The 72,089-nt window shown below is 31.7% G+C and overlaps 5 protein-coding genes across 10 annotated transcripts; 3 read left to right on the top strand and 2 right to left on the bottom strand.

Moving 5' to 3' along the window:
• Positions 1 to 4,556: 4,556 nt before the first annotated feature.
• LOC113871099 (protein BLISTER) lies at positions 4,557 to 22,094 on the bottom strand. 2 transcript variants are annotated; one of them, XM_027507874.1, is made up of 14 exons: positions 21,817 to 22,040; positions 21,604 to 21,775; positions 16,181 to 16,895; positions 15,528 to 16,042; positions 14,047 to 14,166; positions 13,380 to 13,445; positions 12,510 to 12,620; positions 9,888 to 9,964; positions 8,837 to 8,904; positions 7,784 to 7,888; positions 6,985 to 7,160; positions 6,743 to 6,811; positions 5,498 to 5,653; positions 4,558 to 5,236 (listed from the first exon to the last, which is right to left on the bottom strand). In XM_027507874.1, the coding sequence occupies exons 2-14, from the start codon at positions 21,679 to 21,681 to the stop codon at positions 5,156 to 5,158; spliced, it is 2,337 nt and encodes a 778-aa protein (XP_027363675.1). In that variant the 5' UTR covers positions 21,682 to 21,775; positions 21,817 to 22,040; the 3' UTR covers positions 4,558 to 5,155. The 2 variants fall into 2 exon arrangements, with proteins under 2 accessions (XP_027363674.1, XP_027363675.1); XM_027507873.1 differs by having other exon boundaries at positions 4,557 to 5,236; positions 21,604 to 22,094.
• A 3,243-nt stretch (positions 22,095 to 25,337) lies between these two features.
• Positions 25,338 to 28,365, bottom strand: LOC113872939 (NADH dehydrogenase [ubiquinone] 1 alpha subcomplex subunit 13-B). Its single transcript, XM_027510842.1, has 3 exons — positions 27,782 to 28,365; positions 26,062 to 26,133; positions 25,338 to 25,954 (listed from the first exon to the last, which is right to left on the bottom strand). The coding sequence occupies exons 1-3, from the start codon at positions 27,994 to 27,996 to the stop codon at positions 25,810 to 25,812; spliced, it is 432 nt and encodes a 143-aa protein (XP_027366643.1). The 5' UTR covers positions 27,997 to 28,365; the 3' UTR covers positions 25,338 to 25,809.
• A 2,160-nt stretch (positions 28,366 to 30,525) lies between these two features.
• On the top strand, positions 30,526 to 35,522 carry LOC113873022 (chaperonin CPN60-2, mitochondrial-like). Of its 3 annotated transcripts, none has more exons than XM_027510963.1 (18): positions 30,526 to 30,730; positions 30,846 to 30,876; positions 31,138 to 31,257; positions 31,500 to 31,659; positions 31,893 to 32,068; positions 32,252 to 32,347; positions 32,670 to 32,774; positions 32,908 to 32,994; positions 33,072 to 33,161; positions 33,268 to 33,348; positions 33,428 to 33,496; positions 33,716 to 33,793; positions 33,911 to 34,006; positions 34,116 to 34,215; positions 34,303 to 34,406; positions 34,575 to 34,680; positions 34,766 to 34,844; positions 35,050 to 35,470. In XM_027510963.1, exons 1-18 carry the CDS (start codon positions 30,693 to 30,695, stop codon positions 35,162 to 35,164), a joined length of 1,731 nt encoding a protein of 576 aa, XP_027366764.1. In that variant the 5' UTR covers positions 30,526 to 30,692; the 3' UTR covers positions 35,165 to 35,470. The 3 variants fall into 3 exon arrangements, with proteins under 3 accessions (XP_027366764.1, XP_027366765.1, XP_027366767.1); XM_027510964.1 differs by having other exon boundaries at positions 30,852 to 30,902; positions 31,143 to 31,257; positions 35,050 to 35,164; XM_027510966.1 differs by having other exon boundaries at positions 30,564 to 30,730; positions 30,852 to 30,876; positions 35,050 to 35,522.
• Positions 35,523 to 38,410: 2,888 nt separating this feature from the next.
• On the top strand, positions 38,411 to 39,817 carry LOC113871538 (serine/threonine-protein phosphatase 7 long form homolog). The gene is made up of 5 exons (XM_027508631.1): positions 38,411 to 38,536; positions 38,642 to 39,249; positions 39,329 to 39,413; positions 39,527 to 39,619; positions 39,710 to 39,817. The coding sequence occupies exons 1-5, from the start codon at positions 38,411 to 38,413 to the stop codon at positions 39,815 to 39,817; spliced, it is 1,020 nt and encodes a 339-aa protein (XP_027364432.1).
• A 22,687-nt stretch (positions 39,818 to 62,504) lies between these two features.
• On the top strand, positions 62,505 to 67,447 carry LOC113873023 (chaperonin CPN60-2, mitochondrial). 3 transcript variants are annotated; one of them, XM_027510969.1, is made up of 18 exons: positions 62,505 to 62,735; positions 62,853 to 62,877; positions 63,143 to 63,262; positions 63,514 to 63,673; positions 63,915 to 64,090; positions 64,270 to 64,365; positions 64,689 to 64,793; positions 64,917 to 65,003; positions 65,078 to 65,167; positions 65,272 to 65,352; positions 65,432 to 65,500; positions 65,738 to 65,815; positions 65,935 to 66,030; positions 66,139 to 66,238; positions 66,325 to 66,428; positions 66,538 to 66,643; positions 66,746 to 66,824; positions 67,032 to 67,447. In XM_027510969.1, the coding sequence occupies exons 1-18, from the start codon at positions 62,698 to 62,700 to the stop codon at positions 67,135 to 67,137; spliced, it is 1,716 nt and encodes a 571-aa protein (XP_027366770.1). In that variant the 5' UTR covers positions 62,505 to 62,697; the 3' UTR covers positions 67,138 to 67,447. The 3 variants fall into 3 exon arrangements, with proteins under 3 accessions (XP_027366770.1, XP_027366769.1, XP_027366768.1); XM_027510968.1 differs by having other exon boundaries at positions 62,537 to 62,735; positions 62,847 to 62,877; positions 67,032 to 67,369; XM_027510967.1 differs by having other exon boundaries at positions 62,537 to 62,735; positions 62,853 to 62,904; positions 67,032 to 67,369.
• Positions 67,448 to 72,089: the final 4,642 nt, after the last annotated feature.

Below are 72,089 nucleotides of genomic sequence, written 5' to 3' on the forward strand. Positions count from 1 at the left end.
AAACTGAGGATGAGTTGTTGTCTGAACAAGCTTTAGGGTAAAACCTAAAGTATGTATGGTTGAGTATACTTCTCTGTTGTATGATAAATGTTTGGACTGCTGTGGTAGAAGATGATGTGCTGAAATATTGTGATAAATGTGCGGAGAATATTAATATATGTGGAAATGTTTAATTAATATTTTGAGCTGCTTAGTTTCATTGTGTAATATGTACTGAAATGATTAATTAATACCGCAAAATGCTTGATTTTGCTGTGAAAATATATATATATGGCTGTGTTGTTAAGGCTGCATGCAAGTATGCATTGTTGTGTTGCTAAGGCTGAAAATACATTTAACTATGTCGTATTATGTTGATTTAGCTTTGCTGCATCACATACATCTTCATCATTCTAGAGCTAAATAGGACATTGAGCTGTACTTGTCTGGATCCAGATATTGGGATGGATCGCTCCTACACTGGAACAGTTCCTCTGGATTACTTAGGCTGTGAAACCAACTGGAACTGAATCGCTATATTTGCATTAGATGGGCTAGGAATGGGCTGAACATGCTGCATAAATTGATTGAAGTTGTTGTGCTGATTACTATAAATTATATGAATTGTACCAATAATTTTAATATTTTCATACTCTATGGCTATGATTCTTGTTTATATAAGCTCACATTTGCACTTGTTTGTTTTGTCCTGTGTGTGCTATGATGATCGTACGGTGGTACGTGAGCAGAAGTAACAGGTGGAGTGTACACTTTCCATGCTAGAGAGTCTACCTAAGGAGTAGTCCGGACTGAAGATTTTGGAGATATGTAGCTTAGTTTTAATAGTCTAGGTTTTAGTATGAACTTAAATCACTTGACTACAAATCTAATGTTTTGATGTAATTATTATGCAAAGACTTTGTATTTTGAACTCCATTTAGAGCAAATGTTGTAATTATGTATATACACTTATATAGTTGTTGAATTATATGAAAATGCCTTTGGAGTTTTATTATTCTACGAATTTGGGTGTTAAAGTCAAATTTTCTTTTAAAAATTATATTTTTTGTGATGTACTTGTACTATCTCGTTAATGAAATTTATATTAGAAGCAGTAACGCATGATGTCATTGATCCTTTATAAAAAGGGGTCACATCTGAACTCAATCCAAATCTCATATTTTCACTAATCATGTCATCCATTCAAGAAACTATAAGCATATATCATTTAATTTTCCAACTCAAAGAATCCTGCTTCAAAACTCATATTTCAAAAGTAGAGCATGTAACCACTCACAAAGGCAAAAAGTATATATGAAATTTATATACATCATATAAGCATAATTTTGTTGATGGGATAGAATTATCCTTACCTTGAGTGGATGATTCATGTAGAAGTTTTGGGTGGAAGATGTTGTCCAAAAGACCAAGTTTTTCCTAAACATTACAAAATAGAGTAAACTTTTGAGAAAAAGAAAATGATGAAATAGAAGGAAGTATAAGCTCCAAGAAACTTATTTGAGATCAAGTGGAAAGGATATCCAAGCTCAAAATCAAGAGAGATTTTGAGAATAAGGGTGTTTTGTAGCTGTGGAAGAGAGTGAGATGGGAATAGTTATTTTTCTTGTGATATAAGTTTTTAAAATGATAAAATCACTTAAATACTATTTTTCTCAAGAATTCTCGCATGAACAAGGGAATTCTCGCTTGAGTGAGAAAAACAAATGAAATTTTCTACTTAGTTGCTGATATTTTTGCTTAAGCTAGATCATTCTTACTTGAGCGAAACCCTTCTAGAGAGATCTTATTTCTATTGCCCATTTTTACTTAAGCGAAACATTCTTTGCTTAAGCAAGGTATTTCTTGCTTAAGTTAGAATTTCTTGGTTGAGCTAAAACACCTTTTTTTTAGAAACTCTTCTATTTTAAAAACAAAATACAATAATAAAAATTAGGGTGTTACACTCTTATTAAAATTCTTTGTTTTTGCTATTTTAGTAGGCAAAGGAGAGAATATGACAACATACACCAGGATTTATCATCTAATGTTAACATTAACTAGTTTTAATTTCATTCCTTAGAAGTGTGACCCATTTATATAATAATTTTAGTCTAACTATGTTTAAATATTTCTAGTTCTAAGTTCTAATATTTGGTTATAATATTATATATAAACATTTTAAATTTAATATCATAAACAATAAGTAATATTTACTAATATTAGTCTACACTGTACAGAATTATTTATCAATCTAATTCTTTCCTGGGGTGCTATCATCCTAGTTTCCTGAAAATTTTAGTAAGGATAAGCATCTATTCTATCATTTTACAAACCATATTACAAGAAATCATAGTAATGACATAAAAGAAAACAATCATTTCAACAACCGATTAATAGAACAACACTCATCACATAACCACAACACATGAATTTGTTATAAATCATTTAATTTCCCTTCTTCAAACATGCACTGCCAGTGTACTATGATCACAGGAAAATAATGTCTCTAGCATTTCTTAAGGTCTTACTCAACTAGGTAAATAGTTACCAGTTAGCTCATGCACACGACCACAATGTATACAATAACGGATTCCTTAGCAAAGGTATAGTGTATACACATAGCCCATGTGACGCATTTGCTTTCAAAACGAGTGTATACATATATGCGAATGTCGCTTACCACCCTACGTTTCTCCCAAATTTTCCATCATCTCTGACTCTATACTCTAATGTATCTCTGTAACTATTCAAACTAAATTCATTCCATATTCAGCACTTATACTCATTTCATAAACCTTTCATTTTCTAGTCATAAGATCGTACTTAGTAAAGCACTTCTGGACTAAGTCTACCTCCCTCATAACATTACATGCAATTTCCATAATCAAGTCATTCACATATTATCCATACAATCTGAACATTTCAATCAATAGATACACGTCACATCCAGTGCACCCAATATACATCATCATGTTTCTATATAAACACAACATAGGCACCCAACCAACCAATCAAACATATATCACTCAAACATATATTCTCAGTCATGATCATATAAACATGTCCTCATGAACACAAAATATAAACTTAATTAAAATGATAAAATAGAGCTCTCCGTACCTCGAGGTGAGTATTCAAAGAGAGATTGATGAAGATTATAGTTCAAAAATAGAAGTTTTACTAGGTATCAAAAGATATCCTTGAGAAATGAAAAATAAGATAAACGAATGGAGAAAATGGAGTTAAATCTAAAGAAACTTACTTGGAGTTGCTTAGATTTGACATCTAAGTTCGTATTTAAGGAGTGATCGGAGTTTGATGAAGTTTTATATGAGAGGAGAGAGTGAGAGTTCAGAAAAAGTTGAGAGAAGACGTAAGGTTTGGAATGAAATGAAATTTTTATGCTGAAAATCTTTTAAATACCCCTCAATCCTAGCCCTCTCACTTGAGCAAGGTGATTCTTGCCTGAGTGAGACATATCTCACTTGGGCGAGAACACCAAATAGTGATCTTTTCAAGCATTTTCTAATATTTTTGCCTAAGCGAGGTCATTCTTGCCTGAGCAAGACAATATCAGAGAGTTAGATATTTTTCGTGTGAGTCCTCGCCTGAGCAACTCAGCTCACCTGGGCGAGATCTCTGCTTGCTTGAGGGAAATTGCCTCTCGCTTAGATGAGAGGACAGTTAGTCCAAGTTTATCCCTTCTCGCTTGAGTGAGACTCATCTCGCCTGAACAAAATTGTCTTAAAAATATGGAATTCTAGACGTTTCAGCAAGACTCTCTGTATCGAAACTTTAACACACTCATTCAATCAATTTAAAACATAACCCAATACCACCACTATTAGAACAATTTATCAAACAATAGATAAATAAAAAGAGGCTGTTACCACTCTTTCACCCTTTAAAAAATTTCGTCTACAAAATTTACTGATTCACTCATTCAATCAATTAACACATATATTTTAATTTTGATATGATATTTTATATGATATTACATATATTTTAATATTAATTATTCATAACTAAATCTAGTAGTAAAATTTATCCCTATCACTTTCGCACCAAACTTTTTTCCTTTGATACATATACATATAGAGAGATAGAGGGAAAGTTGGAATTATTTGTTTTATATTTTGGCCGTTTAGTTGTGCTAAAACAATGGTAAAAAGATAGAGAACTGATCTCGCTGTTTAAAGCTGCGAAGGCTTCAGAAATCGGAAAGAATACTGAGAATCAAACTAGTACATATCTACAGGGAATTTGGGCATTTGATCGCCTCCACCACGAATTATTTATTAGAGAAATACTAATTTAGTAATTTTAAGTGAAAAGTTTTAGTTAAAATGCATAATATTATATACTCTGATTTCTCCAACATAATTTTTAATAAAAAAATTATTTATTAATTTCTCAAATACTTCCTAAATACTCTCTAGGCATTGGTTAGTAAGACTCTAGGTTAAGTGAAAATAACGAACCGATTCCGCGTTCTGTGCGTATATTTCAATTGAATTAGGTTCCGCATTTCCAATTTGAATGCTTGTGAAAATGTAAACGCACAAACACCTATTTTCGCACCAACATGTTAAACAGTCTTTCCATTCAAATAACTGGCAAGTGCTGTTTTCACTTTATATACTACGAAAATATAAAGTTTATGTGATGTGAAGTGCAGAAAAATACACACTAATTATATATCAATTTGCACTTCTACCTAGCACATACAGTCAACAAATATTCCCACATCTCATGCTTTTCTTTAACAATTGGTCTCTTCTGTCCCACTAGACTTCTTGGTAGTGTCTCTTATCCAACTACAATTTGTGCAAAATTTGCAAATCAATCAAGACGAACAAATTTTATTGCCATCTTCCAAAATAATTGCAGTAGGACCCACCAATCAACAAGCAGCTCTGAAGAGGTCATTTCGACTCAACTTTCAAGAATTTGTTGTATAATTCACTCAAAATATACAGATATCGGCCCCCCACTGTCTTGAGGAGGTCACAAGAACAAAAAGTAACTCAACCGTTGACATGTTACCCATGGATATGGGGTTGGAATGTGGTGATTCTTTTTTTACCTTGGTGGCACAGGGAAACAGCTTCATAATCCATCCCAATACCTGGTGAAGACTTTGGTTATAACAATTACATGTCCAACATAAATCCAATCAAAGAAGTTTGCTGGTTCTCCGTCTTGAAGGTCCACCAGGAAACAGCTTCATAATCCATCCCAACACCCTTTCGACAACCTAGTACGAGAAAAAGAGATATCAATTCCTTTATTAATTTCAAGTTTTATAATCCTTATAATGTTTATGATCTAGTCTACTCCAGTAATAGTTTTTCAGCATAGAATAGACCAACTACTTCCACCCACAACCATATAGCCTAGGTCTCTAATGTTTACCTGGACATTGCACTATGTGAGGCTTTCGATTACAAAATAGAAAAATGGGATTCGTAGAGACAATAGAAAACATGATGCCTAAACTAAACTGAACATGGGTTACCTCGTCACCCTCATCTGCATATGGGGTGTTCTCATACATAACATGAGAATCTGGTGGTTTTGCAGAAATATTTTCATTAACCATACTCTGAGCAGTCAAAAGCTCTAATCTTTGTGTCTGGACCTCAAGTTTTCGGGACAACTCCTTGTTTATCTCCTTCAATCAGGAAAAGAAACAGCAGAGATTACACGGTTAGACTAAGATATAATTAGAATACAAAAACAGACCAGAATGTGACAAAAACTCAACCAAGAAAACAAAATTAAAAGTTGACTGAAAAGTGAGACTGGACAAAGTTTTCAGAAATATCTGCCTTTTCAGTTCACAAAGATAACTGCATTTGTCAAGGACCAAACTCTCCTAAAAGTTTAAGCTGTTTGCACATGAATGGCTTTACTACACCTCTAACAACGCCCTCATGCAATAGCCATTTGAGCTTGATCTGTGGCTAACATATCTGCCCATTTCTTACTAAATGCTGAAATTCAACTCTTTGTTTGAAGAATGAGAAGGACAATAAACAAACACTTTATTACTTAGGAAGCTTTGATACATCTCAATGACTGATTCTCATTAAAGACTAAGTTGTTTATCAAAGGATTATGAATGGCTTTATTACATCTATAGTCAGTAATGCAGGAAGTGGCATTACCACCAAAACAAACAAAACAACAAAGACTAAGCCTTATCTCACTAAATGAGGTCGGCTACATAAATCACACGATGCCATTGAGCTTAGTCACACGGCTACATGGTAATGCAGGAAGTGGCATTACCACCATCATAAAAAAAAAGTTCATGTATGAAACAAAGACTAAAGGAAAGGATAAAAGACAAAGAATAGACAATCCCTAGGCAACATTTTAAATCCAACAGAGTAGGACTTTATCAAAAGAATCACCTAGAAGAAACCTATAATTTGCTCTTACAAACTGAATATATAAGCAAGAAAATAAGTACAACAAGAGAAGACATCCTTCATATCAGAAAAATCATAAAAACAGGAACAGAGGAAGTTCCGAATTCAGAATTGCTGTCCAATCTGTCCGCACAGCAAACTTGGCTGAAACAATCATAGGAGGAATACTAGAAGCCAAAAACAAAATCCTACCCTACATAATAAAACTCAAGGGAAAGAAAACACCGATAAACAGGATAAGCAGATGCACACCACAGCGTTTCTGACTCCTTGTTTTTACTTAAAATACTGCATCAAAGAAAATCAAATATTGATGACTAAATTACCTTCATCCTGGAACATTCAGATGATTCAGATGCCAAGGTTCTTATCAATTCTTCTTTCTCCAATGCCAGCTATACATGAAAAAGATAGACAGATGAATATGCAGCCTTGTTTGATCACACAATATCACCCTACTCTGATAATACATATGGAACCAGGATGGGTATAACAAGAAATTTTCCAAACAGTAATGAACAATGAGAAGTAGTATATATTATTGAATTTTCAACAGACCATATCCTACCTCAGAAATAAGTGCATTAATGTTCTCAATCACTCTCATCTGATCATGAGGAATATTCAAAGGAGAAACTCCAAAAGATAAGTTTCCGGTTTCAGGAACGGAGGACAAACTAGAGGCCTCAGCAGCATTATCATTGATTTCTGGGTTGGAAGAGTTGGAAGCAGGATCTTCGTTTGCTGCATTACATAGATATATAAACACAACTAGAGACACTAAACAAGTAAAAATACTCACAGTAATTGGGAGTTCGTTAATCAAGTATCATTTGCCCGTTGTAACTCATGAATTAAATCCAAATCCTTGGATGAAGAAAACAACATATGATCCAAAAATTCTTTTTTACTAGTATGTAGTGTGACCTAAACCAAATCAGGTGAAGTACCAACAAGTTTAATATTTGATGTAAAAATCTCAACGAGTACAAGTTTATGCATGCTGGAAAGTTCTGATACCAGATACTGGTCAGGTACACATGTAGAAGACATTCTTGCAATATGTTATAGAAAAAAAATATAATGAAATAAAAGAACCTACGAAGGTATATTACATCACATATTCATATGCTTAGTCTCCATAATGCTAGAACCCAACAACAATAGCTTTAGAGACTCGTCATTTTCTTTCTTTCTTTTTTTCTCGTTTTAAGCATATTATGTTAGTGGATACACAATAGAAGCATTTCATTGTCTTACTCCCACTTAGAATTATGGAATAACAAAAACAGGCTTATATATCAATTGATAACCCATGAAGAATAACAAGAACAGACAAGTTAATGACAATAACTGAGGAAACAAACCTAAATCCTCTGTAGACGTAGAAACATCTATTTTACTAGTTTGTCTCTCAATAGACTTTGCAATTCCTGAAGCCTTTCGCAGCTTAGACAGCAACATCTTCTTTTCTGTATCAGTACAATGGAAAAGAAAGAACATGAATTCCTGAGTTCATATTTGACGCAATTCAAACAAACTTTGCTTGCAATTTCAAAAGAAGATTAGCCAAATTTTGTTTCAAATTTAGTGGCCACAATGAATGGTTAACTAGCATTTTTTAACATCTCTCTAATATTTTTCTCTGTTAAAAAAATGTAATTCAAATTGAAATAATTACATGATATCCCCCTATAAAAAAAGTAGAAAAGAACAAAAAATCGACTTATATATATGTAAAACCATCAACAATTCAAGTCCTTGAAAATATCAAATCAGAGAAAAGTTTACATTTCCATGCAAAAGACTGCATTTTTTGTTCTAAAAAACAACTATTAGAGAATACAAGAGTAAATATAAAGAGTTACAGATATCAGACTTGACAATAGCATAAAGATAAAACAAAGCACAAATTGGCTTTTCAATACAAATAAAGTGTTAATCACCAAAGTGAACCTGACGATAATAATGACTCCTTGAACACACAAGCATTTGCCTCTAGCCAAGTACACTAAAAACCAGCGGGGTAGAACATTACCCACAATAATGCAATAACATAAAGAGGCAAAGTATTCAAATGATTGGAATTTGGAAAATCAAAAGACAAAAAAAATAGATAGAAGCATAAGATATTAATATATGATTATTCTTGTAAGCACAAGCACATCCACAAACTAGAGTATTTTAAATGGAATTAATTTGAGATCTCAAGAACCGAGATAGACTTAAGACAAGAAAACCCAAAAACACACCTTTTTTTTTTGTAATTTTCATTTCCATTGCTATAGTTAATATCCTCTCTTAACTTTCATAAGCATCAAATAAGTGAAAGCACTAACCTCCAACTTTAAATGAAACATTAAAAATAAAATTCATGTGAATCCAAATGCACAAAGAAAATACAGTTAAAGCTCGATCACCTTCTTGAAGAGCGTCAATGGTCGACTGCAAATCATGGCGCTCTTTGTCTAGGCTAGACATTTTCTTTCTGCAATATTTATTATTAGCCATTATTTTGATAAACCCAAATAAAGGAACTATTTTTCAGTGCCCTAGAATCAACAAAAAAAGGAAATGAAGAGCTGATATCAAATCAAATTCCATCAGAATGAAGTAAAATTACTATATTAAAATTAAAAAAGCAAGATTTTTTGAAGGTTCAGAAAAAGTAATTATAGAAAACATGTTGTCATATCTGGCTGCCGATCCAACATTGGATTAGGGTCATTCTGCCAAAAAATAAATCACTTTGAGTGAGAAGTAAATTATGTGTCCCTATCCCCCAATCACCAAAAATTACACATGGGTGAACTGAACATTCCCAAGCATAAAATTCATTGTCTCAAAAATAGCTCTATAAAATTCTTTGCATACAACAAGCAATTTGATTAGGAAAAGAAAGCAGATGAGAACCTTGAGTTGAGGAAAATAAATTCTCATACAAAGAAAAAAAAAGTAGGAGTAATTATTTTCAAAATTAGTTCTTCCAAAATAAATTGCACTCAAGTAAACTCTACACCAATTACTCAAACATGCACGAAAAGGATTTTCTTAGAGCTAGGCAGACAATCAAGGATAATGGATGGCATCATTTATCTCTATTTTTCTTCTTTTCATTTTTTGGCTCAAATATCATACCACCTCTTCAAACTCAGTACCAATGACCTATTTCAAATTTATTTCATTATTTCCCCGCCCAACACTTTCAAATATTCTGCAAGACCAATCACCATCAAATTTAGATATTATTAACCAAAATGTCATTAAAAAAAAAATGACATCAACACAAGAACTTTTAGTTGCAAGTCCACCTGCAAGATTATAGTCCAGGCTCAAACAGACATTTGAACATAGATACCTTTCAAATAAATGACATCATTTCAGGCAGAAACCATGTTTGAACATTCAACAAATCTCAATCTTATCATATACAGTTATTCATTTGCTGCATACTTAAAACCTTAAAACTACCTGTTTGAAGAAATTTCTGCTTGTGCATTTTCCAACTGCTTCTCAAGCTTTAGCTCGCTAGATCTTAGTCTGAGTGCCTAAAAAGTTTATTGAACCCAATAACAAATTAAAGTTATAATTTATATATTTCCTGAACCTATATGCAATAAGTCAATAATTTGTGTCCGTTGTCACATAAATTACTCAGCACTACATGTTCAAAAATGGATGCAGAGATAGTTTTATTAAACAAGTCAATTTTTTAGGGCTTGAAGCATGGATATTGGATTGGTCCAATTTACCTTTTATCGAATTGAATTTAATTATAAATTATAAAAATGGTGTTAGCACTTCATTATAAAGGCTTTATTAATAAATCAAATAACAATACCAATTTTCCTAAAATCCCACACTATTAGGTAGAGGCTCATGAGTCATAAATGGTTTATATCTCCAACAATAACAACCACCAAACCTTATCTCATTAAGTGAGGTCGGCTTTAATAAATGGTTTATATATCCATTCTTTAAAATTCTTATATTGGTAATTTGTTGTGTGTAATTTATCCACAGTACAATCAATTTTTTTCTGACACATGCAACAAATAATCCAAGCTATTATATTGTCTGAGTCCTTAAATACATCATAAGGTTGCCAAACTCATATCCTACCTAGGATAAGATAAAGGGGTTGACAAGTAGAACATGAGATTAATATAAAATTAACATATATATGAAAGTACCACATATAAGCAGAACAGATATAATAGAAAAACACTAAAATAATCTTTTAAAACTATTATATGACATAACTTTTAAAATTTCTGGAAGTTATATATTGAACCTTAGAAGAACCACACTACAAAAACAAGCCGTTGTAGTTGCAGAGTCTAATGCCTTATAAACCCCATATTTAGAATCTCATACTTCCAATGTGGGACTCAAGTCCCATACCTTGCAACTGCATCCTAAAATTCCACCAAGCTCCCTGACACCCCATGTAGGCTTGCTGTGCACTAGCCCCTTTGACTCGTCCAAAATTAAAATTGAAATGCTAGTAGCATCACCAACCACACTGCCGCTTTTCAGCTATGAGACATGATAAAAGGCTCTGATACTAATTTATAAGAACCTTGGGACAACACAACACAAAAGCTAGCTGTTGTAGTTGGAAAGTCCAAGGCCTTATAATTCCCACATTACACTCCCATACCTCCAACGTGGGACTCATGTGTCATCCCTATTCCCTTGCAATTGGATCCTAAGATAGACCTTTTTGAAAGTTTTAATTAATCTCTACAAAGTATTTAATTAATGTTAACTTCCACAAAAGTTTTCATGAAAATGCTTAAACAAGGTTGGATGAGTCACAGAATCATGAAACTTACTAGAACGCACATACAATACAAGATAAACATTAAAAGAAAATATATATATATATATATATATTCAAAGATAATTATTGAAAATTATGAATAATTACAGTAAATAAAGCTAAATAAACAGCTATTATAGGGATCAAAAGTAGACCCAATAGTTTTAAGGCAAAAAACAATATTGTAGTTAACAATTAATAGAATAAAGAAAATAGCCACAGCACAAAAACATAGCTAAACCAGTACAGATCATAGCTAACAATCCTGAACAAGGAGCAATTCATGGTGCAACCAACCCCAAAACTGCTATAGCAGGACGGCCGACACTATATTGAAATTTCAAATATAAGATAAATAATCTATATATTATACATATATCAATGTCTGAATATAAATATTCATTAATAATAATTATTAATATAAAAATATAATCTCCTACAAACCCAAGTCAAAAACAATGAAAAGAAAGGGCAGAGAACAGAGCAGACTGCATAAACTATGCAGAAGCAGCAGAACAGAGTAGAGGCTGGTCAGGAAAACAGGAAAAATAAGAAGGCCAGTCTGGCTTAGTCAGAGACCATGGTACAAACAAAGGCATTTCCAGCTTTTGCACATGAATGGATAACAGTTTCAGGTTTATTCGGGTCATTCGGGGACCATGGTGGATAACAGTTTCAGGTTGATTCAGTTCATTCGGAGACGGAGCATCATCAATGCTATTTTTGACTGGTTTCTTGGATAGTTAGAACTCTCAATTCTACAGATTTTACCTGACAGGATGCTGTCCCAACAAGACAAGTTTTTTGCTGAGTCAGGACCACTAAAGCCCTTCAAACACATAAATATGCACAATTCTATGTGTTCACGCTAGACACGCAATTTTGACAACCATGTATCACATAAATTATATCTCAAGATTGAAGCAAAAAAAAAAAAAGTCAATTTTGCAAGAATTAATAATACAATGGATTTGACTTACATGTTTCACTAGTTCAAGTCATTTCATGATTCCTTTAGAAAATCATTAGAAAAAATTAACAAAATTCTCTGAAGTTGTGCTTCACATTTGTTTCAAATAACATTGTAGTTGTCAACTAATTAAAGATAATTGTAAAGTAGTTTATTATATGTCAGAAAATTCCTCATCATGATGAAGACATAAAATTCCAAATAAGTTACGGGGACTTAAATTCAGATAAGGGATGGGAAAAATATTTTATCCTCAAAAGTAAACAAAATCACACAACATACCAAGAAAATTCAGTACCTTCTCTTCTAAACCAATAACTTCAGATGCCAATAACTTGGCACGCTCATCAGCTGCATTACACTCTAGTCGTGCATTTGTATATTCATTCCTGATAGACTCAAGCTCAACCTGCTCAACCCAAAAAAATCATCAATCAATGAGGTAGAAAGTTTAACTTCTACCACACTCAGCTTAAGCTTATAGAAGGCAACTCTTGTTGGCTCATGGAAAAACTGTATAAAAGGTACTTGATAATCATGAAAAACTTTTGTTGTTGTCACACCTTTCATAGAAAATATGGTGAGTCAAATAATCCTCTCATTGATGCACCATTTCAGGAAACCCAGGATGTCAATAAAAATAGATGGGCTTTATAAAAATGAAAACAGTTATTGTGTAAGCTAAAATAATTTATAATTTATAATTTATAAATATTCCAGACAAAAAGATACAAAGAGGCATCAAAGTAACCAACCATAAACTTTCTATTTACCAAAGACTTGGGTCAGGAATCACAATAAGCACAAAAAAAGCTGAATCCAACAAGTTCAGTATGCTTCGCTCAATTAGATGTGTGATTATCTCTGCATCAAGTTTTATACGAGGCTAAGTATATAACTTGAGTCCAGATTAATCGCCCTTATATATTCAGCTCAAAAGATTGTGAGCCAGCTTGATTGTCGATTGATGATATATAATATTTTTAACTTATAATAACTTTTCAAAATTTTAATAATAAAAAATTTTCAATATATGATTTAGTAATATAAATGTAAACAAGAGCATGAATGAATTTGCAAAGCCAGACTATGTATGAGTGTATAATGGAATACCAGCACAGCCAAAATAATTACGCAATGGGGGAGGGATTAGGGAGTTGATACAAACCAGTTGCGCTTTGATATCTTCCTGTAACATCTCCATGTCTGATTTTAATTGGTTGACAACACTTCTCTATAAAAACAAAAAGATTGTGACTTTCATATCCTTACAGACAACTATATTACCAGTAAAGTAAAAACATAAGCAGCAATTTCAATTCAACATCAGATTCTAAGTAATGACAAGATAATAAAGATCCAAGAACTAACATAATTACTAACCAAATATCCCAGACAAAGAAAAAACTAGATCAGCCTTGTGAGACATTTCCACTATATCCATAACCTATAACCAATTAAGTTCTTTTTATAAACCCAGAGACACACAGACCAAAATGTTTGAATGTTTGATTGTACATATCAAAGGAGTACAAGCAAAAACTCACTAACTTCAACAAAGTCAGCAATAACTGCTCCTATTATTGGAAACCTAATGTTCTTCATAATTAATTATTAAATAGCTCAACATAAAATATGATAATATGCTGAATGGATAAACACATTACATTCTGGAATAACAAAATATACTTTATAGTTACAATAAAAATTGTCACTGCCAAGGGCATAGGGTTTAACATGAACATAAATCAATAACAAAACAATGTCATAAAAATTTAAAACAGCTTTTCAAATTTAATATTCTTCAAAATGGCATACAGTATCCATAAGCAAACCTGTTGATTATAATTATCAGTCAGAGTTGAATTTTCAGTAGCTAGTGACTCTGCTAATGCTTGAGAAGCCTCAAGAGCGCGTTGCAGAGAAAACTTTTCTTGTGTTAGATCTTCAATATGCTGCAGCAAAAAAGAGAGGAAAACATATAAACTAAAATAACATATTGGTTTTTCACATATAGTAAATGTATGGAAAAGCTAAGATGCAAGAAACATAAGTGCACTAATAACTCTTATCTCATACAAAGAACTTTGGCACCAACTAAACAAATTACAATTTTATTTTTAATTCATAAGAATTAGAAACTTTTGCAAGTAGATAGACAAACAAAATACCTGCCAAGCCAACACATAGGCAAAGTGTAATGTATGACTACAAAAGTTTTTCTCCCAGAGAAGAAAGGAGACAGAGAAAGGGTACAAAGGAAAAGAAGAAAAAAAAAGAATATATTCAGTTTCCATTGTTGTTTATACAACCAATGTAATACGCTTCCTACAATTTTTAATGTGAACAGCACAGCAGAAATGGGAAAAGAAACAAAAGAAATTCTGTATTGATTGCAATTTCAGTATTACAAAAGAGGAAATCCTCCCTTGTCCCAGAGCACAGCTCCTAATAGAGAAACTCTAAGGTTTCCTCTACTCAATATGAAAGCAAGATACTGAATAATGCCCCGTCACCTATAGCATGATGCTATATACAATATGCAATAACAGAAAAGATACTCCCAGTTTCCCTCCTCTAACAAACTCCTTTTCTACTTATGCCAACTTTGCCCCTTTCTTCCTAAGGGACTACACCAACCATTCCTTTGGGCTTTTCATTGTTTCATTGGCTAAAGGTTCTAAAGGCCCAATTTCGGTTTGGTTCCTATCACAATGTATAGCTGTTCTCATTGTTGTAACTCCAGTCATTAATCTAAAAAACTTTTGAATCCTACAAACCAGAGAAATCACCTCATAATTGACATATTAAAGAATCTAAGTGCAAAACCTCAATCCCCCACCCCCAATAATGAGATTCCAACTTATAATTACATCCCTAGTGCATAACATTACTAGTGTTCTGCTGTTAAAACTGATGAATGAATATATGATGAAGACTTATATGATATTGAGATTCTACTAGCTTGAACTAGACAAGCATCAACATAACAATCATGTAGGGTCATACATTAGCTCAAACCTACTGACATTCTTTTCACAACTTGTGCACAAAATTGTGTCAAAAAATTTCCACAACTCCAATTAAAAATTAGGTATATTTTAACTCATTTGGAATTGGCATATCACAGAAATCCCCAACAACGAAATACCTTAACAACCACAAACATTTCAGTACATAATAAATCAAGCGCAGAACTCAACTGTCATGTCTTAATTCATTTTTTTATACTAATTCATCACATACACAAAGCACTATAACATCATACAACAGGCATCAAGAAGGTAATGCCTTGACCATAGGTAGCAGAAACCACCTGTTCTAAAGCAGCAAAGTCTTCATTTTGTGGTGAGTAATAATGATGCTTCTTCTCCATGCCATTTTCATTAGCACTTATCATCAGTGCGTCTTGATTGCTATCATTAACAACTGAAGTGGTCTCAAGTGGACTATGAACATTTGTAGTTGTAACATTAGAGAAAAGTGGCACAGTTTTAGTCTCTTCCGATGGCTTACGGAAATATGTAGATCCTGATATATCATTGCTGCTTGACTGTAAATGATTGGACATAGAAGAGCCTAGCTCAGGCTGATTAAATGGAGGGCCTAAAGGAGGTCTGGTGACATTAAGAGAATCAAGAAAAGATGGACGTGACCTCCTAGAACTAGATTCCATTGACAATGAGTGTATTGGTGTATGGTTTGAGGAATTTCGTGCCTCATAACCTATGGAATCATATTTTGGTATTGTTGCACCATGAAGACTAGGCAAATCATTATCATAGCCTGTAATGGTCTCTCTAAACTTGGAACTCAAAGAATCAGAGAAACCTGGAATACAACATATATGATGCACAACCTCATCAGCATAAAGCACTAAGTCATTGTCAGGGTCAATGAAAATGGTAAAAGCACATATTATAAAAATTTGAAATTATAGATCAAAGAAAAAAAAATATCAAAATTTACCTCCAGTTAGCGAACTATGTGAATAGCCACCATCTAAAGAGCTAGAATTTGTTGGCTTGATTTGCTGCAGTGCATCAACAGAGTTCTGAGGTAAGATTTTTGAGGGAAAATATGAAGAGAAATTATCAGCAACCGCATAATCCTTCACAGAACTGCTACTCTTGTTTGACTGGCTGTCATTCCTTCCATGAATACTAGATTGACTAGTATTATAGCTATCAAAGTCTTGACTTACTTGTGCATGAAAAGGAATGCTTTGGTGTTTTGTTGTCCCATATCCACCAATACCAACAGCATGAATTCCATGTATGTCATTCACCTTATGTGTCTCATTGTTTTGACTAAAGTCTGCAGATACAGTAGCAGCAGAAGAATTATATCTCTTAGCTTCATCACTATTGGAATGTGCTTCCACCAGAGTAGTAGATGATGTACTAAGATCATTCCTTGCAAGACTTGTTCTACTGGCCAAAGACCCTTGATTACTTTGGCTAAACAAATTCAGGGTCTTGTCACTATTCCCCAAAGTTGATGCGTCAGTAAGTACTCCCCCAACACCATCAGATGCAGTAACTGCATCCGACTCATTAACGCGTACATTTTCAACTTCAGAAGGTTGTTTTTTATTGAAGCTAGCATCAGAATTGTGAACATGGCTAGAGGATCCAGCCTTCTTGGCCAGCTCCGCAGCTTTTTTTTTACGAAACTCCTCCAGCTGCAAGACCCAAACAGCATAATAATTTTTAGATATAATATAAAATGAAGAAAATAATGCAATCAATAGTCAAATTCATAGAAAATATATGAAATCTAACAGATATTAGATTGGATAGGGGGTCAAGGATCATATATATATGTATGTATGTATGTATGTATGTATATGTGTGTGTGCGCTTGAATGTATGTATGTAGGGAGAACAGTAAATCTGGACCATACATGGATGGTCAAAATTAAAAGTATGATTGTGGTCACATGACGGCTTAAAAAAGTCGGGTGCATTTTTCTTTTAATCCCAACCATTTGAAAAAAATCCAATGGTTTATTTTTATTGTTCTCATCATAGTAGTCAATCCCGGATAGTGGCACAGAGTGGCCAACCCAAAAAATGCTATAGCGAATAGTAGGAGGACTGCTATTCTGAAGACAATCAAAACAGAGAAGGAAAATAGATCAAAAAGTGTTCAATCACCGGAAAAAGCTCTAACGCAAACGGTCTCAACGGAAAATGTCTACATCTCATCGGAAATTCCTTAGGTTACACCAAAGATGAAGAAGACAATTGGAAAATGTCTCTACTTACATTAGAAATAAGTTGGGTTTCACCTGAGATGAAAAAGACGACTAGAACTTGGCCGAAAATAATGACTTGCACTAGACAAAGCAAGAATAGGAGAGAACAGAGATGGAGGTAGGGTTTGAGATGAAGAAGCATTCCAACTTTCAGAATGTCTCTACTTACATTAGAAATAAGTTGGGTTTCACCTGAGATAAAAAAGACGACTAGAACTTGGCCGAAAATAATGAGTTGCACTAGAGAGTGACGCTGGAGATAGAAGACAAAGCAAGAATAGGAAAGAACAGAGATGGAGGTAGGGTTTGAGACGAAGAAGCATTCCAACTTTCAGAAATATAAAAAAGGGGGTGGGGGGGAGAGAAATCCTAAGATTGCCCCCTTTAAAAAGCATTCCAACCTTTAGAAAGGAGGGCAAACTTGCCCTTTTGCCCCTGTTTGACATTTAAAAGGACAATTTTGCCCTAGGATGAAATAGCGGCGGTTATGGCTTCTATTGACTACTATGGTTCCCATCCTCCCAATAATCAAGTGTTCTCACCTGAATTTTATATATATATATATATATATATATATAATAAGATAAAAAACTTAAACATCAACTCGTAAGGCCATACAACATACATAATTCATAAAACTAGTAGCAACTTAAATGGACAGGCAGAAACAGCCACAACCATAGACAGAATCAAGGGACAGAGCAGAGCAAAGAACAGCAGCAGCGTCACACAGTAGCATGACAAAACAAGTTGTAGGTTGCAGAATGACACTTTGCAGGTTGCAAAATGAAGCTTCGCAAGTTGCAGATCGCAGCTCACACAGAGACCAGAATGGGTATTTGGGTGCTGATATTCGATGGGAATGAATGGGTGAGCAGTGGGTAGGAGAACCGAAGCAGTATGTGGCAGGGATGAGGGTTTTTTGTGTGTTTAGGGTTTGATTTGGTCCCATTTGATTTTAGGCTTCAGGTGTTTGTTTAACAAATCAGGTCACAGGTTTTATGGTTTAAAATAAAAAATCAGCCATGGCAGAATTGAATGTTTCTACCGAGTTTACAATCCCGCACATCGATTTCGTATGATCCCACAAGAGAGCAACTTCACATGCGATTCAGCACAGCCAGGTGGATGGAGATCATAGAATCGTGCAATTCTACAAGCCCGCAAATGATTTTAACTATTATGCACCCAATAGCATGGGCTTTTGGCATAGTTATTGACATGGTATCCAAGCCTCTATGACCATGCAATCTAGAGTTTGATCCTTGTATACCAACCTTACTCTTCTAAAATAAAAGTTAAATTTCAACATAAGTAGGGGTGGGCTTGAATTAAAAAGTTCAAGATTAAGAGAAAAAGGCATAACTTCAGGTATTTAGCACCCAATTAATAGGAAAATATTATTCTTTAAACATATGAGAATCCTATTTTAAAGAACATGATCAATATAACAACATTATGATACATTAATTAGTTTATTATTGTTGGTCTATGGTATATTTTTTTGTAAATTTATCAGTCACCAAATGGGCATGTATTATTTGTGATACTGAGTCTTATTCTAATGAACATGTTTTTGTTATGGATTAAGAAAGTAGGAAATATCATTTGTTTTTAATAGGAATAGGATTCTATTCTTAATTTACACTAGGATAAGCAAAAAAAGATTGTCAATCAGATGAAATGCCTTTTCTTCAAGGGAACAATAATCACTATTACAACATTACTAGTGAATTGCTTCCCTGGTAGTATGACGAAATCAAACACAAGATGCAAAGCCAAAGAAGATGATGGGTGGGTGTAAAGACCAGGCACTGCTGAGACCAGCTAGTAAATATTAGGTTATCAAGTGCCAAATAAACGCAATAAAAAACATAAGTGTGGCTTAGATGAAATGATGAATACTACAACGGATGAATAAACATGCTAAAATGATAACTAAATTTCTAAAAGGGGGGAAGTTACTCTCCAAGATTTTTCCTTTTTCTTTTACTTATCAACTAAACACAACAACTAAATCCTGAAAAGCTTACTCCTCTGAAATTTCTCCCCATGTCATCCCTAAAACAAAAGATAGCAGCTTAAGAGGTGATAAATTCATATATTGCTGCATTTATAGTTAGTTTTCTAGGATCTTTTTAATAGAAAATTGTAGTTTGGAAGATGAAAACCTTATAAAAAAGATAATTGTTTAATAAATTCAATTTTTGTTTTTAATAATTCAAATTGTTTGGATTTAATAGAATTCTTATGTAAATTTTGTTGTTGAATTAGTTTTGCACGATTTTCTAAAGAAAAACACGAGTTAGAAGCATTAAGAGATCAAATATGATGAGCATAATCACTTTGGGTGCAGAAAATGAATATTCCAGAGATTTGGAGAGTCCAATATGATGGGTGTAATCATTTTCACCATCAAAAGTGAGTATTGCAAAGGCTTTTAAGAGGATATACAATGCGCATAAGCACTATTATCACTGTAAGTGAGTCTTGCAGAGGCTTAAGATGAGAAATACCCTGCGCGTAATCACTCTTTGTGCCAAGAGTGAGCCTTCCAAAGCGTTAGCAATTGAGAATGGCATGGCATGCACCTAAGCACTTTTACAATAAAAAAGTGAAAGTTCTAGAGGTTGTCACGAGAAAGAGCTTGCACACACTTTGGCATCCAAAGTGGTCAAGCCAGAAGCGCGGAAAACTTATAAATAGCCTTAAACTCATATTTTGAAGCAGATTTTCTCATTTTTTTTCTTTTTCACACTCTTAGAGAGCAAGAGAGAGAGAGATTTGGGGGCAAATTTCAAGGCTTAATTCCTGGAAAATCAAGCTTAGGACTTGGATTCATGGAGATCTTTTGCACATTTTCTTCTACTCTTTCTTTCTCTTATTTTTTTTAAAATCATGTTCTGAATTTGTTTTGTTAGGGATTGATGGATCCTAGTTAAAATTTGTAATTGATTGTAGATCTGAGTCCTAGGTTCTTAATTATATTGAACATTCATTTCTTTCCTTAATGCAATTCTTGAATTAGTTATTCAATTAAATTAAACTTAGAGATTTTATATCAATGGAAGTTAAGTGAACATCTTAGATCTGAATTGAATGTCAAAATTTATTATATCTTAAGAATAAGTATTCATTATCGTGTGGTCTCTTAATTTCTCATGCTTAATGTAATGTTTGATTGATTTACATTAAGAAATTAGGGTACTTCATTAGATATTAGGATCATTGAATCAAGGAATTGAATTTTGATTAACTTAGTGCAATTGATCATCAATCAACTAAGGAACTTCGGAATTCAGATCGCAATCAGTTTTGCAATTGAAGAATAGATGGAATTAACCCTAACTTCATTTGAATAGTAACTTCCTTTTGAAATTATTCACTTGTTTGCTATTTCCTTCTATTTTACTGCACTTGCATGTTCTTGTCTCAAACATTCAAAACCTTATCAAATATTGCTTAGCTCAAATAGTTTTTAATCTTGTGAATTGATAATTGATTGTATCAATCCCTGCAAACGATACTCAAAACTCACAATTTTGTATTTTACTATTTACTACAACTACTTAGCACACTTACTAGATAGGATTCTTAGAACACAAGAAGAGACTATGAAGAAAATTACAACTTGTAACCACAAAATTGGACCCTCAAGCAAGTTGCAAATAGATTGCTTAGTTCTTTCCAACAGTAGAATAGGCCTCCCTCTCACATATACTCAGAGGCAGGAACTCCCCTGCCTTAGTCCGGGCCTTCAACCATCACAAAGGACTGACATGCAATATACATTTCGATATCGCACATTCATCTTCCCCACAATCATTTTCACTATTTCCTGTCATTTATTTACCATTTCACATCCAATAAGCCAAGCAATCCAAGAGCTACAAAAATGTTCATTATGGGAAGAAAAAAAGAAAAATAAAAATTAAATTATATTCGACCACAAAAATAAAATTCTATTCCAAACCAAACAACTGACATTGCTCTCACATGCACAAGCAAAACATTATAACAACATAAAAACAGCATTAATCAAATCAATTACCCAATACCCATTTCGTAATCCTCAACAAGCTGAGAATCAGAACAAGAGGAAACAAAAAATCAACTCAAATCAAATACATACCCGGCGCTTGCCAGCTTCCAGATGCTCTTGCTTTCGCGACGAAGCAGCGGAGTTTGGCAGCACCTGAGCCGACGCCATTAGAGAACCGCGAACGATCTCGAAGGAAAAAAAAAAAATCTACAGATTCAAAAGCTCAACGTACAAATTGTCATCACCGTTTCAACGAATCCAAATCAAACAACCACAACCCCAATATCACAAGGGATTTCCCAGATCGCAGAAATTGGGAACGAAAACGATGCAAAAATGGAAGATAAAAATCAAATTGATAAAATGGGGAAAAATTTTAAAAATTGAGAATTGAAACGTTGAGAGAAACAAAGAATAGAAATTCTCTGCGGCGCGATGGGTTTCATACAGAGGGAGCCCGATCTGACCGGGGGGAGAGAGATTTGGTTTTGGGGTTTTTTTTATTATTGTTTGGGTTTTTCTTTTTCTTTTTTAATTTTTTGGCTCTCTTCTCTTTTTGAATTTTTTTTATTTAAGGGTTCGTTCAGGTTTCAGGTGTAGGTGTGTTCTAATTTGGGGGAGGTGATTAAAATGACGAAAGAGGACATGTGGATGCTTAATGCTTCGGAAGACACGTGCACTGAGTTATTTTCAAATTTTAAATTCACTCCACTGATAATAAGCAACGTTTGTCTGTGAGGATGTTGACAGAAAAGTACCATTTTAAAAGTTTAATTTTCAGTAAATTTTTTTCTTTTTTATTAATTAAAAATTTTATAAATATAAATTTTGAATTAATAACTTTTATTAATATAATAATCTACAATTAGATGGTAATGTTAATATATTTTAATTAATTTTTAATTTTAATTAAGCATATATTTTATGATTATTTTTAATGTTTATTAATTAATTTTATAAAAAATTATTTTATATGATTACATTTATTATTAATTGAAAATTTTAAGTAATAATTAAATAAAGAAAGAAAGTAAAAGTATAAATTGATTAAATAATTAATTGAAAGTAAATTAATTTAATATAAAATTCCATAAGACATGCATAATTTGATCCATGTACATTGGATGAAGGAATTCTGAATGCTATTTATGTCATTATTAATTTGGTAGGCATTGGAAATAATTGTAGTGATGCTGCTATGCTGGTGCTTGTACCCGTGAAAACATGTTGGTTTAGATCTATCCACACCTCCCAGAGTAGCAAAAAAGAAAGTATCAACTACACTTTGCTGCTTGATAATCCATTCCATCCATTTAAGGAGCATGAAGAGCAGTTCAATCCCTTTTAATCTTCTTCTATGGTTCCTATATAGGTCACAAAGGGGGGCTGAATTTAGACCAATCACTATATTAAAACGAGGTCTCACCATTCTCCAATCTCAGTGAAAAGTTTGGCACAACACAGATGTAGCTTTTTGGACAGCATTCCACACAAGAGATCCCCTATTTGCTATATGATGAAGAATAATACTACCTATCTATCGACCCACAGTTTGTCGTGATTATGCATCATCTGCCACAATAACTTGCCCAAAAAAGTTGTATTTGTGGCTCAACCTTGCCTAATACTCAACCCACCAGCAAACTTGCATGGCATAGACAAGAATATATATAAGTACCAATGAAACTAAAGTGAGCTTTCTGCCTTGTTCAAGAGGTTTTTCTTCCGTGATGAAATTAAAATGCTCCTTTCTGACTGTGCCACCACTTATAGGAAAGGCAAGAGACTTTCTAATATTCCTTGCCAAGAGGTTTTTCTATTAATGTTAGTGATCTGCATGAACTTTCTCTTTTGGGAATTGGGATGAGGAATGCTTTTGGAACAAAAGGACTCAGATCTCTGCAAATTAACCTTAAGCCTAGATGTTATACAAAATTTATTCATGATAATAATTACTTAAATAATTGTGGTGCAAGGTCTCGTTGTGTTCATATATACGTGGTTGATCTATTTAATAGGAAATCATTTGTTCAAATCTTACCGTAAGTAAAATTCTAATGATGTTTGAATGTGAAGTGAAACAAGAATAACGAAGTGAAAGATGAAAAAGAGAGTATAAATAAAGTGAAAAATATTGTATATTTGCATGGGTTGAAAAAAGAAGAAATAAAATGATTAAAAAATAAATTCTTCTGCTTATTTGGAAGTATAAAAAAGAGAATAAAAATAAATAATTTATTTAAATTAAAATTAATCTAAAATTTATTTTTAATTATAACACTTTTTCTTAATGAAAATTTTATTTTTATATTTTTAATATTATATTAATATTTAAAAATTATAAATAAAAACTCCCCACTTCACCTCCCTCTCGCCCTATCACTTACCTCACTCTTTTCTCGCATCCAAACATAATGTTAGCGGTACTCTGACCAATGGATAGAAAAAATGAAACAGTATGTCCAATAATAAAATAATAATACCAAATTGTTGCAAAAAAATAATTCAATAAATATATTAATAAAATAATAATGAACTATTTATTTCTATTATTATTTCAATATTTATTTATTGTATATTCTTCCAAAGACTATTAATGTCAAATACCTAGCATTACGAATGACAAAATGAGTCCACTCAACCCACCTGATCCTACTAAAAAACAGGTTAAGTCTTTTTTTTTTTTTAAATGAGTTAAAAATAGTAACTCCTATTTTTAGAATTGTTTTAGGAGTTGATAGATTGACTAGTTTAAAAATTAAAAAATTAAAATAATATAAATTTTAAAAATAATAAAATACAAATATATTTATATATATAATATTAAAATTAACTTTTTACATCTATCAAATTTATACATGTAAGAATTAGGATATATTGAAATATTTTTTTGACTTATTTTTATTATGAATTTTAAAAAATTACCCTGATTGAACTCACTCCATTTAACACATTTTAAAATATGAATTAAACCAGAAGTTTGTCAACGGATTAAAAAATATTAGGGTTAAACCACCGAATTAAACCCATATTGCCGTCATTACCCTAGATCTCACCTAAAAATAATAGGACAAGACTGAGGGGTATAGAAGAAAAGAAAACAAAAACAACATGTTGAGCATAACTCTGACCATGTGAGTCTGAAAAAACTTTTGTCAAACTAGTTAATACGTAAAAAATAGAGTTACACGTACAGGATTGATTATTCTAACAACATCTAATTTCTTTACTACTTGAGCTAAATTATGTTAGCTTTTACTTTTACATGTGCCTTAGTACAAGAGTTTAGAGGAGAAAGAAAAATGAAAGTTTTTTTATTTTATTTTATTGGCCCATCTTTATTTTTAAATTTTAAAAAATTATACTATGTTCCTAAACTGATTAGAGATGATTGAAAATTTTTGAAGGTCTTTCATTAAAATTTAGTTTATTTATACTTTGAAAATTCTTATCTACAGGATTGAAAATAGAGTTCTAAATTCCTAATTTTGCCTGTAGCCTTTTCAGATTTTCTTTTTAAGTCTAGTTAGCTCATAAGACATTATTATCATGTTTATAAACCAATCACTTCTCTATCACCAAAGGGGGTAATATCAGAAAACGACAACATATATGATTCAGGCTCCTAGCCTCTAGGTTTCTCATTCCTCAAAACGATCACCTCAAACTTCTAATTAACACATATATAAGTAGAGTCAGGCATCAGTCCATTAACGGCTTAATAGATGTGATAAAAAATTTCAACTTCCAAGTGGGTTAAAGAAGTGTTAAATCAAACTACGTGCAATTTAAGGTATCTTCAGGCATTTCGTGCTCACTTCACACTAGTGACCTCGGAAATGTTAAGCAAGGAACATGAAAGATAGTTCAAATGCAAGTGGGTGTGAGAAATGTTGGACTTAACCCTTTACCCCAATTAAGTTTCCACCTTACTCCTGTAGAAATTCAGATTCAAAACTCCCCAATGACAAAATCAGAGCTAAGATTCAGTACTCCATACAAACTGTTACACATTTGACCTCTTCCCTCTTTTGACTTCGAGACTTGTTCTTTCCTCAGCCTACAACTTAAGTACACACCGTGCCCTTTGCCAATAATGTACATTTATCCTTATACATTAGGAGGAGGTGGGATTCCCAGCAAGAAGAACAAATTCGAAAAACACTCGTTTTAAAATTTCACAAAGCAATTGCAAATATTCCAGATACAGCTTTATTTTAGAGACTGAACAAAAGTACCACAATGTAAAAACATGCAGGAAGCAGGCAATTCCTGATAGTAATGGCTGAAATAACATCACCAGACATCAGGACGCAACTCCCCGCTTGCTGGGGGCATCCATCTCCCAGAGTGATATACACTTTCACCAACTTTCCAACCAGGCACATCCTTCATCACTTCTGCCTCATACTCGAGATATTTATGCCACTCTTTAACAAATCTAGAGAAAGAAACAGACAATATGGAGATGTTAAACGGTTAGCACTTATTACATTGATTTTTACGAGCTGTGTGACAATACAGATTTAGTGAAAAAACCTCATATACCTCTCGTCTTCTTCAGCCTGTAGCACAGGCAGTATGGCTCGACGAGCAGCATATTTTTCTTCCTTCAGCGCCCTATAGGAAATGAAACATTATGATACGTCAGTTTGAATTTTTGAGTGGGAACTGAAAAGAAACTCAACGAGTATGGTTCTTCCTCATTCAACTTTTTTTTTATTTTTCAATGTAACACACCACCAGCCCCCGAAACTGATCATCAGGGAAGATGAAAGAACAATGAAATCTCCGAGACACTCAAGTAGGAATAGGAAGTATATAACCAAGAATACGCACTAATTTCCTATTCTATATCTTTTTTCCCACAAGCACAGAAGATATGAACAATTTTCCATTAACAAATTTTACAAAATTGCAAGAAACTACAGGCTGCTTTGTTTCTACTTTCTAGATAAAATAAAAAATGATCCAACCTAGTTTCTTAATGCTATGTTTGGATGAAATAGAAAATAAGTAGAAAGAAAATAAGTACAAAAGAATATGGTGAGGAAAAATATATGAGATAAGATGGAAAATATGTGTGATGTTTAGATGGATAGAAATAAAGACAAAGCAGCGAGAAAATTTTACTTCACTTGTTTGGATGAATGGAAAAGAGAGTAAAAGAGACTTTTTTCACTTTTTCCTGCATGCTACGTTCTCACCTGAAAATATTTCTTGCGAAAGTATTTCATCTAAAAAATTTATTCAAGAAGATATTTTCTAGTGAAAATATTTCCCATTGTGAAATAACTTCAGTAAACATAAAAGGATCTTTCCTCCTATGATTCGTAGCCTCTCATAGGTCCATAACTAAATGTACAAATAACTGCGATTAAAATCTTTCCCTCTTATGATTCATAGCCTCAATTAACAAATTAGTCATGTAAACGTTTTATCCCAAAATCTAAAAGCACGTATCTAAATTAATAGATGTTGCTAAGGACTTAAAAAGAACCGTAGGCATTGGATAGGATGACCAAGGAAAAAAGAGAAAGATGGCTAACAATAATAACACTGAAAATTGTAGTGGACATAAAGAAAATTAGAGGTATAATGTAAAGTGATACAAAAACACGAAAACCTAATACATCTATTTATATGAATAAGAACAATGCTATGTATGTAATACAAAATCGTGCAAAATTATCACGAAATCAAGGCAGGTTAGTTACAGCATAGGATCACATTTCAGTTTCAAAAGCAATAAAAGATAATATCAAAATAAACGATGGCAATCATGCGTATTTATTATATTCTCAATAATTTCCTACTCATAAGCAATTCTGTAGGGTCAAGTTCCAGTACATGTAGTTCAAGCTCAGCCCGACTAACAATGGGACTAATATCTAATAACCATAATTGAACGAAGAAACAAATCATTAGCATAATGAAATCACGAAACCTACGGATTGATACCTCGATTATTCGCATGTTTGGTTGAACTTGTTTTAGGGAAATAATCAGTTATTTTTAATAGCTCCAAAGCGAACATTGGAAAAGAAGCGATTGATCCCTCCGAAACATGCTAACTGATATGAGAATTTAATTCTAACAGATGAGTGAAACTGTTTTGTATGTATGACATTATTATTGAGGGCAAACAGAAGAAAATACATACGTGCGTGGTCCTGATCGAGTAAATTGTATCTAATAATGAAGTGTTCAAATTGAAATAATGTGAAATGAACCCTAATGATGGGAAAGAGTAAAGGGAAGGCGATACCTGCGGATTTTGTTGCCCTGGCCAACCTGGTACATGCCCCAAGAGAAGGCACCGAAGGCAGTGAGGAAGATGGCGATGGCGCTGGGACCCTTGTTGGGGATGCGACGAGCGAACCGAACCGGAGCGAACCCACCCGGTGGTGGACCATCCTGGAGAACCGGCATATCCTTCACGCTCACCATTCCCGGTTTCTTCCTTATCGTCGCTTCCGTCATCGTTGATTCCCTCTCCTTCTCTCTGTCGATTCCACGCTCTATTCTCTGTCTGGTGTGAATTTCTCGAAATGGTACTGTACTCACTCAGTTCAGGCTTTGAATTTGGGTTCCATTTGGGCCTGGTCAGGTTGACGTATCCACCCCAGGCCCACAACTACCAAAGATCTCCTCATCGCCCAAAAACGAAAATCACATAAATTACCAACCAAAACATGAATGACGAGATTCCGGGCTACCCAAGCAAAAACCACTGCGAAGGCTCTTTCTTGGAGACTTCTCCTTTCGTGAAAGCTCTCCTTCTCTTTTTCTTCTTTATGCAGAGACTCTTCTCCTTTTTTTAGATTTTTCTTTTTTCTGTGGAGGCTTTTCACTTCTATCTCGATAGATTTTCTTCTTTTTCAAATGAAAACAAAATATCTCTTCTACTTTATCATCTCTTATTTATTTTTTAGACCATATGGTGAATATGATAAAATAAATATACATATATATAATATAAAAATAGATAAATATAAAATGGAATGATAAATTTTTATTGTAGTATATATTTCATTTATATTAAAATAGTAAAATTATAATATTATGTTATTTTTTAATATTTAAGTAAATAAAATAAAAAATAAATTACATTTTAACTCATAATATTATTCTTTTATAAAATTAATATAACTTTTACAACTAAATTTATTTAAATTTTTAATTTTAAATATGTATATTAAAATTTAAAATATGTTTATAATAATATTAAATTTTGATATTGAATGATTTTAAAATAACAAAAAAATTAATTGCAATTGATTGGATTTAATTTATAAGAACACGTTGAATATGTAAAAATAGTGTTTCATAATCCTTTTCAATATAATTACATTTGTTGAAATAAATATAAATAACATAAAAAGTAAATTATATTTCAACTGACAATATTATTCTTTTATAAAATTAATATAATTTTTAAAAATAATTTTATTTAAAATTTAATTTTTAATATATATAATATTAAAATTTCATATTGAATTATTATAAAATAACTAAAAAGTTAATGACAATTGATTGGATTTAATTTATAAGAATTAATCTAGTTTTTTAAATAATTTTATTTAAAATTTAATTTTTTAATATATAATATTAAAATTTGATATTGAATTATTATAAAATAACTAAAAAATTAATGAGAATTAATTGGATTTAATTTATAAGAATGTGTTGAATATATAAAATTGTTGTTTATGATAAATGTTTTATATTCTTAAACTCTGCTTATTTTAAATTATTTTTAAACAAAATTATTTAATATAACTTGTGTTAAGGCTATTTACAATATTTTATACATTACTTTACGTCATGGATATTTTTCTCAGATACTTGAATAAAGTATGTAGGTTACTTCTTAATTTTTTAAATTCATAAAAAATAACTAAAAAAATAATGAAATTTAGTTGTTTTTAATGTAAAAAATGTGTCAAATATATTAAAAGATGTTGTGTACAACAAAGTATTTTGTAATATTTTTCAATATAATTATATTTAATATTATAAAATAGATTTAAATTTTGTTACTATTTAATAAATAATAAGTTTATGTAATTTTATTCCTTTATTATTTAAAAATATAAATAAGCCTTTAATATAACTTGTATTAAGACTCTTTACAAAATGTTATACATTACTTCAAGTTATCTTTCTTAAACAAAATATATATCTATTTTTCATTAAAAAAATATATCTATTTGGATCAAGTATATAGGTTAATTCATAATTTTTAATATTTATAAAAAATAAAAATATCAACAATAATTAATTAGGTTTAATATTAAAAAGCATATAACATATATAAAAAGTGTTTTATGCAATAAAGTATTTTAGAAATTTTTATTGTAATTATATTTAATATAATAAAATTTTATTATTATCTAATAAATAATAATTTTATGATTTTTAATTTTATTTTAATATTTTTAATAAATATTTTTTAAATAATTCCATTAAAAATTATAAAGTCGTGCAAGTATTAAAAAGTAATTTTAAACGTGTTAAGATATATTAAATATATCATATTAAATATTTTTTATGATTTTAAGACATTGAATATTTTTATATTAATAAAATTTTATTTTTAATTTTATACTACATAATTTTGAGCATACTACAAATAATTAAAAATTATGTTAAAAGTAAGTTCATATCATCCTAAAATACAATTAGATATTTAACTTGTTAAATTATTATTTAACAAGTTATTCTTATACATTTTTTAATGATAAATTTTATTAATACAAATTGAAATATTTTATTTTAAAATAAACTAAAAATAACTTTCATAAATGATAACCCGTCATTCATAAATTGTTTTAAGTTATTCCAAAGATGTCGTATATTTCATAAATTTTCCGTATATTATTCCTAAGGTGCCCTTAAACGGAAAAGCAGTATTATAACACAAGCCAGTATGGGTCATAGATCCCGTCCGTTAAATTGCTTAGTAACATATCGTACGGCCACTGTTAAATCATCATGCTCCAATGGAAACCTGGTCCATATTACAAGTCGCCCAACCCTAAAACCCTAGAAGGCGCTTGTTCTAGAGCCTTCCTCTTCATTTCTTAAACCCTTCACACAAACGCACCCTCTGGTTTGTGGGTTTCTCTCTGTGCATTGTTTACTTCTCTCTCCCTCTTTCTCGCGCAATTTACATCATGTATCGCTTGGCTTCTAGTCTCGCCTCCAAAGCTAGGTCAATCTTCATCCCACTCTTTTTTCATGTTTTTTTTTTTTTCAATTGGAATTAATTGTCTCTTTGATCCTTACAATGACAATGTTCTTCTAAATGTTAATTCATGTTTCTTTGGTTGCAGGATTGCTAGGAATAGCAGCCATCAGGTGGAACAGCAATCCATTTTTCTTTAGTGTTATCACTTTTTTTTAAGATTCTTTTAAACTAAAATATCTCTATTATTAATATGGTTGCAGTATTTAAAATACCCTTACTATTAATATGGTTACAACAGAAAAAAAAAAAAAAGATTTAAATGGAAGTTAGTGACAACCAACAGACCCTGTTGTTTTTATAATGTTTGTTGACATTTGAAAATGTTTTGGAGATTGTGTTTCATGGATGGTTTCCTTTTCTGTATTGTGTAGGTCAGTTGGAGCAGAAACTATGCGGCCAAAGACATCAAATTTGGTGTGGAGGCTCGAGCTCTGATGCTTAGGGGCGTTGAAGAGCTTGCTGATGCTGTCAAAGTAACCATGGGTCCTAAGGTAATTCACTTGATTGTTTGTTGGTTTTGCACTCATTGTTGACACTGATGGATGGGGGAAGTTATTGTTGGTAAAGTTGAAAGAGTAACATTGCTTATCCCTGATCCTTATGAAGTATATTCTTGCTCTTTTGAGGAACAAGAATCACTATTTAACGGAAGAATGAACCATACTAATGCGTTTGTTTTGAGTGTGTAATACCATCATTCGATTGTGTTGATGTATTGTTTATTATGTTTTAGGGCCGTAATGTGGTGATTGAGCAAAGTTTTGGGGCCCCTAAAGTGACCAAAGATGGAGTAACTGTTGCCAAGAGCATTGAATTCAAGGATAAAATTAAGAATGTTGGTGCCAGTCTTGTAAAGCAGGTTGCAAATGCTACCAATGATGTGGCTGGTGATGGTAAGCTATATATCTGAAGAATATATTTCTGTATAGTTAAATTTTCACCATTGGTTGCGGTGTTATTTACACAATGCTAGGTTGCATGGTTCTGTGAAATTTGGCATCCATCTTAAGTTGTGCTAATGATGTTAGAAAACCATATACTAGCATTCAGCAGGCCGGTATTATGCAATTTGGTTGGTGATGTCATGATGACAGAATAATGAGGGAGCATTTCAAATGTTTTACAGGAACCACATGTGCAACAGTCCTTACTCGAGCAATATTTACTGAAGGATGCAAATCAGTCGCTGCTGGAATGAATGCAATGGACCTGAGGCGTGGTATAACTATGGCTGTTGATGCTGTGGTGACCAACCTGAAGAGCAGAGCACGGATGATTAGCACATCTGAAGAAATAGCGCAGGTTTGTGAATCAAACTTTTTTAGTGCCTCCTCTCCAACATTGCAGGAAATGCTAATAAGGACTCTCTGGGTTTTCAGTTGAGTCTAGTGGCATCAAGTAATCCATGTAGTTGACCTCACCAATGTATAAAGGCTTTGTTTTATATTTGTTGTTGGATTTCTAATTTTGAATTTGTTTTGATAGGTTGGGACAATATCTGCTAATGGGGAGAGGGAAATTGGTGAGTTGATTGCAAAAGCTATGGAGAAAGTTGGCAAAGAGGGAGTAATCACAATTGCAGTAAGTTTTTATCTGATCATCTTATTGATATTTATTTTATGCCTTTTACCTTACACATGGAAAGACAGTTATTTATTTTTCTTTTCTGGGAAAAAGGGATGGGGTTGTTTAATAGTCTTGATAATGCAATGACCCAAGAGGTTTCTTTTGAAGTTTTCTTTTGTTCCCATTCTTTTCTCCGCCACATGGTTCTAGATTGCATCTTGGCCATCCATTATGGAGTCATTTCTTTTCATTCTCATATCCCAGACTCCCATTTGGTTTGAATTATTATGTCCGGTCTTTCTGTACCTTATGAGACCTTATTGTCGAACTATTTCAGGATGGAAAAACTTTACATAATGAGTTGGAAGTTGTTGAGGGAATGAAGCTTGATAGAGGCTACATATCTCCTTATTTCATAACAAACCAGAAGAACCAGAAATGTGTACGCTCTTTCTTTACCTCTACTTCACATTCACAACATTAGAGTATTTATTCAAGGATTTTATTAAGTGCCTTGTTCATGAACCTTTAATTGTTTTTATACACTTTTAACAAAGTTATGTGTGTGCCAACAGGAACTTGAGGATCCTCTCATTCTAATTCATGAGAAAAAAATATCAAGTATTAATGCTGTAGTTAAAGTTTTAGAGTTGGCTTTGAAGGTGAGCAGTGTCATTCACTTTCTTTCATCTTTTGACTTTTAAAATATTGACATTATCTGACACCTACCCGTCTCCAGAGACAAAGACCATTATTGATTGTTGCCGAGGATGTGGAAAGTGATGCACTTGCAACTCTTATTCTAAATAAGCTTCGTGCTGGAATTAAGGTGTGTTTTGCCTGTCTGTAGGTTAGGATTTTAGTTGTTAAGTTCCTAAAAATTTGGATCTTTGATTGTTCTGAGTTGATTTGTTATATGCGATGCTTTGCTGTAGGTATGTGCCATTAAAGCCCCTGGTTTTGGTGAAAATAGGAAATCTGGTCTTCAAGATCTTGCAGTTCTCACGGGAGGAGCAGTAAGTTCACTGTTCTTTGAGGTTACTGCTGCTTCATATCTGTCAACTTGTTAATAATGCCTTTTCTGTATCCTAATAGCTTATCACTGAAGAGCTTGGCTTGAAGCTTGAAAAGGTGGATCTGGATATGCTTGGCACTTGCAAAAAGGTAAGATTTTAGCTTGATTTGCAATGCATTTGAGTCCCTCAGAATTTTGGTACTGTTTTGATGGGTTAATGTTTCTTGCTGATTCTGGTGGTGGCTTTCCTGTATCCATAGTCTTGGAATAAATTTCCAATGAAACTGTCCTCTATTCTTGCCCTGATAGTTTGTAGGGTAAATCATTTATGTATTGTAGACAACTAACTACAGCTCTTAATGTTGTAGATAACCATTTCTAAGGATGACACAGTCATTCTTGATGGAGCAGGTGACAAGAAATCAATTGAGGAAAGATGTGAACAGGTTTGAGTTGATCTATAGATTTGATTTTTCCATGGTTCATGTTTTCCATTTTTGTCCTATGATCATCAAGTTTAATGATAATGCATCTCACTTGTTAGTGATGAATTCTGACAACAGATTAGGTCAGCAATTGAAAATAGCACTTCAGATTACGACAAGGAAAAATTACAGGAAAGATTGGCCAAACTTTCTGGTGGTGTTGCAGTGCTTAAGGTATGCCTACTTAACTAAATCTTGATTTTTAATGGTTTTCTTTTGCCAGTGGACATCCCAACAAGTTTCTACAAGGGAAAAATTTACATTTGAAACTGCTCCTTTGCAGATTGGCGGAGCCAGTGAGGCTGAAGTTGGTGAGAAGAAGGATAGAGTGACAGATGCTTTAAATGCAACTAAAGCAGCTGTAGAGGAGGGCATAGTTCCAGGTAAAATATTGATACTGACATTTTTATGGTTAATTTTACAATCTGCAATCAGATCTGATCTAACTTTGATTTTTTATCTTACTTGAGGTGGTGGTGTTGCTCTCCTATATGCATCACAAGAGTTGGATAAACTTCAAACTGCTAACTTCGAGCAGAAGATTGGTGTTCAGATTATCCAAAACGCTCTGAAGGTTTGTGTTGCTGAAATTTTGCTGATTTCCTCTCTAGCTCCTCCTAGTATTTTGATTGACGCTTGGTATCTCCTGCAATTTTATGGATTCAATTTTCCTTCAAGATCTACTGTAAATAGCTATTTTGTTTTATCACACATTTATTATCTGTTCTTAAAAATTATGCAGACACCTGTGCTCACAATTGCATCAAATGCGGGTGTTGAGGGTGCGGTTGTCATTGGCAAACTGTTAGAACAGGATAATCATGATCTAGGATATGATGCAGCCAAAGGTAAGTGTTTTTTTGTTTCTTTTTCTCTGGTTGTGTTTTCATTCAATGTCAGTCACACTTTTGTATTTTTGTCCTAAAAAACTAGGTGAATATGTTGATATGGTTAAAGCTGGAATCATAGACCCCTTGAAAGTGATTAGGACCGCCTTGGTTGATGCAGCCAGGTAAGGGTGTTTAGAATTTTGCTTCAGATATAGGCTGGTTGGATTTTTTTTATTTTTTTTAAGACTGCTTTGTAGATAATTTTTGAAGATCGCTTATAGTTTTTTAATTTTATAAAACTAAACTATTTAGTAAACGTTAATAAACAGGTTCATAGATGCATATTTTTTGTTTTTGTGTAGCTTTCTTATCACCCTTTTTTTGCAGTGTGTCATCTTTGATGACAACAACTGAAGCTGTTGTGGCTGAACTTCCAAAGGATGACAAAGATGTTCCAGCTATGCCTGGTGGCATGGGTGGCATGGGTGGCATGGATTATTAACCAGCTAGTTCCTGTTTTATTAGACCTGGAGCAAAAAGAACGGTGCTGAACCCTCACTCGCAATCCCTTTTTTTCCATTTAAATTATTTGTCGTGTGAAGGCATCAATGTAATCATAGTGAGAGATCAAGATGTTGGTAAGAAAATGTGATCAGCTATAAATTCCAATTGTAAGGATTTTGGAACAATTTTTACCTGTCAAGGGATTGTCCATCAAAAAACTGTCAATTGAAGGGATAGTCTTGATGTAGTTCAACATAAGTTTGGTCCAATCACATTTTGAGTGCATAAATTGTTTTGGAATGCATATCGGCCTTGGTAAATTATGAGATGTTCTAGGACCTAAACTTTTAAGTCTCCTGTGTTCAATTCCAAGATGCTCATTGTCAAATGATACGCAAGTTAGTGATGATGTAGAGGTGAGTGTAAATCACACCGTGTAATTTGAACCCTCCACGTATATGTATAGACACAAAATAAAATTTTGACTAATAACTCTTTAAAAATTATTTATTAACTATCATGAACAGTATGCATCAAAATGATAAAAATTGATAAATTTACATTAAATTTTAAAATATAATTACTTATAAAAAAATTAATATATTTTAGTGTAAAAAAATTTAGTTAAATGCTAATAATCAATATATATTAATAATCAAATAAGATTATACAATTAGATATAATAAAATGTATATGTGAATTTGTTCGAGAAAAATGAAGAAAATATTTGAGAACAATATGGATTTTGAGGAAAGAATATATAGAAGTAATAAAGAATTTTTTATTTAAAATAAAAAATGTTCAAAAATATATTTTTTTAAAAATTTCAAATACCTCAATGAACTTAAAGCATTGCACAAAGTTTGAACGATTTGTAAATTTTACATAAGTTGTATTATACCTAACGATTTGTAAATTTTACATAAGTTACATCATACTTAAACAACTTATGTTTAATAAATTGTTTATATGTGGTGCTAGTTGCGTTTGTTACTTAAATTGTTTAGAAGAAGGACAAATTATTAATTAGTACGGGGTATGGTAATAGTGAGCGTGGATCACATTGTATGCTGTGTAAAATAGAAATATAATGTAATTTGTATTCAATTGAAATGAAAAAATAGACAAAAAAATTATAACACTAGAAAATCTCAATCATTATAATAATAATGGGGGATAGTGATTTAAATAATATTAATTTGAAAAATATTTACTAAAATAAAGTAAAACAAAAAGTTATTTTTTGTCTGGGATAAATTTTTGTCATGTAAGCACTTGTTTCGTATTAAAACTAGACAAAATCAATTTTTGATTTTTTTATTTAATGGTTTTGCCCTAAATTTGGACGAAATGCATAGAATTTGAATTTCTCTTTCCTGCTCCGTGACACGTGGGCCAATCACGTAGTTTTGTCACTGAGTCAGACGAAAAGGGCGCCTCCCTCTTCCCTTCTCCCCTCCGCTGTTTCAGTTACACAGTTCGTCCATTTTTTCGGTTCAGCAAGTTGGGTGGGTGTTTTTTTATCATTTGAGCGTGATTCGTGAGTGAGATTAGTAATCCATTGTAAAATCGTGTCTAGATCTGTTTTGTTTGCAGCGATTGAAGGTGTTTTTGGAGTGAAAGATTAAGGAGGTTGAGACTGCACTGTTAACCGTGAACAAAGATGAAAGCTAGCCGGATGCCGCCAGAGAAACGCGTCGTTGTCCGGATAATTTGTTGGTGTCATTGGGAACCCTTTGTTGCCGGAAATCGTCACCTCCGACGCCAGAAATCACCACATTCCAGCCAAAAATTTACCAGGTTTTTCTATTTTTAATATAATTTATTTTTACGTTTTTTTTTTGCTTTTTATAAATAAAAATACTTGTATTGTAATAAAAAAATTTATTGTGACCAAAATTTTTATAGTAAAAATAATATTAAAAATAAAAAATTTATAACTAAATTTATTAAATTTTTAGTCTAAAAAAAAATTTAAAGAAATATTTAGATTAAAAATGTAATTGAAATAATTTTGTTAATTTTATAATAATTAAATAATAACCATAATTTTGTAAAATTAAATATTTGTAGTAATTATTAGTATAAAAATTAAACTTGCATGTAGAATTAAGGCAATAATTTGATGTGTAAATTTAAAAACAACTAAAAAATAATTTAAAAAATTAAATACAATAATAAATAGTTGAATAAAATTTAGAATAGGAAAATAGAAAATAATTGTAAATGATAATTAGAAAATAGTGTATAAAATTTATAACATAAATTTTGATTTTGATTTATGTTACTATAAAATTATCGTAGACAATAATTTATATTAAAATTATAGTAATAAATATTTGACTATATAAATAATTGCAACCTAAAAATAAAATTAATATTGGTTAATAATGATGAAATAATAAATTTAGTTATGTAATTTAAATTATTGGAGTGATATTAAATAGTTTTGAAAAAAATTATTTATATAATTTAATTTATGATGAAAGAATAAAATAAGTTACTAATAATGTAAAATTAAATTATTATTGCAGTGTTATTTATGAAATGAGATAAGAAAATTAGTTATCCAAAATAAATATTTAGGCTATAAAATAGTTGAGATAAATTATTTATAATTATGTAAATAAATTTAGGAAGAAAAAAATTTGAATGTTGAATATAAAATTTCGGAGTGATTGTAATTAGTTGAAGTTAATTATTGATAATTATATAATTTAATAAATGATGAACAATAAAAAATAGAAAACAAAGAACTTGTTAATTACTGTTGTTATTGTATGATGAATTTTAACGATTAAAGTTTTTAATTAATATAGTAATTTATTTTGATGTACTAAGTTAAAAAAATTGTTAAATATAGGAGAAAATATTCATAAAATATATATTCATATTTCTGGACAAATTATCAATTTATTTAGTCAAAATTTGAAAATTTGTTATGAATCATTGTATTTGATTTTATTTGTATTCCACTAAAAAAATGTTATAAATAGATTTTGTATTTGAATAATGTGATCAATTAGGAACATATTGTGGTATTATACGTGATGGTTGTTATGAAATTTTTTTGTATAATTTATATTCAAATTTAAAATGTTGACCATATTAATTTTTATAGATAATTGATATTTTGTGTATTTGAGTTAATAACATATTATTTGTAAGTCCTAAATAAAAATGGGTGAAAATGATCTAAACAATGAAACTAACACACACATATATAAATAAATTTTTTTTGTAGATGGCGTCATCTTCAGGACAGAATAAAGTCATTCATCCTGTACCAGAGGATCCTTCATTATTACGGTTACAAAATATTCATGTGTCTGAACATATATGGGATGGTCAAGATCATCCTATTTTGAAGGTTAGGAAGAGCTAATTTATTTCAGCTGGTTTGGATAGTGTTCCAGAGGAGATTCTTCCACATTTAGAGCTTGCAGGATTTACTAGTATTGCTCACATATGTCAGTTCCCATTAGACCTCCCGTTGATCACTGCATTAGTAGAGAGATGGAGGCCAGAGACACACACTTTTCACTTACCTCCAAGCGAGTGTACAATCACTTTGCAGGATATATCAGTATTGTTAGGTTTACGCATTGATGGAAGACCTGTGATAGCACCTATTCGAGGTAATTATGATGATATTGTTGAGGAGAGCCTAGGGATTAGACCATCACGTGCAGATTTTGTTGGTAGCTTCTTGAAGACGAGTTGGCTAGACCAACATTTTACCCATGTGGCGATGCATGCACAAAATCCTTTACAGATCACCCGATTTGCTAGGGCTTATATGTTGCGGTTGTTTGGGAGTTTTATGTTGAGTGATCACTCCAGCAGTAGAATCTCTGTGAGGTACTTACTTTTACTAGAGGATTTTGCTGTCACTGGAGAATATAGTTGGGGGTCTACAATTTTGGGATTTTTGTATGGGGAGCTGTATATGGCCACCAACATTGATAAGCATGATTTAGGTGGAATGGCTGCATTACTTGTCATGTGGGCATGCGATAAGTTTCCAGTTCTAGCTCCTGGTAACCCCCCTCACACACGAGTCCATCTTCCATATGCTACCAGGTAATATGGAACATGTATTTGTTATATACTGATTGGATCATAACAAATGTATTAACATTATGCTTAATTTTGTTTGCAGGTGGTTGGCAAACCAAAGGAATAGAAAAGGGAGGAAGGACATATCTTATTATAGATATAAATTTGACATACTTAGTCATGAAAAGGTAAATCTATTATAGATAATTAGACATATCTTATAGTCATATTAGTCATATTTCAAGCTTGTTATCATATATTCAAAGTAACCTTACCTTAATATCTGATATATTTTATGCAGATAATTTGGCAACCATATTCGATTGATTTGATTAATGCATTACCACCTATATGTCGTGAGGGAATGGATTTGTGGAGGGCTGTAGTGCCTCTGGTATGTTTTCAAGTGTGTGAGTGGCACTAATTAGATCGAGTAATGCGACAATTTAGTATGGTTCAACATATACCTCGTGCCCCATACCAGCCAGATGCACTACATGACATGACACTGCGAGGGAAGACAATAGAGAATTGGCAAGAGAAGCTGAGGGATGTATTAGACATTTGGGAGAGAAGGAGAGATTGGGTCTGACTAATGACTCCCAGATTGGTCAGCTGAGTTCTAACTCTGAGTATATGAGGTGGTATAGAGCTCACACCAGATGTTGAATGACAAGAGATGCAATTAACAGCAGTTATAGCTTAGAAAATAGCTTTTATTCAATAGATCTAACAAAATCATATCAAAACATCTTGAAATAGCATATTAAACCGTTCAAAACGTAGTTCATAGGTTAAAGTAAGCTCCCCTTACCTCAGAACGATGATTCACACTAGATCTACCAAATATTACTTGTTTTATAGCAAGTTTCACCGAAGATTTGGCTTTAGAACAGAGTTTCTCCTAAGAACACTATGAACTTCTATGAGAAAGAGAAGAAGAGAAATGAAAGATAAATCTAGCTTCAAACTTAAAGAAACTTACATCAAATCCCTCAGAATAGATGTAAAATCTCAGATCTGGCAACAAATCTAAGTTAAGGAGGGTTTAATATGAGAGAAAATGGTGGTATATGACCTTGGAACCTTTGAGAACCTTGGATATGAGTAAAGGAATGAAAATTTCGTGTGAAGCCCCCTTTTTATAGAAATTTTTTGAAATTTACTGTTCACCGTGTGAGGCTAGTGATTTATTATTGAGTAATCTATAATATTTTATACATGTTCAATGTTAATTGAAGGATTAATTGGTACTGGAATAGATTTAGATGAAGTTTGAAATTATATAAAAAAAAAAAAAGTGAATAGTACCGTATGAACAGTGCCGAATGAACAGTAAAATCGCTTATGAACAGTGACTGCTGACGTCATTAGTGACATCATCATGACATCATGGCTGACGTCACATATGCGTACAGTGCGTGTACAATACGTGTGCACAGTATTTCTGGCGTGAATAGTACCCTGAACAGTGTTTCCAGCATGAACAGTAAGGCGGTGAACAATGTTTCTAGCGATGAACAGTAAATTCCGACGGTGAACAGTAAATTTCAAAAAATTTCTATAAAAAGGAGGCTCCACATGAAATTTTCTTTTCTTCACTCCTCTCCAAGGTTCTCAAAGGTTCTAAGGCCATATACTGCCATTTTCTCCCATAATAAACCCTTCTAAATTTATATTTCTTGCCAGATCTAAGATTTTACCTCTATTCTGAAGTATTTGAAGTAAGTTTCTATAAGTTTGAAGTTAGATTTACCGTTCGTTTCTCTTCTTCTTCTCTTTCTTATAAATAGTTGATGATATCTTAGGAGAAACTCTGTTCTAAAGCTGAATCTTCGGTGAATCTTGCGTTAAAATAAGTAATATTCGATAGATCTGGTGTGAATCATCATTCTAAGGTAAGGGGAGTTTACTTTAACCTATGAACTACGTTTTGAATGGTTTAATATGCTATTTCAAGATATTTTGATATGATTTTGTTAGATCTATTGAATAAAAGCTATTTTCTAATCTGTAACTGTTGTAACTGCTGAGATTTTGGCTGATCTATCTTAAACTTGCCTTAACTGAGCTGTTAAAATAATTTTAGCGGTGTGCATCATGCTGAAATATATGTTTTGCATCATTATAGAGCCGAGTTACATGTTTAGGTGGGTAGACGTGTAACGGTAAGTTCATGCTGAGCTGTTGTCCTGTGCTGTCTAGATCTAGATACCGGAATGGATCGCTCCAAGACTGGCTCGGTTCCTTCTGGATTACTTAGGCTGTGAAACCAGTTGGAAACCATTTTCATGCTGTGCATTAGATGGGCTAGAAATGCATGGGGTTATTGCTGTGAGAAATATATTTTGCTCTATATATATGATTTTATTTTATGTTTGGTAAGCTCACCCTTGCATTTCTTTCTATATCGTTGTGTGCGTGTGTATTGCAATGATCGTACGGTGGTACGTGAGCAGATGTAGCAGGTGTTGCATCTACTTCACATGCTGAAGGGCCAGTAGAGAAATGTTAGAAGCTGAAGTAGAGCAATTATGCACTAAAATCATTTTTCCTTATATTTTGAGATCTCATGTAAAGGGAGCTACGTAGTATAATTTTAGGTATTTTGAATATTATGAACTAAATGTAATATTATGTTGTTCTGTTGGATATTTGTTGTAAGAAACTTTATTTTATTTTGAATGAGAAGTGAATTTATACTTATATTCTCTATTATTTATTTATCTTAAATAAGTATGTGATGTAGAAACAATGTTCTCGGTTCCTTATAAAAGGGGTCGTGACACACCGCCGAAAACATTGTTCACTGCCTTACTGTTCACGCCGGAAACATTGTTCAGGGCACTATTCACGCCGAAAATACTGTGCACGCGTACTGTACACGCACTGTACGCATATGTGACGTCAGCCATGACGTCAGGATGATGTCACTGATGACGTCAGCGGTCACTGTACATACGCAGTTTTTTTACTATTCATACGCGGTTTGTATGCAGTTTGCACTGTTCATAGGCGATTTTACTGTTCATTCGGCACTGTTCATACAGTACTGTTCATTTTTAAAAAAATAAAAAAATAATTCCAAACTCCATCTAAATTTATTCCAATACCAATTAATCCTTCAATTAACATTTAACAAATATAAAATTTTATAGATTACTCAATAATAAATCACAAGCCTGACAAAACTGCACCTTTGATGCTTTGATGTCTCATATATCAAATGGAGACCTACTTTCTGTGACATAAAGATGGATAAATGCCAAAAGCCATTTGCTATTATTGTCAAAATTTCCCCTTCAACAATAACAAACATAATTGAAAGCACACAATTATTGTCATCTTGAGTTGTAGCAATGAGTAATATTTGTTGGTACTTATCATAGAAGAATGTACCATCTACCTGTATTAACAGTTTGCAAAACTTGAAAGCACTTCAACATTGTCTAAAGGACCAAAACAATCGATGAAAGACTCTAAATTTGTTATCCACTTGGAGACCAATCACATACTCATTGGTTTCAATTTTATGAATAAAAACTCAGAAGCATGTACTTGCATGTACTCTAACCATCTTGACAATGTAGTATACAATTCATTTTAGCCATTAAAACCTTTTTCAATGACTTTTTGTTTCGTCTTCTATGCTTTCTTCCACAAAACTTTATAACCATATTGTCCACAACCACCTTTCTTGAATTAATGTGATTGACACTAATGATTGTTCTTTTACCATACCTACAAGTAAAATATTAATTATGTGAAATGTTGGTAAATTACAGATAGGCTACTATCACCCAATTACTTGGTAAAATTAAACTTACCAAGAAAACATGAGCAAATGAAGTTTAAATCTAGTATTTTGTGGTATAGAGACATCATCGAATTAACACATGTATATGTTCTACCACATCTTTTGATTTTCCACTTATTCAAATTTTTGGGTAATGTTGCTCTAACTCTCAAGGGGCATCCAATAATATCATTTGGAAAATTTGCATACAACTTCATTGGTTGTGACTCTACTACAAAATAACTTTAATGTATTTTCATTGCAAAATATTTAATAGCCATAACATCATCTTTAGACTCAACTACTTGTCCAACATATAATGCATCTCCCTTACTCCATGTTTGATCAACATGAAAATATAAATTTTTCATTTCTTGACAGAAAGTTTCCAATTAATATAAGTATAGTGTTGACTTGCATTCTAAAAAGGAGTTTTAACCACACCCGTATTACAATCACGCAATGGAGTTATTTTCTTTTATTTGTCAATTAATAAAAATTAATCTTATAGTCTTTACAAATACTTCCTTCTTATGGATTTTCAGCTATATTTAACATTGAAACAAAATATCCTTCTAAATCAATATTAGATGTATTATCTAATAGAATTTTCCATTCATTTTTATCATCATCAATGTTGTCATCCTCATATTAACTTTCTATATTTTCATTAAATTCATTGTTAGGTAAACAAATATTTTATAATATTAAATACAAATTACAATCAAAGTAACCATACGTATACCTGTTATCAATGGAAGTTGAGCATTGTCAATAATATTATCATGTGAAAACGATAAATTTAAGTACACACCTTAAGACTGAACAAAAGAACTCTCACTAAACGCAATATCTACATATAGCTCAATTGCACTTCTTTGATTTTGTTGTAAATAAACACTTAACATGCAATCAATATCTTCATCATTATATACATCCATAATTGTATATTGTCTAGCAATTGAGTTTACTAAAAATTATGAAATCAATTTACACATAACCTTACTAGTAAACAATTTCAATACATGAATCTTTCCTTTCAAAGTATCCAAACTTATCCCACGTCTGATCTTAATCATTTTTTTTATTTCCTTCAAGTAACACCCTTATCACAAATTCAATCATCCTTCACCTACAAAATTTGTCCTAAATCATTTCTAATTCATTATATACCATTTGTTTCACATTTAACATATATATACTACACAAAAAAATTAAATTACATAATTCATCTCATCAATAATTACTCTCTAACTATTATTAATAAAAATACAATTATTTAACAATTAAGTAAACTAAGTCTAACAATAATTCACTTGTTAAATATATAAACTAAGTTTAGCAAAGCAATTGAAATTTAATAGTAACTTTATATTAAATAACATTGCTACAAATTTAAATTTTTAAATATTTACTTTCAACTTCTATTATAAATATAATTGCAATTATATTTTCTTTATTACAAATATTTTTTTTTTCTAAATCAAATTAAAATATTAATATTTTATGATATATTAATAATAATTTTTATATTATATTCATATAGTTTACAATTTATTATTCTTTTTAAATAATTTTTTCAATCACTATAATAATTTAACATGTAAATAGTAACTAAAAAATTCTAAAAATTTTAAAAGAAAATACTAACCGGAGCATCTCTTATTCTTTGCATCTAGTAAAATTTAGGGTTTCAATTTTGTGCTATAAATATAGACCTGTAATTTGGATAAAAGAATGTATCCAAATTATTAATCCATTAGATAAAAGCATGACTTGAGACACGTGTTAACATTCCAATAGTATTGATCGTACATTGACTCTAGATAAAATAGTATTGCCTTTTTATGGACAATACTTTTCAACAAACCTTATGTGGCCCATTTTATCCGTTTAAATTGTTGCTACTTGCAGGGACGAGACAACCTTATCACAGACCACATGTCAATCTTTGAACTTGTATCAGACTAAGTGTGGCAACACTACATTTAAACTTAAAATAAATTGCTTCACTCATGCAAGTATGAGACACTGTTTGACACGACAACAAAAAAACACTAGACAAAAACATAGTTTTTAAACTAGACTAAATTGAGAATTTTTTTTATATTGTATTATTTAAGTAAAAAAGCCTTTTAAATGTATCAATTTTGATTTAAAACTATATACAAATTCATAAAAAGGACCCTTAAGGTATAATTTGTTAGCTTGATAATTTAATATGAAAAATTAACCGAAACTAAACTTAAGGACTCTAGTAAACGTCGGTAAGTAGGATCGCTAAATCTTTCCTAACCTTTTGACTTATAGTTATGCCATTTTATAATTATTAAAGAGAAAATTCAAACTCATCTCTAAGTGGATGTGATTTTGTAACCTACAACTAGGTGAATATGTGACTATAAACATTTTTGAGAAAATTCTAAATTATCCTAGAATCATTGTAGTGTATGTTATTCCTTCAATCAGTTATTACATCCATGAGTAAACATGTCCAAATCTGGTAAAAAAGTGAGCTTGGGTACATGATTTTATTTAAAATATGAATTGTAAAACTATTTTCACTTTTAGTCGTAAATTGAGTTTTTATATTTGAATTTCTTTTCAAAGTAATTTTAAAACAAATGATAATTCTTTTTTTGATGCAAGAGTATGCTAAATTTTCAATCGTACACGTATTTGGTATGTGTTGGATACAAATATATATATATATTAGCCATGTGTTTGTGGGCATATGTGCCCATCAAAAAGTAATAAAAGAGTTCTCAAATTGAGTTTCCAAAATATTATCTTACAGAGATTGTTTATAATTATCGAAAATATTGTAATTCAATTGGTTGAACTAAAATAGTATGCAATAGATTAAGACAAATTTACGAAAGATTTAAACTAGCAAGTAATAAAAAGAGAATAGGACAATGCAACTTGTTAACAAGAAAACTATTCGAGATGAACCTATGACATATGTTTTCACATTTACACCTCTTCATGTTTACTTTTAGTTTAACCCCATTTTTTATTTTCTTACGATCGCCAATCATTGGTATTAAAGCTACTAACACTCAATGGTTATACAATGTTAATATTCTTTTCTCTAAACTATCACCTCCAATGGTTATGCAAGGTAGAAAGACATGGAAAACATTAAGAATCTATGAGCTTATTAATTCAATAACCAATGGAAAGATGAAAATTAAGTTTGGTCCACTTAATTTTTCCTATCTCGTTTTACACTATAGTTCCATTAACTACACATGGAATACTCACCTATCATGCAATCAACTATAAGATATTAAGAGTAGCTAAATCCCAACATAAAAGCATACACATGCTAGGGCAAAAACCAATCTTGAAAAGAAACAAGAATTGCAATTAAACATAAATATCACAAAAAGTATGCAAACTAAAAATCATATCCATTCAAAAAGGAAATACAAACTAAAATAATCCCAAAAGAAAAGAGACTATAAGAATTCCTGTTGCCAAAACGCGCTTTTGTTTAATTGTTCGGTCTCTAAAAAAGTATTCTTTGTCTTCACCAATGATTTTCACTCCTAACCATATCCAAAAGTCATCAAAAGCCAACCAAGAAAAGTTTTTCTCGCAAGCCCTAATTGTTCCTTAAATAGGGTTCCTAAAAATCCTTGAAAATCTCTTAAATTAAGCCACCAAGTACAAAAGTATGGCCATGCATATCTGTCAAGCACTCTCATGCTAAATGTTAAGCATGATCGTGATAGTTCATGAAGCACTCTCATGTTGAATGTTAAGTATGGTCATGCTTGTTGCAAAGCATGACCCTATTGATTTCTAAGCATGGCCCTACTAGTTGCTTATGCTTTCCATCAAATTTCTTTCAATTGCATTCAAAGTACTTATGTAATTTATTGGTAATTGATTCATGCTAAACTGCAATTATAAATAAAGAAATTGGTGCAAAATTTTCATCAAGTAAGGGTCAAGTATATGAAAAAAGGTTATAAAAACATCCCCAAAATATGGACCTATAAGTATGCAAGGATACACATCAAATACATATCTATGCAACTTAAAGAAATTGATAAGAGTTGCCAGTATAGAGAGTGTGAATATCCATATTTGGCTTAAATGGTTTGATAAGTTTTGGATTCTATTGTTTTGTTTTTTCTTTAACTTCTCACTTTTCATTTTTTTCAATTTCTTTTTCAATGGTAGGATATAAACCTTTTTTTTGGTTTGCTACTTTTGCATTGATGCTTAATCATTGTGAATAACTAATTTTATTTAGGTCCTATCCTAAAATAATAAAACAAAAATTCAAAAACCAAAAATTAAAGATTATGATTTTCTTTCAAATTGAAAGTGGATAAGATAGTGGATAAAAATTGATTTGAAAAAAAATTCAAAACTCAACATTTTCAATTTTCAAAAAAATAAAAATTGGTAGATTTTTAGGAGTTCAAATGAGTGGGATAGTAGATAAAAATGGATTTAGAAAAATTCAAAGAGATTATAGAGCATCTTTTTAAAAATAATAATAATAAATAGGGAAAAGATTTTTTTCACACTAATGTAAGTCTAAAAACTCTTATACTTGCTCTGAGCTTTTCATTTAACTTATATCTAATGGTTAGTAAAGTAATAAATTATAATCCGTTAGATGTAAGTTAAATGAAATGCTCAAATTGAGTGTAAGAAGTTTTAGACTTACATTAGTATGAGAAGATTCTGTCTCTAATAAATATAGGTTAAGAAGAGTTATAAATAAGTGGAAAGGGTCCCTACAAAGAAAGAAAAGAAAAGGAGAAAGAGGAAGGTTCAAAGAAGAACCAAAATTCTGAGAGCACTTAAAACAATGAAAAAATGAGAGAGTAAAAGAGAAGAATATCTATTCTCAAATAAACTTCTTGAAGTCAATTACTAACCCAAAGTCATCACAAATGGAGTTAAAAGAACAAACACTAGAGGGTTTAACAAGAGAGATCCAACTAAGAACCCTATACAATTACGAAGAGGTTTGAAAGAATAAACGTGAAAGATAACAAATTTCTCTTGTTTGTTACATCAAGTAAGAGTTTTTACTCTCTTTTTTTGTGTGTCTATATCGATTCTTCTTTATTGTCTTCTTTGTGTGTTTCTTTCTCGTTCTCTATTTGTTCATAAACCAAAAATCTAATATTGCTATAAATTCTAAAAAAATCAAAGAATAATAAATCTTTTAGTTACTTTATATTTCTTTCTATTCTTTCCTTTTTTATGAACCAAAAATATAATCTTGTAATACACGCTAAAAAAATAAAAAATAATTTTTTAGTTACTCTTTATTCCTTTTTTTTTCTTTCCTTTCCCACAAAACAAAAATATAATCTTGTGATAAATTTCAAAAATTCAAATTAGTAAAATTTTTTAGCTACTTTGTATTCCTTTTTTGTTCTTTTCTTTTAATCTTGTGATAAACTTGAAAAAAAAAATATATATATATATATATAATTTTTTAGTTATTTTTATTGCCTTTTTTATTCTTTCTTTTTTTACAAATCATAAATCTAATTTTTTGATAAACCCTAAAAATAAAAAATAATATTTTTAATTAATTTTTATTCCATTTTATGTTCTTTATTTCTTTTGTCTTTTTTTTTTACAAACCAAAAATCCAATTCTGTAATAAACCATAAAAAAAATCAAAGAATAATAAATTTTTTGTTACTTTTTATTCTTTTTTTGATCTTTCATTTTTTTAAAAAAAAATAATCCAATCTTACGATAATTCAGTAAAAATATTGACCAATGAAAATAAAATAAAATCTTGTGATGAGTCGTAAAGTTATTTGCTTTTATACTATTGTTGTTGTTATATCATTGTTATTACTGTAATTGTCATGTAGGTTTTTTCGGAAATAATATTTTTTTTATTATGCATATAGAAAATAATAAAATAAAAATTCTCAAAAAAATTTATATATATATATATATATTTAAAAATTTTTGAATTTAAGCAATGACCAAGTAATATTAATAAAGTGATAAATTTATCTTTAATGTCATTTGAATCGCAAGAATTAATTGAGTAGTTATGTACTAATTTGAACTTTTTGAAAAAATAAATTTATACTTGATAGTAAAAAAATAATAAAGTCTAAAATCATGTTCTTCCAAAAATAGTTTTGAATTCATACAACGGTCAAGTGAGATTTATAAAATAATGAATCTACCTTTAATATCGTTTGGATTGTAACTCGTAAGGGTTTATTGAGTAACTATATACTAACTTGAATATTGTGTAAGAGTGAGTTTATTTATAAAATAAGAGAAGTGATTTTTTTAATAATAATTTTCTCTAGATTTAAATTTAATCTTTTTAAAATTCAAAATATTTTCTTTCATCGTTCAAATTAGATTTTTTAAAATATTTTTTTAAAATTTAAAATAAAAAACTAAAGAAAATATTTCTTTTTAAATAAAATTAATATTTTTAAAATAAAAAATAACCTTTGTCATGTGATATGCAAAGTTTTAAGAACCAAGTATTTTAAACTTTATTTTCAAAAGAATTGTTTGATTTTGATTTCTTCAGTGCACTTAAAAGGTACATATGAACAAGAATTTAACTCGTCAAATTTAAAATATTTTTAAAATTTTTCCTAATTCTAAAACATAAAAAAATGTCCCTTTTTATTTTTTTAATCTAATTTTGAATTTTAAAATACTAAAAATAATTTCAAATTTTTTATTTTTTAAAATAAATATTAAATTACTTTTTTAATTTAGTTGAAAATAACAAAATATCAAAATAAGTTTTTAAATTTATTTTTGTTATAAAAAATATTATTTCTTGTACATATTTTATTGCTTTAATTGAAATAAAAAATAGTTTTGTTTCTAAAATTGTGTCCCTTTATTTAAAAGTATAAAAACTAGAATTTCTTATAAATTATAAGAATTAAAAATAACACTATAAAATTCTAAATTCTATTAACTAAAATTTTAGAAACAACTTTGTATATTACGTTACATGGAGATACGGGCCAGAATTATCTAATCTTTTTGGGAGGCAACTTTGAAAATTAAAGTAAGAATGATTGAATTAATATTTCTAATTCTAACAGAATCAATAAATACTTCTCTAACAAATTTCAAGTTACAAAGATGTAAAGTTTTTCATTGAAACATAAAAAATAGAGCATCAGAACCATCAAATTTAGGGAATTAAAAATATTTATACTAAAGATATTATTAATAATATTTTTTTAATCACTAATATTTATTATTTTAATTTTAATATTCATTTTAGTCCTTAAAATTATAAAAATCTATCAATTTAACCTTTGATAAAAATTTTACTCATGTTTTAAAATGATTTATTTTAATCTATTTTTATTGTCATTATATAATATAATATTATATATATATATTGTTGAAAATAATATAATTATATTTCAAAAAAAATTATTAATTATTAATTTTATTTTACTATTCTAATTTAATTATTTTTATTATTATTTATATTTTCAGTTATATATAATGTTTACGTGAGTAATTATAGTGATTAAAATATTTTAAATCTTACAAAAAAATTGCACTAAACCGCACAAAAGATGCACAGATTTATTATTATATTTATTTTTCTAGGTTATGATTTGATAAGAGCTTGCTAGTTCTTGAGAGCCTTATACATTCAAACAATAAGAGTCTGCTGTATCCTGGAGGATTTTCGATTACACCAAAATAATCCTTAAAGACAATGTTCTATATGCCTTAGATTATATTATTGATCAGCTACTTCTGGTCATTTCGAATACAATCTTAACGATTTTGGCTGAATCAATAAATAATAAAAACCTCATCAGCAACGCTGTAAATAACCATGAAAACATTATCAACATGGATCCACTTAATCTAATTGTTTCTATAGTCAACTATGCAAAACCTTTCCCAAACGTGTTAAAGATATAAATGTTCCAAGGGAAAAACTTTAAATGATTGCAGGAGCATGTCTATTTTGTTCTTGACCTGCACGGCGTAGCTCATGCTTTCACACAATCGAAACCAGATTCAAATGCTACCCCAAAATTGTTGGAAGACTGGACTTCTGTTAACAAGGTTTGTAGACATACTATTCTTAATATATTGTCTAATGAATTATTTGATGTCTATTGTTCTTATAAAGAAACCAACAAAATTTGGGAGTCTCTGATTCTTAAATATACTATTGAGGATGACGGGAGAGTGAGTTTATCATTGGACACTATTATAAGTAGGAGATGAACAATGAAGAAGATATCAAAACTCAGATCAATGAATATCACAAGCTGCTGGAGGACATGAAAGTTGAGAAGATCACACTGCCTGAGAATTTTGTCGCTGGATTACTAATTGAAAAATTACCAGAATCTTGGAATCATAAGCAGCAACTAAAGCATAAGAATAAACCTCTGTCTCTAGCTGAACTTATCACCCACATTATTATTGAGGACACAAATAGGAAGGAACTCAAGGCTGCAAGGGCAAAGACATTGATATCAAGAGCAAACATGATACAAGCTAATAAGAAAAGGTACGACAACAAACCTAATCAAAGGTCTCATTATAATAAACTTTATGTCCCAAAAGTGAATAATCTCACTTTTAAAATTGGTGGAGGAAATTTTGTTTGTGGCAAAACAGGTCATCATGTTGCTCAATGCAGACACAGGAAGAGAAGTGACAATCCATCAAAACCAAATGCAAATTTGGTTGAAGCAGATGATGTTATAGTTGCAGTCATTTCTCAAGCCTTGCTAAAGGCTAATGTGAGCGATTGGGTGGTAGACTCTGGGACTACCAAGCACATCTATGTAAACAAAAATATGTTTATCTCCTACACTTCAGTGGGAGATGGAGAAGAACAAGTCTATCTTGGTGACTCAAGGACTATTGAAGTTCTTGGAAAAAGAAAAGTTCTTCTGAAGCTCACATCTGGCAAGACCCTGGCTCTCAACGAAGTGCTTTGTGTGCCTAGTATTAGGGTGAACTTAATTTGTTTGTTTATTGGGGAAGGTTGAAGTCAAGGTGTCTTTTGAATCTGATAAAATTGTGATGACAAAAAATAATGTGTTTGTGGAAAAAATTTATTGTAAACATGGACTCTTTGTAGTCAATATTGCTCATATTATCAATGAAAATATTTTATCTTCTGCCTATTTGATTGACTCTATGGATATTTGGCATGCTAGATTAAGACATGTTAGTGCTTCTTATATAAAGGAAATGCAATATCAAGGTTTGATTTCTAGTTTTTGTAACACCTTAAATTTAATTTCAATTAAATAATGATTTCGCAAATTCGAATAACCAAATTATCATAAGATATTTTGAAATAAGAGAAGGGTTACAAATTAATATCAAGTAACTGCTACAGGACTAGTTCAATTACAACATTTTCAAAATAAAATCTAAGTCCTATAGCAGTCCATCCATCCTTTCACTGAGTCTGGTGCTGATCGTCTTGATTACCTGAAAAATAAATGTAAGGGTGAATACTCTACACTACTCAATACACAACTATCCTAGAGTCTTACCTTGCCTATACTTCACGCAAAGTACACATAAATAGCATTTTCATTTCAATTTGTCACCGATGCACTCATGGCACCAAACAATCATATATATATGAAATTAACAAACAATAGTCTCATGCACTCACTGCACGCCAGCCACGTTCACTGTGGCACTGTGATCACAGATTTTACTATGGATGGTCGTTGGTTACCCCCACCTCACGGATACCACGTGGGTAGTCACAGGTCGTGATCGCGAGTGTCGCTCTCAGACAAATTAATAAAAACCGAATTGCATAAAAATTATGTAGTAAGAGGTGCAATCCGAGTCGTCTCCCAATGATGATAACATTATACGATTATAAAATTTTTAGAGGGGGTTTGATTTATAGAATAACTAATTAGAATCAAAAGTTAAAAATAATTAAAAACTCTAATCCAAGAATTTAGAAGAACTACGACCACTCTATCACCGGATTTCATGAAGATGCATCAACCAACAAATTAGTGATTAACATTAAATTCGAATGAAACCTCAATTCAAATTAAGCATTCACACGAGAACCCTCATGCATTCGATTAACACACAATTCGCTCAAAGTTCTAAAACCTCTAGAACCTAATCAATCTGTGTTAATTTAATTCACCAATGCCATTAATCTTAGATCTTAAACCTGAAAATCTAATTCATACTCCTTCAAGAATTAATTACATACATCAACCGAATAATATGTAATCAAACAACTGCACAATTATCAATCCAAACGAAGAACTTCAATTCGAAATCATAATTAGCAAAAGGAGAAAGAAGGAAGAGATGAAACTGAATTTGTTGTTGAATAAATTGCGAAACCGATCCTTAAGAGTGTCTCAACCCTTTTTTAATCCTTGGACTAGATGAAAGTCTAAGCCTCCATTAATGGAGGAAAATGAAAGGTAAAAACAGAAGAGAAAAAGAAGAAGAAAACAAAAACCCTAAAACATAAAACCTAATCTCCTAACGTCTCAACCAACCCTTTTACAGCCTGCTGCCCTAAATTTAAATACAGGCTCTTAAGGGTCAAAACATAAAAACTAATTAATATTTATTCAATTACATTAATCCTCTACTCAATAGCTGTCTCTGGAATCCTTATTTGTTCAAGTTTGAATTTTGGAGGGAAAGTTATTCTTGTAATTGCTGCCCAGCACCCATGCTGCATCCGTGAAGATATTGCATGTTGTTTTTAGCTATGAAGATCTATTTTATTCCATTTCTGAAATGAAGAGAAATTGTAGCCCTGGATGTTAGCTTTAAAACGCAACTGGAATGGGCTTAAACGGACATCTGTGGACTGAGATATGGCCCAAATACTGCATCAAGGTCAGAAACCGCGAGTGCAGTGTTACGACTTTTTTCCATGCCCAGTTTCAGCTTCTTATCATAAGAATTGTGGAACTTTCTCTTAGCTTTCCTACAAATCAAGAATTACAATGAAATGAGTTCTACAGCTCAAGATATGGTCTAGAAACCAAAACAGTATCAGAATTTGCCTAATACTGAAAAATTAAATAAAACCCAAATAAAATTCAAACATCATAAAATGATTCAATTCAAACCAATTAGGCACAAAAGAGGATTAATGAGCTAGGAATGAGAGGAAATAAGGTTATAAAAATCCAATTGATCATGTCGCTTAGCAAATGTAGTGGTCAAAGGTCTAGTCAGGAAGAGAGTGTGTGGCCCGTGGTGCATCCGTTCCACAGTCGGTGTCACCACCACTCTCTCCTCCCTAAGGTATTTCTATCGTCCTCATCTTTCACACGCCAATGTATCACTGAACCATTCACAACACATTATAACGGCACCAACACGACCCATTCACATACATTTCATTCACATATGCAATATTCATGCTTACACACGACACACAGCCTATATTTAATTCATGTTACACGACACACAACCCACATTTTATTCACAACATATGGCACATAGCCTTCATCTATTCACGATAACATTAATTCACAAATCAATGACATTCCATCACACACAATCAGTCCCATTGGGCCTAACTATTCCAACACTCATCACATTGCACATCAATTTCATCCAACACACAATCCCTATCCTCTATCTCAGTCACATAACAATATTCAACAAAATAATAACAAATCACAACAATGAGATAAGGTAGAGTTCCTCCCTTACATTGGATTGAAGACCTACACTTGAACTCAACCTTGGACGTGCTCCCCACAAAGATCTCGGCCTAAACACATAGAGAAACTCCATGAAAATCCCAAAAATCACCAAAAACAGAGAAAGGGGAGGAAAAACGAAAACCCCAACCGTTTAAAACTCACCTCCAAGCATTCCCGACATGAATTCAACCTTCAATCTAGCCTTCGAATGGCTTTGGAGGTAATTTAATCGGTGAAAAAGGGTTTTGGGTCGAGAGAATCGAAGGAATTTTGAGAAATGAATTCTCAAACCCTTAACCCCCTTTTAAAACTCCTCTGGTCGCGACACTCTTGCTACAGCGAGAATGTTTTGGGTCAAGAGAATCAAAGGGATTTTGAGAAATAAATTCTTAAACCCTAAACCCCCTTTTAAAACCCTTCTGGTCACGAGACTCTCACTACAACGAGACATTCTCGCTGCAGCGACACCCTCTGTCGTCTCGCTGCAGCGACACCCTCTGTCGCCATAGCGAAAATCTCAGACGAAATTGCATTTTGGTTTTTGTAGAATCTCACGACAGGGAGACTGCACCAAAAAATGCACTCCCCTATGTCGCTCTCTCGCTACAGCGAGACATCTCTCGCGCGAGAAGGCGACAGTTTCACCCTTTCCTTCCAGGGGTCGCTCGCTACTACGAGAACACCCTGCACTTAGGTACTTAGCCCATTTTCAGCCCAATTCAGTCATGCATACACACACACACACACACACACACACACACACATATATATATATATATATATATATATATACAATAATTGATATTACCAAAATTCAGGGCGTTACAGTTTTAGTAATGGATGCTTAAGCAAGTGTGAAATATGTGTGGAATAAAAAATAACTAAAAAATCATGCTTACCTATAGAAAGAAACACTAAAATGCTAGAATTAATTCATTCTTATTTGGGAGATTTAAAGCATACTATGATTAGAGGTGGGAAAAAATATTATGTGACTTTTGTTGATAATTTTTCTAGATATACCACAATATATTTGCTTAGAAATAAAGATGAGGCTTTTAACATGTTTCTTCTATATAGAGCAGAAGTAGAAAATTAATTAAATAAAAGAATTAAAAGAGTTAGATCAGATAAAGGCGGTAAGTACACCTTATTCAATGATTATTATGAAAAAGAAAGAATTATTCATGAAGTTACACCTCCTTACTCACCTCAATCTAATGGAATAATTGAAAAGAAAAATAGAACATTAAAGGAAATGATGAATGCTTTTTTAATTAGTTCTAATGAACCTGATAACCTTTGAGGCGAAGCCTTGTTAACGACATGTTTTTTACAAAATAGAATTCCATATAAAATGACAGGTAAAACACCATATGAATTATGGAAGGGACATAAGCCTAGTTTGAAATTTTTAAAGGTATGGGATTGTTTAGCTCAAGTTATGCTACCTGATCCTAAAAAGAAAAAAATAGGTTCTAAGACGTCAGATTGTATGTTTGTTGGTTATACTGATCATAGTGCTGCGTATAGATTTTTAGTTTTAAAAAGTGATGTGCTTAAATGTAAGACAATAATTGAAACAAAAAATGCTGAATTTTTTTAACATGTTTTTCCATTGAAATTAGAAAATTTTGGTAAAACACCAACACATAGTTCGTTGATGTTTTTCATGAGGATTTGAGAAGAAGTAAAAGACAAAGAAAAGAAATTTTTTTTGGAAATAATTTTTACGCGTATCTTATTGATGATGAACATTTTTTCTATTTTACAAGCCTTCTCCTCAATTGAAGCATGTTATGGAAAAAAAGTTGTCCAATCTGAACTTGATTCCATTACAAATTGTAATATTTGGACTTTGGTAGATTTATCTCTTAGAGCGAAACCAATTAGGTGCAAATGAATTTTTAAAAGGAAATGTAACTCCGATAGATCAATTGAAAAATATAAGGCTAGGTTGGTAGCTAAATGTTTTACTAAAAAAAGAAAAAGAAAATGGTGAATGTGTGATTATTTGTCTATATTTGGATGACATGCTTATTTTTTGTACTAGCCATGACATAGTGCATCAAACAAAATGTTTTCTTGCATCTAAATTTGACATGAAAGACATGGGTGAAGCTAATGTAATTCTGGGAGTTAAAATCATAAGGAAGTGTGATAGTATAATATTATCACATGAACATTATATTGAGAAAATTCTAACTAAATTTAAACATTTTGATGTCAAACCAGTGAGTAGCCCTTATGATGCTAACACCTAGTTGAAGAAAAATAGAGGTGATCCAATTGCTCAGTCTCAATATGCACAAATCATTGGGAGTCTGATGCATTTGATAAATTTCACTAGACTTGATATTGGATATGCTGTATGTAGATTGAGTAGATATACTCATAATTCTAGTAATGATCCATTGGGTTGCTTTGGCTAGGTTATTCAAATATTTGAGAGGTACTATGAATTATGGTCTTACTTATAATGGTGATCCAATTGTTATACCATGAATGTAATGCTTCGAGTCTAGTGTCTTTTGCACTATGAACCAGAGCTAGATAAATAGGACCATAATTAACAATGTAATTAGTGAAGTAAAACTTCTATGAACCAATTTCTTTGAGTTTAGAAATTTGTTATCATAATCCCTCAATGCTGCTATTTTGTTTTCTGACAATAATTCTTAGGTTCTTGGTGAGAGAATTTATTATTTTTATCACTTAAATATATCAATTTAAGTTTTGTGATTGAAACTTACAACCTCTTCTTCAACTAAAATATTTTTTTATTTTTACCAAAACTTTTAAATTAAATTATGCAAAAGTTTATTATCTTTTATGACTAACTTTCTGTTAATTTCTTTAATCGTTTTAAAAATCATTCTTTTAAAATTAAAAATTATTTAAAGCCTATTTATTCCAAGCACCTAAGATATTTTAAAATATATTTAACTATCATTTCTATTATTACTAAGAAACTAATCATTCTTAACTTGATTAGAGAAATCACAATAAACAATTTAAGGAGTTAAAAACTTAAAATACTCCTTGCTTAGGATAAATAGAAAGGTGTCTAAATTTTACCATAAAGCATTTTTTTTATTTAATTTAGCTATAGAAATATAAATTAGAGAATTATTTTTAAACTTAAATCTCCAATCATTATTCACCACCATTTTATCAATTCTCTTCTTAAGATTCCTTCTTTGCCAAATAGGAACAAAATGTCACAATAGTTTTATAATTAACATGTCTCTCACCTTTTTTTTTTAGAATAATATAAGATAAATTGAAATTATCAACAACACTATTTCCTTTCAAAAAATACCCCTAAAACATTTTTTAAGAATAACATAAACAACATTCGAAGAGGTCTTCAATATAAAGTCTATGAGTCTAACCACATAAACTTTCATTGCAAGTGTGTGAAGTTTGATATTGATTGTAATTGGAATATATGTATCACTCTCTACTAGAAATTGTAGCTTTGGGAAGTGCAAAAGTTGACAGGCCTGCACACATGAGTCTTTCTAGATTTTATGAATCAACATGTTTAGATGGATTATCATACTATCTATGCCCACATATACCCGATGATGTAAGCGGATCTAACGATTGTCGTCAAATCTCTACAAGCATAAGTGAAGTCAAAATTGAGGTTTAAGATAACACATAAAAAGGTGAGGCTGACCAAATAGAAAGCTATTGCTTTGATATTTGGAGATTGAAAAGAATCATATAATGAACTTCCTAAATGATTGGGTGGCTTAGAGTCTTATATGTCATGTACTATTATCTAATTGCAAATTGTACTATACTATGTTGCTAACATTGTAGATTATAGTTGTTGTATGTTCTAACGTCTTTTTCTAGACCTATCACTGTATATAGACACATTCGAATATTGCAAAAAACTTATTTTGATTGATGAAGTACACTTGTATTGGAAGTATGCTGGACATTGTTGATGGCAATTGCCCATGATGGCAACTCAAATATCTTGCCCAGTTACATTTGTCGTGGTGGAGATAGAAACAAAAGAAGCATGCTTTTTTTTTCTTGAGATATGTTCATCAACATGTGACACCACAATAGAGTATTTTTGTCATATCTAATATGCATCATGCTATCAAAGCAATTTTAGAAGTGACAAGGAGTGAATAACATCCCTCTTTAGCTTATCATACATATTGTTCACGACATATTGCATCAAATTTAACTATAAAGTTCAAGAATAAAGGTGCAAAGTGATTGCTAATGAAAGTAACATATGCTTACGGTAGAGGGAAGAACGGTATGTAACGCCCCTAATTTTGTAATATTAATTATTATATATATATATATATATATATATATAAATCTAAATGTATATATATGTGTGTGTTGATTTACTTGATAATGATGTTTATGTGTATTAAGTATATGGATGTGTGTATTGTGTGTATGCATGACTGGATAGGGCTGAAATGGGCTAAGTGCCTAAGTGCAGGGCGTGATACTGGACTATTCTTGCTGCAGCGAGAGGACTCTCGATGTAGTGAGAGTGCCCTAGGAGAAAGGACCAAAACTATCGCCTTCTTGCTGTAGCGACAGTTTGGGGTGCATTTCTGGGTGCAGTCTCGCTGTAGCAAGAGGGTCTTACTGTAGCGAGATTCTGCAGAAATCAGGTGCAGTTTCGTCTGATATTTTCGCTGCAGCGTGAGGGCGTGTCACTGCAGCGAGGCGAGAATATCTCGTTGTAGCGAGAGTGTCGCGATTAGAAAAGGATTTAAAGAGGGGTTTAGGGTTTGAGAAGTTATTTCTCAAAAATCCCTTCAAATCCCTCGACCTAGAACCCTTTTCCACCGATTAAATTGCCTCCAAAGCCGTTCGGGAGCTTGATTGAAGGTTGAATCCGTGTGGGGAACGCTTGGAGGTGAGTTTTAATGGTTAGGGTTCCATTTCTCATCCCCTTTTCTCTGTTTTTGGGTTTCCTTGGGTTCTCATGGAGTTCTTCCACGTGTTTTAGGCCAAAATCTGTGTAGGGAGCAAATTTGTGGTCGAATCCGAGTGTGGGTCTTCAATCCAAGGTGAGGGGGACTCTATCCTACTCTTTTATGCATGAATTGTTGGTATTTTGCTGAATTTTGTGTTGTGGCTGAGTTAGTGGGTAGGAAATTGCTGAGAAATGTAATGTGGGCCACCTGCCGTGATATGTGAACATTATGTGTGTTGATCTGAAATCGATGGATGTAGATTGTATGTGAATGTTGTGTGATAGAATGAGTATGAGCATTTATGCCGTATATTTGAATGAATATTATGAAAATATGGGTCCAAGGGCCGTGTAATATGAACGATAATTGTAGGCTGCATGCCGTGTGCTGTGAAATGCAATGTGGGCTGTGTGCCGTGTGTAAGCATGATTATTGCATGCGTGAATGGAATATATGTGTGAATGAGCGTATTAGCGCCGTTGTAATGTGCTGTGAATGGTTCAGTGATATACTGGGGTGTGAAAGATGAGGACGATAGAAATACCTTGGGGTAGAGGGAGTGGTGGTGACACCGACTATGGAACGGGTGCACCATGGGTCACACACTCTCTTCCTGACTAGACTTCTGACCGCTACCTTTGCTGAGCGACCTGTGACTGCCCACGTGGTATCCGTGAGGCGGGGGTAACCGGCGACCATTCATGGTGTAAATCTGTGATCACAGTGTCACAGTGAGTGTGGCTAACGTGCATATGCATGGGTTTGTGTAATGTACTTATGGATGTGAAATGTTGCCGATGCCGTGAGTGCATTGGTGTTGAATTGACATGAGCTGTGTGACTATGCTGCCTGTGATTGTGTTTGTTTAATGTAGTGAAAATGTGCTAGAGGTGAGACTTTATGCTGACTGTGTGTTTTTGAGTAGCGTAGAGTACTCACCCTTACATTCATTTTTCAGGTAATCAAGACGATGAGCACCGGACTCAATGAAGGGGTGGATGGAACTGCTATAGGACTTAGAATATTATTTTGAAAACTGTTGTATTTGAATAAGTCCTGTAACAGCTGTTTGATGAAATTGTAACCCCCTTTCTTTATTTTGAAATGTTTGACGAAACTTGGATTAGAAATAAAAGTTTTATTATTTCAAAATTTTCTGAAAATTCCTTATTTACTAAAATTAAATTTAAGGTGTTACATGGTAGACCCCCAACTATAGTTTGTAGTCCCATTAAAATCAATAACAAGAGGGAGCCACTTCATATGAACTCTAAATCCTGATTTATCTATGAACAATATCCCACCAAATAGAACTATTATGTATGCTTTGGGTAACAAATAATAGTCTACTCATTAGTGTAGATTTACAGAGAATCGTTTTTTGTTTCTCTCATCTAAAACTACTTCAAGTAAATCTCTACACAATGCCATATATCTTGATTATAAAATTTCTCCCATACTCCAATGTAGGGCACCCACACGTAAGCTTAGTTGAAACACAACATCGCAATGTGATTGTACAATTTTTATATGAAAGATGAAATGTGTGTGACTCAGACTTTCAACACTCCACATGTGCACTAATAAGCGCCTAGTGCTAATAGAATATTAGAACCATTTACATAACATGCCAAAAATCAGTTTGTCTAAGAAATTGTTCTATTCTCGATTTTGGAGCAACTATCATATAATAGCTCCTACTTTTTAAGATTTGAGTATCCTATACGATACAAAAATGTTATATATAAGCTATTGTTCACTAAAACTGAAAATTACACCAAAATACTACTTACTATTTTCTTCATATACATTATGAATTTAAATAAATAAATTTATATGAATTTAAATAAATAAATTTATTAAATTAACGTATAAGAGACAACTAATTAAATATATAATTATTAAGTTAACGTTTACAAAACTTCCTTATTAGACAATTGAAAAATTAATGACATAAAATTAAATAAAAAAATTTAAAATACAAATAAATAATTTTTAAAAAATTACCTCATTAATAATTCACTTGCACTGTAACTAATAAAATTAAGCTAATTTAAATTGTTATTTATATTCATTGCAACTACAGTAAACCACTTTCTTTTCTTTAAAATATTTATTTCCGTCGCACATTTTTTTTTCTCTCATATTAACTATGATAATCACTTAATTAGGTGTGCTAAAATCTATTAAAGTTATTTTCTAAATCATTCAAAAGTTGATTAAAATTCACTTCTTTTATCTTCACTTTCACTAAGTTAATTCTAATTGACTTTTAAGAAACCTCAAAAGCCAACAAAAGTAATCAACTTCTATGTAATGTACAGCATTAAAAGCGACATGACAAGAGTTGCACTTAAGTTGACTTAAATCAACTTATGTATATGTAAACAAAATGACTTGAGTCGGCTTCTTTTAAACTTAAAATAGGATATTTTTGTAAATTTTTACAATCCAGACACATTCACGTAACATGCTATTTCCTTTATTTTATTTTGATAAAAAAAAAGCCAAAATTTGGCATTTGCTGTTATCTGAGAGTGCTTGCAATTTACTGAGCAACAAGACCCCAATCATCCAGTGTGGAATGAATTTGGTATTAGGTATAATTAGGGAACAACGGTGGTCTTAAGGGATAATTTGTTTTACACTAAAGAATTAATTTAATTTTACACTCTTTAATATAAAATAAATGTCTAATAAAAAATATAATTTAAATTAATTTTTATATATTAAAAATGTTTAACTATTTAAAATAAAATTTAACTGTAAACAAATAGCAAAAAAATAAAATAAAATTTAACTGTAAACACACTGATGGCTTCAGTCAGCACAACTGCACCCGTTGAAGTATGTAATGCAGTTTAAACCCTAAAACCCTAGAAGGCACTCGTTCTAGAGCCTTCTTATTCGTTTCTTAAATCTTTCACACAAACGCACCCTCTGGTTTGTGGGTTTCTCTCTCTGCATTGTTTGCTTCTTTCTCCCTCTTTCTCGCGCAATTCACATAATGTATCGCCTGGCTTCTAGTCTCGCCTCCAAAGCTAGGTCACTCTTCATTCCACTCTTTTTTCATGTGTTGTGTTCAATTGGAATTTATTGTCTCTTTGATCCTTACAATGACATTGTTCTTCTAAACGTTAATTCATGTTTCTTTGGCTGCAGGATTGCTAGGAATAGCAGCCATCAGGTAGAACACAATCCACTTTTCTTTAGAGTGTTATCACTTCTATTTAAGATTTTTTTAATTTAAAATATCTCTATTATTAATATGGTTACAGTATTTAAAATACCCTTATATTAATATGGTTACAACAGGAAAAACAAAATTTTAAAAAGATTTAAATGGAAGTTAGTGACAACCAACAGACCCTGTTGTTTTTATAATGTTTGTTGACATTTGAAAATGTTTTGGAGATTGTGTTTCATGGTGTTTCCTTTTCTGCATTGTGTAGGTCAGTTGGAGCAGAAACTATGCGGCCAAAGACATCAAATTTGGTGTGGAGGCTCGAGCTCTGATGCTTAGGGGCGTTGAAGAGCTTGCTGATGCTGTCAAAGTAACCATGGGTCCTAAGGTAATTCACTTGATTGTTTGTTGGTTTTGCACTCGTTGTTGACACTGATGGATGGGGGAAGTTATTGTTGGTAAAGTGGGAAGAGTAACGTTGTTGATCCCTGATCCTTATGAAGAATATTCTTGCTCTTTTGAGGAACAAGAATCACTATTTAACAGAAGAATGAACCATACTAATGCGTTTGTTTTGAGTGTGTAATGCCATCATTCGATAACTATTTTTGTGTTGATGTATAGTTTATTATGTTTTAGGGTCGTAATGTGGTGATTGAGCAAAGTTTTGGTGCCCCTAAAGTGACCAAAGATGGAGTAACTGTTGCCAAGAGCATTGAGTTCAAGGATAAAGTTAAGAATGTTGGTGCCAGTCTTGTAAAGCAGGTTGCAAATGCTACCAATGATGTGGCTGGTGATGGTAAGCTGATATATCGGAAGAATAGATTTCTGTATAGTTAAATTTTCACCATTGGTTACTGTGTTAGTTACACAATGCTAGACTGCATGGTTCTGTGATTATTGAATTAGTTTGGCTTCCATCTTAGGTAGTGCTAATGATGTTATAAAACCATATACTACCATTAAGCATGCCGGTATTATGCAATTATGTTGGTGATGTCATGATGACAGAATGAGGGAGCATTTCAAATGTTCTACAGGAACCACATGTGCAACAGTCCTTACGCGGGCAATATTTTCTGAAGGCTGCAAATCAGTCGCTGCTGGAATGAATGCAATGGACCTGAGGCGTGGTATAACTATGGCTGTTGATGCTGTGGTGACGAACTTGAAGAGCAGAGCACAGATGATTAGCACATCGGAAGAAATAGCACAGGTTTGTGAATCAAACTTTGTTAGTGCCTCCTCTCACATATTGCAGGAAAAGCTAATAAAGACTCTCTGGGTTGATGTGGAATCATGTGATCCATGTGGTTGACCTCACCTAATGGGATGAGGCTTTGTTTTATTTTTGTTGTTGTTGTTGGATTTCTAATTTTGAATTTGTTTTGATAGGTTGGGACAATATCTGCTAATGGGGAGAGAGAAATTGGTGAGTTGATTGCAAAAGCTATGGAGAAAGTTGGCAAAGAGGGGGTAATCACAATTGCAGTAAGTTCTTATCTGATCAGCTTATTGATATTTATTTTATGCCTCTTACTTTACTCATGGAAAGACATAAATTTATTTTTCTTTGTGGAAGAAATGGGATGGGGCTGCTTAATAATATTATCTTGATAATGCAATGCCTGAAGAGGCTTCTCCTGAAGTGTTCATAATTTCCCTTTTTTCCCCCACATGGTTCTAGATTGCATCTTTGCCGTCTATTGTTGGGATATTTCTTTTCCTTCTTGTATCCCAGATTCCAATTTGGTTTGAATTATTATGCCCTGTATTTCTGTATCCTATGAGACCTGATTGTTGAACTATTTCAGGATGCAAAAACTTTATATAATGAGTTGGAAGTTGTTGAAGGAATGAAGCTCGATAGGGGCTACATATCTCCTTATTTCATAACAAACCAGAAGAACCAGAAATGTGTATGCTCTCTCTTTCCCTTTTTCACAACATCAGAGTATTTATTGAAGGATTTTATGAAGTGCCTTATTCATGAATTTCCCATTGGTTTTATACCTTAACCATGTCATGTCTTGTGCCAACAGGAACTTGAGGATCCTCTCATTCTAATCCATGAGAAGAAAATCTCAAGTATTAATGCTGTAGTTAAAGTTTTAGAGTTGGCTTTGAAGGTGAGTGTTGTCATTCACTCTTTTGCCTTTGACTTTTAAAATATTGATTTTCCCTGACACCTACCTATCTCCAGAGACAAAGACCTTTATTGATTGTTGCCGAGGATGTGGAAAGTGATGCACTAGCAACTCTTATTCTAAATAAGCTTCGTGCTGGAATTAAGGTGTGTATTGCCTGTCTGTAGGTTAGGATTTTAGGTGTTAAGTTCCTAAAATTTTGGATCATTGATTTTTCTTAGTTGATGTTATATGTGATACTTTGCTGTAGATATGCGCTATTAAGGCCCCTGGTTTTGGTGAAAATAGGAAAGCTGGTCTTCAAGATCTTGCAGTTCTCACAGGAGGAGCAGTAAGTTCACTGTTATCTGAGGTTGCTGCTGCACTAAATCTTCTCAGCTTTTTAACATACCTTCTCTGTATCCTAATAGCTTATCAATGAAGAGCTTGGCTTGAAGCTTGAACAAGTGGATCTGGATATGCTTGGCACTTGCAAAAAAGTAAGATTTTAGCTTGATTTGCGAAGCATTTGAATCCACTTAAAAAAATTAGTATTTTTTTATGGCTTTATGTTTTTATTACTGATTCTGATAATGGATTCCTGGATCAACTAACTCGGATAATCCTGAAATAATTTTCCACTGAATTCTCCTCCATTCTTGCCCTGATGGTGTGTAGGGTAAATCATTAATGTATTATAGAATGTAGACAACTGATTAAGGCTCTTAATGTTGTAGATAACAATTTCTAAGGATGACACTGTCATTCTTGATGGAGCAGGTGACAAGAAAGCAATTGAGGAAAGATGTGAACAGGTTTGAGTTGATCTATAGATTTGATTTTGCCATGGTTCATGTTTTCCATTTTTATCCTATGACTCATCAGTTTTAATGATGATGAATCTGACTTGTTTGCAATGAATTCTGATAAACAGATTAGGTCAGCAATTGAAAATAGTGCTTCAGATTATGACAAAGAGAAATTACAGGAAAGATTAGCCAAGCTTTCTGGTGGTGTTGCAGTGCTTAAGGTATGCTTACTTAAGTAAATATTGGTTTTTAATGTTTTTTTCTCCACTGAACATCCAAATGAGATTCTGCAATGGCAAGAGTAACATTTGAAAACTGTTCCTCTGCAGATTGGAGGAGCCAGTGAGGCTGAAGTTAGTGAGAAGAAGGATAGAGTGACAGATGCTTTAAATGCAACTAAGGCAGCTGTTGAGGAGGGCATAGTACCGGGTAAAATATTGATACTGCATTCTTATGTTTAATTTTACAATCTGCATTAAGATCTGATCTAACTTTGATTTATTCTTGCATTGCAGGTGGTGGTGTTGCTCTCCTCTATGCATCAAAAGAGTTGGGTAAACTTCAAACTGCTAACTTCGATCAGAAGATTGGTGTTCAAATTATCCAAAATGCTTTAAAGGTTAGTGTTTCTTGAAATTTTGCTGATTTCCTCTTCTGCTCCTCCATAGTATTTGATTTTGACACTTGTTTTATCATGCCTTTATTATCTGTTCTCAAAAATGATGCAGACACCTGTGCTCACAATTGCTTCCAATGCGGGTGTTGAGGGTGCTGTCGTTGTTGGCAAACTGTTAGAACAGGACAATTATGATCTAGGATATGATGCAGCCAAAGGTCAGTGTTTTTAGTTTTCTTTTTCTGTGGTGTTTTCATTCCTTGTCAGAAGAGATGCTGATTTTGCTGACATTTTGTATTTTTGTGCTGCTTCATAATTAGGTGAATATGTTGATATGGTTAAAGCTGGAATCATAGACCCTTTGAAGGTGATTAGGACAGCCTTAGTTGATGCAGCCAGGTAAGGATGTTAAAAATTTTTCTCTAAGTATTGGGCCGGTTAATTTTGTTTGTTTTAGGTTTTGAAATCTGTTTTCTAAATGAATTTTGAAAACTGTTAGTTTTTTAATTTTAATAGAAAACTAAACTTTTTTGAAAAACAGTCAACAAACAGGTTCATAGGTGCATGCTATTTGTTTTTATGTAGCTTATAATCCTTTTTGTGCAGTGTGTCATCTTTGATGACAACAACTGAAGCTGTTGTGTCTGAACTTCCAAAGGACGACAAAGATATTCCAGCTATGGCTGGTGGCATGGGTGGCATGGATTATTAGCCAGCTAGCTCCTATTTGATTAGACTTGGAGCAAAGAATGGTGCTGAGCCCACACTTAACCCCACCCCACCCCCTTTTTTCCTTCTAAATTATGTGTTGTGTGAGGGCATCACTGTAATCATAGTGAGAGATCAGGATGTAGGTAAGAAAATGGGAGCAATAATTCCAATGTAATATTTTTGGAACAATTTTTTTTACCATTCAAATCAAGGCATTTGTACGCGGAAAATTTGTCAATTGAAGAATAGTCTTGATATAGTTCATAAGTTTGATCCATTCAAATTTTATTGCTTGAAGTTTGTTTAGGTGTGCATGAGGGCTTTGGTAAATTATTAGTTCCTTGGTGTTCAATTTTAATTGGTGAGAGGGAAGAGAAGGTAAGAGGAAGAAAAATTCATAAAAATTTCTCAAATTGAAAGAAATTAAAATTAGTCTTCAGAGTTTATAAAATCTCTTATCTTAAAACTTTAAAACAAGGGATTTCATTTATTATTAATTTTGTTATACGGATGAGTGATTAATAAGTCAATCAATTTTCTTTGTTAAACAACAAATTAAAAAGTGAAGAGGAATTAGTAGAAATTAGATTGTTGTTGGTAAGTTATTAAGTATTTTCTTTTAAATTTTCATATAAATATTATCATTTATTAGTTTTTAAAATTTTAGTTTTTAATTACTTAATTTTAATTGCTTATGTAAATAATGTGTTCATTACATAATTACAAAAGATTTATCAATAATTTAGATTTATTTTCTTAAGTTTTAAAATTATGTTTGATAAACAATCATTTATTTTTTAAAGTGGTACAGAGAGTTGATAAATAAAATAAGTAATAACTTTAAAATTAGTTGATTTAAATAATTATTAAAATTTATTTAATAATAGGAGTAATATGTGGATACTAACTTTGAAATTAGTTGATTTAAACAATCATTAAAATTTATTTGATAATAGGAGTAGCATGTAAATATTGTCAATACATTTTTATTGATTGATTTAAGAATAATAAAAAAAAAAAAGAAAGATTATTAAAAATTACATGAAGATTTGTTTACAATATTAAATATAGTACTTTCAATATTTTTTTTTTCATAATAATAACTATTGTTTTAGGACTATGGATAGTAAGATTATGGATTATGGCTAACATTCTTTAAAGGGGAAAAATAGGACTAAGTATCCTTGAAGTATAAAGTAAAATATTGAATGCTTGTTTAATTGAAATTAAGGTGAAAATTGTAATATCCTCATTTTTATTATCTTATTTTTGGAAAAAGATAGGAATTTTGATACAAGACTTCTCGTTCAAGTGAAACAGATATTTTTTGAACTGGGCTTTTTGGAGCATTCTTGCTCAAGTGAGATAAACTCGCTTAAACGAGATAGGATAGAGTTGCCTTAATTGTCCTATTGCCTAGGCAAGATGGGGTCTCGCTCAGGTGAGAAGCAACTTGCCCAAACAAGATGGAGCTCGCCCAGACGAAAAGTGACAAGAAAAACAGGGTGCTCTCTGGACCCATTTGAAAATACCTCTTGCCTAGGCGAGAATATCAGATAAACTATCATCTGGTTTTCTCGCTCAAGAGAGAATGTGCTTGTTCAAGTGAGAGCTCTCTCGCTCAAGCGAGAAAGTGTGAGTTTGAAGAGTATTTAAGGGTTTATGCATTGAGAAATTTCATTTCTCACCAAAACAATCTTTTCCTCTCTATTCTCTCACTCCCTTTCTAGAGAAAGCCTCCATTAAATCTGGATCTCTTGGATCTCAGCTCAAACATCTACTCCACTCGAATCTAAGTAAGTTTTCAGAGCTTAACCTTCGAATCTAGTTCCTATTTCTCTACTCCTTCTTCTCATAATAGTAATCTAGCTTGTGATGTTAGGAAGAACTCTAGTCCTTGGGTGTTGTCTCTAGTCAAGACATAGAACTTCTCTTTAGAGCTCACGAAGAATTTAGTCTTAGAAACTCATTTTCAGGTAAGGGGAGTATTATCAAACCTTAGTTTTATTTCTATATGTAATGACCTTAAGAGAGCCGAAATAACTTCTTTTAAGTAATAATCTATAAAATTTTCATGAAACTATATGGTGAAAAGTGAATTTTTGGTATAAAGAAGGATTTTGGATTTGTTTGAAATCACCTAGAACTGAATTCTTAGTAAAAGTCACAAGCTATAACGAGTTTAAGAAGTTTTATAACAAGTTAGACGAGATGCATATGTATATTTGATATTATAAGTTATTACTTCTTTGAATAGTATATGTGTTGAATGATAAAAGATAGAGAATATTGAATAGGTTTGAAGACTTTATTAAGACCGAGAGAATATGATCTTTGGCAAATTATATATGAATTGCGAGATTGGACTTAGTCTGAGAGTATGCAACCTTCGGCATATTGTGATGAATTGTATAATAACATGTTACTGTCTTGCGAATATCTGCTGAAATAAAGAAACCTGATGGTTGTATGAGCTTGATGAAAATTGTTCAGTATTTGGATGTGTGAATTATTTGATATGTTTTATTTAATCAAAAGATGGGAAGAAATAAAAGAAAATATGATAGTAAGCAGTGATGTATGAGATTAATGTGAATATATGAAAGTGCTGGTGAATGAAATTAGTATAAATATATGAAAATATAAGTAAAAAGGGAGTAACCAATAAATGTGTCATAAAAATACTGATTGATGCGATTATGATATATTTATAAAGTTTTAAATTTCGCTCATTTTCATTTATTCATATTTTATAATACACACAAACTTTCTTTATATTTATCTACTTTTCACTTATTTTAATCACATCGCATTGATATTTGTATCATTAAATAGGAACTATTTAAATTATAGTAAGAATGTTACAAAAAATATTTGTGAAAAAATTATATTTGTGAAAAAATTATATTTTATCTTAATTTTATGATTAACATTATATAATTATTAAAATAATATCATATTATTAATTAACTACTTATTTAAATAATTTAATAGGTATCAATATTAAACTTTGGTTAGAAATAATTACAATGGGTTGATTCATTCTTTTAGTGTTTAATAAACAATTTCATTTGACTTTATCTATAAAAGTTAAAAGTTGTTTGTAAGGCAATTTAAATATGCATAAAAATTCTAACTATGTAATAGTTGCATATGCTCTTTTGTTCAAATTCTTAGAATTATAATTATTGTTTTACAAAATTTAGAAGTTATAGATTTGAGGTTCTCTTTGATTACACATAATTTTTATTTCAATCTATTATAATTAACTAAAATATAACTTGTATTATTAATTGAATTGCTATTTTTATAATATTTTGTAATTGATATTAAAGACAAGTTCATCTAATAGTGGTGCCATCACATTTTCATTAACTAAAGAGGTAAGATTGTCATTATGTAAGACATGAATTGTAACACTCAATATTTTTAAGTATTAATTTAAGAATTATTTGATATTAATTGTTATTGGAATGGGTTTGGATTGAATTTTTAAGTGTTTGATGAAGTTGAAGTGCATGAATTCTCGTTCAAGCGAAAATGATGAATCTAGAACCTTCACTTTCAGAAGCCCCTCGCTTAAGCGAGAGATTCTCGCTCAAGCAAGATCTATGGCAGTTTACGAAGTGAGCTCTATATAAAAGGGTTCCCATGTACAAAATTTTTTATTTCCTAACTTCCTTTAAGCTTTCAAGAAATTCAAATGCTTAGATTTTCATTTTTTTCTCATATTAAACCCCTCTAAACTTATATTTCTCTTCAGATCTAGGATTGTACGTTCATTCTAAACGATTCAAAGTAAGTTTCTCTAAGTTTGAATCTAGATTTACCATTTATTTCTCTTTATCTCAAATTTCTTATAGATGGTTTTTAGGATAAACTTTGATTTTAGAGCAAAATCTTCGGTTAAATCTTTGAGAAATCCTTATCTTAAGGTAAGGGGGTTCTACTTTATCATTTTATTATGAATATTACTTTTGTTCTCATAGATCTTGTTATATTTATAATTATATGTGGAATAATCCTTGTTTTGTGAAAAATAATCAGTGAAAAATGTAATAATTGGTTATTTATATGATTCTATGATGAATATATGAAAATATATGGTGAAAATATGTTATTATGTCTAAATAGTGCATGATAAGGTATATTAAGAATGGTTGATATGATGTTATGATTTTGTGATATGAAATATTCAAAGAAAATGATGCTTCATGTTTTAATATATTGTGATTGATGTAAAAATTATGTATGTTGTGAATATGTCATGGTTTGATGTATATGATGAAAAGTATGTGGAAATATAATGAAAAATATGTGTGAACATGATATATGGCATAAGTGAACATGTGAATATACTCGAAAGAGTATAAGTTGGAAATGAATATTGTAATGCCCCAAATTTCAGAAACATTAATTATTGTTATTTATATAAAATCTAAAGACATATATATGCGTGTATAAGCGTAAATGGATGTTGAAAATTTGCATTGGATGCATGATGATGATGTTTTGTTTGTAATGAGTATAAATATATGTACATATATGTATGTTGTGAATGTGTGTATATATATGTGTGTGTATGCATGACTTGATAGGGCTGAAATGGGTTAAGTGCCTAAGTGCAGGCGTGATACTGGGCTGTTCTCGCTGCAGCGAGAGGATTCTCGCTATAGCAAGAGGGCCCTGGGAGGAAGGACTAAACTGTCGCTTTCTCTCTGCAACGAGAGAAAGTCTCGCTGTAGCGAGATTTTGCAGAAACCAGAGTGCAGTTTCATTTGAGATTTTCGCTGTAGCGTGAGGGCGTGTCACTGCAGCGAGGGGACCTCGCTGTGGCGAGAGTGTCGCGACCAGAAAAGAATTTAAAGGGGGTTAGGGTTCGGGGAGGGTTATTTCTCCCTCTCCCTTCGAAATCCCTTGGATCCTCTCATCTTCAAACCCTCTTCCACCGAT

Source organism: Abrus precatorius, unplaced genomic scaffold (genome assembly GCF_003935025.1).
Source record: "Abrus precatorius isolate BTA unplaced genomic scaffold, Abrus_2018 Scaffold7, whole genome shotgun sequence".
Taxonomy (NCBI): domain Eukaryota; kingdom Viridiplantae; phylum Streptophyta; class Magnoliopsida; order Fabales; family Fabaceae; genus Abrus; species Abrus precatorius.

Coding starts and splice junctions, on each gene's coding strand:
- LOC113871538 (XM_027508631.1), top strand. CDS start 38,411: ATGGCGTCATCTTCAGGACAGAATAAAGTCATTCATCCTGTACCAGAG. Junction 38,537..38,641: donor AAGATCATCCTATTTTGAAG/GTTAGGAAGAGC, acceptor CACATATGTCAG/TTCCCATTAGACCTCCCGTT. Junction 39,620..39,709: donor GGAGGGCTGTAGTGCCTCTG/GTATGTTTTCAA, acceptor GCCCCATACCAG/CCAGATGCACTACATGACAT.
- LOC113873022 (XM_027510964.1), top strand. CDS start 30,693: ATGTATCGCTTGGCTTCTAGTCTCGCCTCCAAAGCTAG. Junction 32,348..32,669: donor AGGGAGTAATCACAATTGCA/GTAAGTTTTTAT, acceptor GAACTATTTCAG/GATGGAAAAACTTTACATAA. Junction 34,845..35,049: donor GCCTTGGTTGATGCAGCCAG/GTAAGGGTGTTT, acceptor CTTTTTTTGCAG/TGTGTCATCTTTGATGACAA.
- LOC113871099 (XM_027507873.1), bottom strand. CDS start 21,681: ATGGCGTCGGCTCAGGTGCTGCCAAACTCCGCTGCTTCGTCGCGAAAG. Junction 16,896..21,603: donor TGGAAGCTGGCAAGCGCCGG/GTATGTATTTGA, acceptor TGGGTCTTGCAG/CTGGAGGAGTTTCGTAAAAA. Junction 12,621..13,379: donor AAGATATCAAAGCGCAACTG/GTTTGTATCAAC, acceptor TGGGTTGAGCAG/GTTGAGCTTGAGTCTATCAG.
- LOC113873023 (XM_027510967.1), top strand. CDS start 62,698: ATGTATCGCCTGGCTTCTAGTCTCGCCTCCAAAGCTAG. Junction 65,168..65,271: donor AGCTTCGTGCTGGAATTAAG/GTGTGTATTGCC, acceptor ACTTTGCTGTAG/ATATGCGCTATTAAGGCCCC. Junction 66,239..66,324: donor TGAGGAGGGCATAGTACCGG/GTAAAATATTGA, acceptor CTTGCATTGCAG/GTGGTGGTGTTGCTCTCCTC.
- LOC113872939 (XM_027510842.1), bottom strand. CDS start 27,996: ATGACGGAAGCGACGATAAGGAAGAAACCGGGAATGGTGAGCGTGAAG. Junction 26,134..27,781: donor CAGGGCAACAAAATCCGCAG/GTATCGCCTTCC, acceptor CATTTCCTATAG/GGCGCTGAAGGAAGAAAAAT. Junction 25,955..26,061: donor CAGGCTGAAGAAGACGAGAG/GTATATGAGGTT, acceptor TTCTTTCTCTAG/ATTTGTTAAAGAGTGGCATA.